This window comes from Oratosquilla oratoria, chromosome 34 (assembly GCF_046742065.1).
Source record: "Oratosquilla oratoria isolate Oo_2021 chromosome 34, ASM4674206v1, whole genome shotgun sequence".
In the NCBI taxonomy this organism is placed as follows: Eukaryota; Metazoa; Arthropoda; class Malacostraca; order Stomatopoda; family Squillidae; genus Oratosquilla; species Oratosquilla oratoria.
Window position 1 is genome coordinate 33,569,391 of NC_134810.1, and position 55,000 is coordinate 33,624,390.

General features: G+C 41.6%; 1 protein-coding gene across 1 annotated transcript; it reads right to left on the minus strand.

Moving 5' to 3' along the window:
• Window positions 1-12,584: 12,584 nt before the first annotated feature.
• Window positions 12,585-14,102, minus strand: LOC143018373 (uncharacterized). Its single transcript, XM_076173733.1, has 2 exons — window positions 13,506-14,102; window positions 12,585-13,439 (listed from the first exon to the last, which is right to left on the minus strand). Exons 1-2 carry the CDS (start codon window positions 14,100-14,102, stop codon window positions 12,585-12,587), a joined length of 1,452 nt encoding a protein of 483 aa, XP_076029848.1.
• Window positions 14,103-55,000: the final 40,898 nt, after the last annotated feature.

The following is a 55,000-nucleotide window of genomic DNA, read 5'->3' on the forward strand; positions in this document are numbered from 1 at the left end:
CGGGTGGCGCAGGAACAGGGTAACCTCCAGGACCTAGCCACCGGGGAACCATGCGCATCACATCCATCATACCCTCACCGTCATCTTCAAGGTTCCTGTGGAAAGAAATTAAACACTCAAGCGGCCTTATGGAAACACACACACATACACACACACACACACACACACACACACACACACACACACACACACACCATGAGGGTTGACCACATGGTCATTGAGAAGGCTCCTTTCACCCGAGATCTTCAACAGGGAGACGAAAGCTGGAGGATGAACTAGGAAAGCTGGAGGACGAGCTAAGAAAGAGAGGAAGGAGACGAGACACTGGCACCAAAACAAGTAAATACAAACCGATATTTGTCGTTTTGGCGAAGAAGCTTGTTTCCGGACTCTGAGAGCCTCCTGTCGTCTTCATCGAAGTCTGGCTCGAAAAGCTTTTCTGTGTCGGTGAGCCCAAGCCTCCCAGCCGTCCACATGATGAATCTACAATTAGCTACGCATGTGCGATACACACTAGCGCATCCATGGCAGAAAGTAGTTCCGCCCTGGTACTCACTGCTGTCTCCGCTCATGGAGTCGCTGTAGCTGCCGCCATACCCGTCGTGGGAGATGGGGGACATACAGCACTCATGATAAAGGTTCCCGCAATTGCTTAAACAGACAGTCGTACTAGGATAAGATGGGGGAGGCTGAGGAGCCGGTGTTGGAGGGCCTGCAGTCGGAGCCGGAGGAGCTGGTGTTGGTGGGCCTGCTGTCGGAGCCGGAGGAGCCGGTGTTGGTGGGCCTGCAGTCGGAGCCGGAGGAGCCGGTGTTGGTGGGCCTGCAGTCGGAGCCGGAGGAGCCGAAGGAGCCGGTGTTGAAGGGCCTGCAGTCGGAGCCGGTGTTGGAGGGCCTGTAGTCGGAGCCGGAGGAGCCGGTGTTGGTGGGTCTGCAGTCGGAGGTTTCTGACCCGGAGTAGCCGGACCCGGAGGGGCCGAAGGAGAAGGGTTCGCTCGCCTGGAGTGAAGGCAGCAGTCTAGCGCGGAGTCCCTCGCGGGTCCACCACATGCCTGCCCGACCCACAGCACCAGCGTCAGTAGTTTCAAGAACCTGGGAGCAGGAGAGAAAGTCGGAGATTAACAACGTGGTTGGTCCTAACAAGTTCCAGTTAACTTTTTTGTCGTCCGAATTTCTTAACCGCACAACTGTTAAGTTCCTAGTGTGCTATCTGTGTCCGTGTTGTTTTGGTGACTAGAGCAAGAGGTAGGCTTCTTCTTACCTTTGGTCCATCGCTGCTGTTCTGTGGCAAAGGAGGTTTCGTCAGACCATATATAGGGCTGAAATCTCGACACCACCTCCCTTCCCACCAAAAAGTAATTACATGAAATAAGAGCAGAAATGGAATTCATTATCCAGTGAACTCAATGCGCATTGGACGGTGATGTTGATCAGAGATATGGAGAAAAGCGGGTGGTGATACCACTGTAGAAAAGATGGGATCCTCTTATCGATGTAATCAAGACTTGATTCCCTTTTGCGTAATGTGTCTTCACGGTTTGATTTAACCCGGCTGTTCGCTTATCGAGCTCTTCATTTCAAACCTCCAGGGGTGGGGGGGGACCCATAGCTGAATAAAGACCGTAGTGAATCACACGCATATACGGTGATGTTGATCAGAGATATGGAGAAAAGCGGGCGGTGATAGCACTGGGAAAAAGATGGGATCGTCTTATCGATCTAATCAAGACTTGATATCCCTTGGCGTAATATGTCTTCACGGTTGGATTTAACCCGGCTGTTCGCTTATCGGACTCTTCATTTCAAACCTCCAAGTCGCATAAGTTCGTTCGGTTTTGTATATTTCCCCTTTACAATTTCTAAATTTATTTTCTATTTTTGATTCAATTTCTCTATGATATATACATGACATTTACCGGAAAAGGCAAATACAAATATCTATTATTTATTAAATAAAAATACAAAAAGATTAATCAACAATTTAGTCTCCGCCCTGTTCAATAACTTTACTCCAGCGTTCCGGCAATTTTCGAATACCATCTCGATAAAATGATTTTGGTTTTTGGGCAAAGAACTCGTAAATGAAAGTTAAGATGGCTGCATCATTCTTAAAGATATGGCCCAGTAGGTGATTTGACAATGACCAAAAAAGATGAAAATCAGTTGGTGCCAAATCTGGAGAATAGGGCTGATGGGGGTAAGACTTTCCATCCCAGCTCTTCGATGGCTGACTTTGTCATCATTGCCACATGCGGCCGAGCATTGTCGTGTAGCAACAAAAACCGATTATTTAGTCTTTTTCCCACAATTGCCGTCTTGACACGCTGAAGTTACTGGCAGTGCAACACTTTATTAATTATCACGTCTTTTTGGTAGCAATTCATGATGAACAACTCCAGATTGATCCCACCAAACTGAAAGCTACACTTTGGTTTGATGAACTTCAGCTTTGACATGAGGTTTTGGGTGCTTGGTGGGACTGACCCAGGCCTTTTTCTGCTTTTGTTAACATACAGGCACCATTTTTCGTCTCCAGTTATTACACAGGATAGGAATGAGCGATGTTGTTCCGTTGCCACTTGATGTCTGGACAACAACGATGCCGAAATTGATACTCTCTGATTTTTGTGGCTGCCTTTAAGGGTATGAGGAACCCATGCACCAAATTTTTGTACTTTGCCCATCTTCTGTAGATGCCTATCAGCAGTTGCATGATCATATCCTATTGCTTGGTCGAGCTCTCTTGTGGATTGACGAGGATCTTCGTGAAGCAGCTGATTTAGGGCGTCTTCATCGAATGCTGATGGTTTTCCTGAACGAGGTGCATCTTCCAGACTGAAGTTGCTACTGCGAAACTTCTTAAGCACTTTTGTGCAGTTTTTTCAGTCATCACATTTTCTCCATACACCTTACAAATGCTCCTGGCTGCCTCAAATGCATTTTCATGTCGATTAAATTAAAAGAGAAATAGGTGTCGGAAATTATTATTATTTTTTTTTTCAACTTGACATTCCATATGAAATATAAAAAATAAAGAATATAAAGTGAAAATTAAGTGAATATGAAATTTAAAAAACACATTAATAAGAATAAACGTGTAACAGAATAATGTTGTTTTCACAAAAGGGACTCAAAAATGTTGAAATATGCACAAATATGAAAAACGAACGAACTTATGCGACAACCCAATACGTATACACATACACGCACGGCTGGAAATAAGAGGAAATTCTGCATCTTTGAACGAGTGACACACAGGGGGAAAAGAGAAAGAAAAATCTTCAATAGGAAGAAATATTTCCGGTCATACGCATGCGCGGATGTGTATATATACGTGTGATTCACTCCGGTCTTTGCTCTGTTGAAAGGGGGAAGGGGCAGGGGAGGGCGCAATAACCCCCCTCCCCCAGAAAAAAAAATGCAGAGGTTTTGGATATATGTACAGACGATAGATGCATCTCAATCTTAGAGACATTATTTATCAAAGAGTTCAACCCAAACCTAAACATACAACCAGAGGACTTCAAGACACTCCCAACCATGCAAGTAGCCGCCACTAACCCAAACATGCGGCGCTGAACAGATATTTGGGGCACGGATATTTGGGCCACGAAACTGGAACCTAGGACATTTGGGCCATTGTGACTAGAATATTTGGGACATGGGATAAAAAGGGACTACAATTTTTTTATTTTTTTATCATATAACTGTTTTTTCAATATCACAGCAAAAATTGGACATATATTTACAGAAAGCAAGTGAGAAAATCACAGTAAAATGTACAAAATACAAGCACAAAACAGCACAATTATTTATAAATTGGGCTGTCCTCCGCGGAGGTTGTGGATTATGCCACGAAGGAAGGCAGTGATGGGCTTCTTGCCTGTCTTGAGGTCAAGCACGAGGTTGTGGAGGCGGACCTGAAGTTCCTGGTACACTATCTTCCCACGCTTGGAAGGGCGGATCCCACGCTCCTCCTGGAGAAGGACACCATCGACAGTAGCAGCCTAAGCGCTGCAGGTACTCAATTAGCTTCCAGACAGTGAGGTTTGAGTGTCCCACCAGACTAAAGAACTTGTTGTTCCAGCCCTCACAGACATTGTTGTTTCTGGGCTGGTTGTTGAGGGTGGCTTGGTGCATGTTCCACTTCTCAGGTTGGAACATGGGCGGCGTGCGGCGGAAGCGCACTGGCCTGATGACTCCAGGCCTGGCGTTGGAGTGGACGTCACGACGGTGGCGGAGGTGGCCGGAAACGTAGGTTGAGTCGAAGTACTCAATGAGTCCTGCAACCTCATCAGGCACGGTGGAGCGTAGGTGCGCCATGCCTGACTTGACGTCCTCTGGGGGAAGGAAGGCAAGGGCATCCAGATGCCCGCTGGACAGGCGGAACTCGTCGTCAGACTCGTACAGGTTCTTCAGCCCCAGGACCTAGATCTGCCTCCAGATGGACTGGCTCAGGTAGTAGAAGCAGAACCGGACCTGGACCTCCTCCCCGAAGACCACACGTAGGGTCTGCTCCACAGGCCGTTCGAAGTCGATGATGACTGTGCTGGGATCACAGCCACCCTCTTCAAGAACCCAGAAAAGCGTATGTCAAAAGCGAAAATATCGATATGATAGGAATAACCGAGACATGGTTAAATGATACAGAGTTCGAAGCTGAATTTGATATTGCGGGATTTAAACACAAGAAAGGTGGGGGAGTTCTGTTGTACGTTAAAAACAATGTACATGCTTGTGTTTTAGAGAGAGTAAAACAGGATACATATGATAGTTTGTGGGTTGAGCTAACCCAAACAAATGGACAAAAAATGAATGTAGGTGTAATATATAGGCCAAAGACATTATCATTAGCAGACGACAAAATATTATTTCAAGAACTGTCTAGTTTCTGCAACCGGGATTTATTGATAATGGGTGACTTAAATTTTACTGACATTGATTGGATGACCCTTGAACATGGCCATATAGGTAGTCGCTTGATTGATTTTCTTGGTGACAATAACTCAATTCAGCATGGAAAAGAGCCCACAAGATACGGAAACTTACTCGATCTATTGATCACTAGCCGCGAAAGCATGGTAACTGATGTAGAAGTCGGTGAAACTGTTGCAAATAGCGATCACAACTTAGTTAGATTCAAACTCCTAAAAAAATAGAATAGATACTTGTGTTTCTAAAATACCCGATTTCAGTAAAGCTCACTTCATAGGACTACGTCAGGAGCTTCAGCTTACAGACTGGGAGGCAAAATTAAGCGAAAGACCTGTAGATCAGATGTGGGAAATATTTCAAAATACGCTCACTAAGATGATTCATACTTACATTCCTTTTAAGGACAGACGTCCCCCAAATCAGGATCGCCCAAAGTGGCTCGACAAAGAAACTGAAAAAAGTATTGCTTAAAAAGAGACAGGCTTATAAGAAATATAAGTGCTAGGGTACATCTAATGACCATGAAAGTTATGAATCAATACATAGAGATTTAAAAAAAGACAATAATAAAAAAGAAAAAAAACGACAATACGAAATGAATATCGCTCATAAATCTAAAGAGAATCCCCAAAAATTCTATAGTTACATTAGAGATAAAAAGGTTGTTGGTAATCACATTGGTCCACTATTATCTGCTGACGGTCAACTTGAATATTCAAATGAAGGAATGTGTAATATTATAAACAATTATTTTAGCTCGGTATTCGTAAACGAAACACCCCAAAATGAACTCCAAACTGAAACCTGTGAAAAGTCTAGGCTAAACTTACTCACTATGGTAAATATAACAAAAGAAAAAATCAAAAGGTGTATAGAGAATCTCAAAGTTAATAAAACACCAGGGTCTGACGGTTGGCATCCAAGAATCTTAAAGGAAATGAAAAATGAGATTGTTGTTGCATTAGAAATTATTTTCAAGAAATCCATCATATCCGGAGATGTCCCAAGAGAATGGAAGCTACCTATCGTTACTCCCATATTCAAAAAAGGTGACAAAAAAGAAACCAGATAACTATAGGCCTATAAGTTTGACTTGAATCGTAGGAAAAATTATGGAAACTATCATCAGAGATGTTATCGAACATCATTTAGAAAGTAATCGTTTTATAAATGATAGCCAGCATGGTTTCAGACGGAAACGTTCTTGCGTGACTAACTTACTCGAAATCTACAACACAGTTATCTCGAATTATGACAAAAGAAACAATATAGATTTAATATATCTAGACATCATTTAGAAAGTAATCGTTTTATAAATGATAGCCAGCATGGTTTCAGATGGAAACGTTCTTGAGTGACTAACTTACTCGAAATCTACAACTAAGTTATCTCGAATTATGACAAAAGAAACAATATAGATGTAATATATCTAGACTTTGCAAAAACTTTTGATACCGTCCCCCACGAAAGACTACTTACTAAATTAGCTTCACACGGAATAAGTGGTAGCCTATTAAGTTGGACTAGTAATTGGTTAAATGATCGAAAACAGAGAGTTGTTTTAAATGGAAAACTTCTTGATGGAAAAATGTTACAAGTGGAGTTCCTCAGGGTTCCGTTCTTGGGCCACTTCTATTCATAGTATATATAAATGATATAGACCATGGACTAAAATCTACTGTTTCCAAATTTGCTGATGATACAAAACTGTGCGGAATGGCAAATGATCACTTAAACCAATTAGATATTCAAGAATATTTAGATAAACTACAGCAATGGTCTGAAAAGTGGCTAATGAAATTTAACACAAGTAAATGCAAGGTAATGCACATAGGTAAAAATAACAGTAAGTACGATTACAAGTTATTTGGAAATTCGATAACAAAAGTGAATAGTGAAAAAGATCTCGGCGTAATTATCAGTAACGATCTCAAATCATCTAAGCAGTTTATTTCAGCCTCTGAGAAAGCTAATAAGATTCTAGGAGTGATTGCCCGATCTTTTGACCTCAAAAGTCCACCACTCATTAACAAGCTATATAAATCGTTAGTTCGTCCACATTTGGAATATGCTGTTTCTGTATGGTCACCGAATCTCATTAAAGACATTGACAGACTGGAAAAAATACAACGGCGAGCCACAAAACTGATTCCAAATATCAAAAATAAATCATACGAAAATCGACTAAAACATATGAATGTGTTTTCCCTAATAAAGCGTAGACTCAGAGGTGACTTGATACAGGTCTTCAAAATTCTAAAGGTAATTGACAACATCAAAAGTGACAAAATTTTCACATTGAATGAGAATCAGACAAGAAACAATGGTCTCAAACAGCCCGGAAATAGATTCAATTTGGAAGTGGGTAGAACCAATTTCGCCAGCCGTGTAGTTAATGAATGGAATAAGCTTCCTGCACAGGTAGTGGAATGTAGTTCAGTTCGAAGCTTTAAGAATAATTTAGATAAACACTTAAGCAAGATGCTGTAATGATTATAATCTATTTTATATAATTTGTTGTTTTTTATAATTTGTCTATTTGATTCTCATCTATTATTAGTTATATGTCAATTTATTATTATTTACTATTTACCTGTTTGTTTATTATTTAACTATACCTATGCATTTATTTATGTATCTTATTTGTTTTTTATATTATTATAGTTTTTATCTATTAATTTATTATTATCATTATGATTTTTTCGCATCCGACCTAGATATGGACCAAAAGGTCTCCTGTCGGCATGCTCCGCCTTTGTAATCCTTTGTAACAGGTCTGTGTCTTGCGTTGCAGCAAGGCGTAGTCCAAAGGAAGGTAGACGCTGTGGGACCGACCCTGGATCACGTGGAGCTGGATGGAGAGTTTTGGAGAAACGGAGAAGGTGCCATCCATGCAACAGTCGTCACAGGCTGCTAGCTCCTCCAGATGATGTAGGGTGGTGAAGATGATGACGCGCTCATCTGCTTCTTGCCCGTTGTCATAGTGGAGGTTGGATGCCCAGTCGCCGGTGATGACTAGATCCTGCAGAGACTGAGGATTCCTCGGATGGTGCTCAGCCCAGATTCGACGCAGGGCACGCTTCGTAGAGTCGGCCTTAGGCATGCGCGCCTTGACCTCCTCTGGAAGCTCTGCAACCGTGAAGGAGAGGATCTGGTTGGGACGGTCGTTGGTGGTAGCAGCCTTCCTCTTCATGGACTGGCGAGTCTTCTCCACCTGGCATCCATCTGCATCAGCGAGGTGGTTGTGATCCGACACAAACCGAGGTTCACTGACAGTCTTGGTGGTCTTGATGAGAGCAGGGTACTTGAGGGTAGAGGAACGCTTGACACACCGCCAAACGATCTCATCAACTGAATTGGCAACATGCTTCTTGGTGTACATGAAGCCATCCAGACAGATCTTCTGGTCCACTCTAGATGATGTGATGACTTCAAGCTCAGCTGGCATGGTTGAGTAGCTCAGTGAATGTGATATGACCTCTCTTGACAGAGCTCCACAGAGGTGTAGGAGAAAATCTGGTTGGGACGGTCGATAAACTAGAGCTAAAACACTTCATGACAGAGTACTTGCAATAAAGGCATAAAATACTAAAAAAACAATAATAAAACATATAAATAACAAATTTATATAAAATATCTAGTAACACATTGAAAAGGAACAAAAATAAAAAAAAAATAGTTTGTGGCCCAAAAATCGACCCCAGGTGGCCCTTGTGGCCCAAATGTCCTAGGTTGCAGTTTCGTGGCCCAAATATCCGTGGCCCAAATATCCTAGATTTGCATGCGACAAACCACCACATACCCAAGAATAGGACAAACCACCACATACCCAAGTATGGGTCAAAACGCCAAAAGGCCAAGCATGCGACGTTTCGTCACAACCCGAAGCGGGAGCCTCTCCCAAGCATACGACACCCCGTTACTACCGGGGCTAACCGAGACCTCCCTCAGTGAAGAGCAAGCATGAACGCGAACATGTAAAACGAAGTATCATCACTCCATCCATTGGAACATTCTTACTAAATCACAGAGTAGGAATATCCCAAGCTACTAAGGAAGGGTCTTGTACCCGAAATAGCGATCTAGCAATAATGACTGCCTACAGTGAAATCATAAGCCTCCATTCAAAGGAGAACAAATCCATAGTAAGGCAAAGGGAAAATTATAAGCGAACAAATAGCCAGCATTTTCAGTGAGGTATGCACAACAGGATATCTCCTGCCCATATGTACCATTGATATATATGTATATCTGTATATATATATACACAAAAAACCTTGAGATACGACTGTCCTGAAATACGAATGTTTTGAGATACGACATGAAAATTTCTAACAATTTTGTTCTGACATACTACGAAAAATTTGAGATACGAATCGATGATTGCCGTGAGCGCCGCTAGGGAGCAGTGCGTTCACTCAGCCAGCCAGTTTGGTTGTCGCCGCCGCTTCGTTCACACATGCTTGCTTATTCGTTGTGTTTTGTGCCTGTGTTTTGTTTTATTTTGGATTATATACCCTTATTTTGTTATCAACCATGGGTCCCAAGGCTAAAGACAAAGGTGGTGAAAAGAAAAAGCCTAAGAAAATTATATCGATGGAAGATAAGCATGAAATTATAGCGAAGCATGAGCGTGGTGTTCGTATCATCGACTTGGCAAATGAATATGGCCGCAATCCTTCTACAATATCCACGATCATCAAGCAGAAGGATGCCATAAAGAAGCTGCAGCCTTCCAAAGGCGTCACCATTATTTCGAAGCTACGAACTGATGTGCATGATGAAATGGAACGGTTACTTTTATTATGGATTAAGGAAAAGGAATTTGCTGGTGACTCTGTTTCTGAAAGTATTATTTGTGAGAAGGCTAGCACCATTTTCAATTACCTTAAGCGTGATGCAGCCGAGACCGAGGGAGAATCGTCGCAAGGTTGTGAGGAGTTCAAAGCCAGTCGTGGCTGGTTTGACAATTTTAAGAAAAGAACTGGCATTCATTCAGTAATTCGTCATGGCGAAGCCTCTAGTGCTGATATTAAGGCGGCTGAAAACTTTGTGAAGGTGTTTGAAAAGCTTGTTAGTGACGAAGGATACCTACCGCATCAAGTGTTTAATTGTGACGAGACTGGGTTATTTTGGAAAAAAAAATGCCTAAGCGTACATTTATCACGGCAGAAGAAAAGAAGCTGCCCGGACACAAGCCTATGAAAGATAGGCTCACGCTTGCCCTTTGCTCTAACGCTAGCGGCGACTTCAAAGTGAAACCGTTGCTAGTCTACCATTCAGAAAACCCAAGGGCCTTCAAAGCTAATAAAGTGATCAAAGAAAAACTACAAGTTCTGTGGCGTGCAAATAGCAAAGCATGGGTGACTCGTCAGTTTTTTATTGAATGGATGAATATAGTTTTCGGTCCTTCAGTGAAGGAATACTTAACCGATAATGGTCTACCACTTAAGTGTGTCCTTCTATTGGATAATGCTCCCGCTCACCCTCCTGGCCTTGAGGATGACCTTTTAGATGAATTCAAATTCATTAAAGTTGTGTATCTGCCAGCCAATACTACGTCTATCCTCCAGCCGATGGACCAACAGGTTATCTCTAATTTTAAGAAACTTTTCACAAAGCATCTTTTCAAGTGTTCCTTCAAAGTGACTGAAAACACTAACCTAACATTGAGGGCGTTTTGGAAAGAACATTACAACATTGTGATCTGTCTTAAGATTATCGATATTGCATGGCAAGGTGTTACTAAAAGAACATTGAACTCGGCTTGGCGCAAACTATGGCCAGATGCAGTGCTAGAGCGAAACTTCGAGGGATTCAAACCACTGCAATCTGTTGAGGAGGAGATAGTGTCTATCGGTCGCTCCATGGGCTTAGAGGTAGACGATGCAGATGTTGCTGAACTCGTTGAGGAGCACGCTGAAGAACTCACGACGGAGGAGCTGAAGGAGTTGCATACGATTTCCCACTCGGAGGTAATGCAGGAACTCAGCAGTGAGGAGGAGGTCGAGCCGGTGGAGGAACTAACTTCACGTGAAATTCGTGATATCCTTGGGAAGTGGCAGGAAGTGTCTGATTTCGTAGAAAAAAGACACCCCGAGAAATTGTGTACAGGGAGAGCGAGTGCCTTATTTAATGATACGTGTCTCGCATTCTTTCATAACATTTTAAATAGGAGGCTGAAACAAACCTCTCTTGATCGTTTCTTTGTGAAGGTCTCAGAAAGTCAGACCAAAAGGGCCAGACCTGAAAGTGATGAAAGTCAGGAAAGTGAGGTCAAAAAGGCACGACATGAAAGTGATGAAAGTGATGATTAGCCTAAGTGATGATTACAAAATTGAAAAAAAATAATAATAAAAGCTCAAAAAATATATATATATAAATTAGTTTAGCAATGTTTTCATTTGTGTTTGTTTATTTATTAAGTGTTTGTTTAGTTATTAAGTGTACGTAAATAAAAAGAGATAAAATCATTCCCTGCCACCCCTCCCTCCTCCTCCTCCTCCAGGCCGCACCTCACCTGTCACTATGGTAAGTACAGTACAGTAAAACTCCTTTCTTTTTTATTGATTTTATTGACATTTATCATACATCAATATGTTATTTTATCATTATGTGTGTTATTACTAGTTTATTTATATACAAATTGTTATATTATATGTAATTTAACTGTATTTTGGAGTGGTTTCATATCGTTGGAACGCATTAATACATATTACATTATTTTAAATGGGAAAATTCGCTTTGAGATACGACTTTTTTGACATACGACGATTGTTACAGAACGAATTAAATTCGTATCTCAAGGTACCACTGTGTATATATATATATATATATATATATATATATATATATATATATATATATATATTTATATATATTTTTATATATATATGAATATATATATACACAAGCAATCACATCACTGTGATACAAAAATGCAAAATAACCACAGGAGAAGGGAAACTTGTAGACAGTAAGTACTTTCGTATTTCACGCTAAATGAGAATCAGACAAGAAACAATGGTCTCAAACTGTTCGGAAATAGATTCAATTTGGAAGTAGGTAGAAACAACTTTGCCAGCCGTGTAGTTAATGAATGGAATAAACTTCCTGCACAGGTAGTGCAATGTAGTTCAGTTCGAAGCTTTAAGAATCATTTAGATAAACACTTAAGCAAGATGCTGTAATGATTATAATTAATTTTATATTATTTGTTTTTGTTCTATCATTTATCTGTTTGATTCTCATTTATTATTAGTTATATGTCAATTTATTATTATTTTCTATTTACCTGTTTGTTTATTATTTAACTATACCTATGCATTTATTTATGTATTTTATTTGCTATTTACATTATTATAGTTTTTATTTTCTAATTTATTATTTTTTTCGCATCCGACCTAGATATGGACCAAAAGGTCTCCTGTCGGCATGCTCCGCCTTTGTAGTCCTTTGTAGGTAGGCTTGTGAATTTAGTTCCAGCGGAGCTAGCCGATTTAGGGACTGGCTTGTAGTTTCTGAGTGGCTTCAAGTAGTGTGTTTGGAGATGTTAGGGAAGTGTTGGTGTGATTTGGAAAGTTGTGTAATTTGGTAAGAGTTTGATTTTCACTTGTGGGCATGCGGGTGCATGTGTGTGGGGGTGGGGGTGTTTACAGCAGTCTCCCGACTGGGGAGGAGCAGACGAGGTTGGCTGTGAGGACGAGGAGGTCGGCTTTGGGGGAGTCGTCCGCAACGAGGCGTTCGAGGGCTGTGGCAGGGTCATTGAAGGTTGTCCTTAGGGGCCAGAAGTGAGCTTCCATTGCGGCGCACAAGAAGAGGCAGTGCGTGAAGGATACTCCAAGGCAGGTCCTGAGGGGCCATCCTCGTTTGACAGCGGTAGAGTGGTACTCCGATTTCCAGAGGTCCCAGGCAGCGCGGTCAATATTGCCAAAGAAGTCATTTGCAGAGGGTTGGATTGGGGTGACTTTGCTGTTAGGCAATGTGGCACCTGTTTTGGCAGTTTTGTCTGCCATCTCATTCCCAAGAAGGCCCACGTGCGAGGGGACCCATTGGAATCGGAAGTGGACTGCCGCCCTGCCGGCCTCCGTTAGAAGGCACAGGACGTCGTTAAGGATGGCGGGACGTGACGCACAGCTGCCATTCTGGATAGCTATCAGACTGGATTTCGAGTCTGATAGCACCGTTACCTGCGGTGACGGGTGGGGGAGGGTGAGTACTTTTCGCACTGCCTCTCTGATGGCGATGAGCTCAGCCGTGATGATGGTGGTGGGGGGTAGTTTCACTGGGTAAGCTTCCTTTGTGTTGTGCAGGTAGATGCCCGCTCCTGAGCGCCCATCTTCGAACACTGATCCGTCTATATATATCAGCAGGTCGTCAAGGTATATGAGCGCAATCTGCTCCTTTGCTCGCGCTGCAAGCGTGTGTGGGTCGTCTCGACGGCTAAGCCCGGGAAGGTTAAGCTCCACCTCAGGAGGGGTGAGGGCCCACGGAGGGAAGGGGTCCACCTGGCATTGTGCAATCCTCCGGTGCTGGCCGGGTTGGATTTTGGCCTTCTTTCAGATGTCCCTAACTGTAACGGGAAGGCCGTGAACGGGAACGGGGGTGGAGGCTGAGTTCCAGCTCTCATCCATCTCTTCATCTGTAGAGTTGGGTACCTTTGCAGAGCTGAATAGGTATGTACAGGCATCCTTCTTCAGGCAGTGCCAGAGTGGTAAGAGGTCGGCTTCATTGTAGACTTGGGCCTGGGGAACTGACTTTGCCAGTCCTAGCCCTAGTCGGAGCGCTTGGCACTCTACCCGAGCCATTCTTTGCACGGCCGTCAGAGGGAGGTCGTGGAGGGCGTGGGTGCCGAAGAGAAGGCGGGAACGCACAAGGCTCTGAATGATGGGAATCAGAGATTCCCTGCGTTGGCCCCATTTCTCCCGACGGATGACTCTGGCAAGATTGAGCGCCCGTCTGGCACTGAGGCAGACTTGGCTCAGGTGCTTGTTCCAAAGGCCGTCCCGCTGGAAGGTGACCCCCAGGTAGCGGACGGAGGCAGCGGGTTTCACAGCAGTACCGCAGACCGTTATTTTATTCCAGTCCGGATACTGACCTGCGTTGCAATCCTTGCTGTGCACCGGCATGTATACAGTCTTGGTCCCAGAGAGGGTCAATCCAAGATCCATGAGGTGGTTCACAACCACGTCCACTTGTTCTTGAAATACCCTTACCTCCGCCCGATGGTTCGCCGAGGTCTTCTTTGGCCGTCGGTACCTAGACTTCCTCCAGAGGGCTATGTCGTCCGCGTAGGCAGTGACTACGGTGTCATGTCGCACCCCCTCTCCCACCCCCGCTAGTAGCAGGGTGAAGAGTAGGGGGGCGACGACGGAGCCTTGGGGGACCCCCATGTCGATTTTGGCTTGTGAGCTGATGATCCCTTTCCACCGGACCGCTATCGTTCTGTCGGTGAGAAACGACTTCACGAAGTTGAAGATTGTGTAACCATTAACCATCACCCACCACGCACGTGATCCACATGCTTGCAACATAGCGAGACTCCCCCTCTTGCTAACCTTACATTTCCCAGAACATACATCTAACGCAGCACATCTCAAGACAAACAAGATAAAGATAACCAATGTCACCAGACTAACCTATTATAAACTGCCCTATTATATTCCACGTAGACTAATATAGATATAATATACTTAACAACATCCACCAACTATAGGACTAACCCTCATATATAAACTGACCCTAATGCATAGAATAGCGAGACTAACGCCTTTGCTTACAGCAACCTACTAACAACCTATATAACCTATAACACCCATGTCACGTAGTGAGAGCTGGGGTAGGTGAAGAGCCTACCGGCCAGACGCCAGGCTAGGCAGACCGAGAGGTTGCCAGCCTATTGTGCCCTAGGTCAAGGCCTGGCACATATTGTTATTTGCCCAAAGGGCCCATTTGTAGTTTGTTAACCAGATCGCCTCAATTGTTAATAAATAGAAAAACTCCCGCTTTGGAGTTTATCTCGCCCGCATTGAGTCCTCCTTATGTAACCAACAACCCTTTTTCCACGGTTACATAAATGGTGGCAGCGGTGCTCCCACGCCCTGAATAGAAACGCCGTACTTAGCCATACAACCAAGGTTACACAACCAATCCAACTGGCGAGCGGTACTCTATTCCAAACTCCGAAGAGACAAGCCTACCTTATACCAAGAAACACTGGTTACATTCGCGCCTACCACAGAAGGCCGAATAAAATCTTCAGCCATTCAAGCCACGCCTACCATTCAGAAGGAACAGACCACGGTCTACGAAGAAGAAATCCTCTATCTTCGACTTCTCAAGCTCCCAGACTAAAGGAATCAAGCCACTTGATTCTATTCAGCTCCAAGCAACATACGCCAACCAGCCACGCCTACAATTCAGAAGGAACAGACCACGGTCTACGAAGAAGAAATCGTCTATCTTCGACTTCTCAAGCTCCCAGAATAAAGGAATCAAGCCACTAGATTCTATTCAGCTCCAAGCAACATACACGCCAACCAGCCACGCCTACCATTCAGAAGAACAAGATCATTGTCTACGAAGCAGACATCGCCTGTCTTCAACTTCTCATCAACCGCATCAAAAAGCAAGCTCATCACTTCGTCAGCAAGCTTTTCAAGCAAGCAACACGTCTACACACTACCCCTCCACCAACCACTCCCTTCGAGACGACAGTCTGAATTCTAAGATTGCATCAATCTTAGAATCGGTAGTGAAATCGAAGGCTTTCGATTTTAAACCACCTGGTGGCAGTACGCTACCAATCACTCTCTGTAGACAGATGTCTACAGAGACACCTCTGTCAGAATAGAAGAACCTGTCAATTCTGCACAGCACCTTATCAAGATTCCAATCCAATTTCAAACAAGACTCCCAACCAAGAGATCGAACTTCAATCAAACCACAAGATTCCATTCAGCTACCACAAGATCCAGTCTCCGAAAGAAGATACTCCACCTCACCCCTACCATCCTCACCCGAGAACAACGCAAAATCTGCTAACTCAGCACCTCGGTAAGCATTACTAACAATCACCCCTCTATCCCTTCAAGCAGTGAACCCAAGCTGAGACCAGACAATTCCAATCATCTTTAGAGATCCAGCGCACCAACTCCTAGATCGATACGACATCACGACTTCAGTCAAGACGCAGTGGACCCAGGCCGACGAGACACATCCGAGAGACAATCTCATCCGCCATCCACAACTACCGTCACCAATCACCGTGAGTATAAGCCATAGACTCCCACTAATTCCCCCTTTTTTTATAATTCAGGAGCCGGACGAGAACCCGCCTCCACCCCATCCCTTCATGACCAACCAGACGAGGGAATTCGCAGCGGTTAGGCCCAGACCCGCCTAACCAACCTCCCCCCCCCCCTCCATGACCAGCCAGACCCGGGAATTCGCAGCGGTTAGGCCCAGATCAGCCTAACCCACCTCCAACCCCCTCCATGACCACCCAGACCAGGAGCCTCGCATCGGTTAGGCCCCGACCCACCTAACCCACCTCCACCCCTTCCACTCAGACCAGGAGCCTCGCATTGGTTAGGCCCCGACCCGCCTAACCCACCTCCACCCCTTCCACCCGAACCAGGAGCTTCGCAGCAGTTAGGCCCGGACCCGCCTAACATACCTGCTCTTCGCATCGGGTCAGCATTCTCGCTTACCCACCCCAACCACCCAACCTCACCCTCCACCCACCGCCACCCTTGGCTCGAGCTGCTCGCGAAAATTGTTTGCCCAAGCAATGTTTCAACACCAGCTAGGAATTGTACCTTCAGCCTACGCCAGTCACAAACCACAGTGCCAACCAGTGCTACCTACTCGTCAGTCATCAAGTTCAAGTAATGTAACCCCCCTGTATTTCCACGGATATTTACAGTTACTCAATGGGACCTTTCGCAGTGAGAGATTTGATACCAGACACCGCCAGATCTTGTAATTCTTGCCGGAAAATAATTACTTTTTTGGGCAAGGATTATAAACTTACAGAGGTATATCGTTGTACATTATTGTGTCTGAAATTTAAGTCAATTAATTTCATGATTGCAAACGGCATATAGCATTGTTTGAGCCTCTATTTATAATTACAGATGATATTCGTAAAACAGCCTATAATTGTATCAAGCCAAGCAATTTGTCATTTTCTACCGACTTCAATGGACATATACTGATATATACTTTCAACTGAATGCACCAAGCAATAGGCAAATCTATGTAATGTATAGAAAATATATTTTTGTATCGAAGACTTAATTTTTCCGGTACGATAACTAAAGCCCCGTCCACACGTACCATCACGCATCAGCGACTTGATGCAGTAGTCGTGTTGAAAACTTGTTACTAGCGTCCGGACGGGCTGCATCACTGCGAATACCTTGCGCGAACAACCAGATCTCAGTCATCATTTGGCTTTCACGGTTTGAGGATGTCTGCCGGCGCTCTACTCATTTAATCATTAAACCACCACAGCTTTGGAGTGTATACATTTTTCGTGCCAACATCAGACTTCTTTGATGCATTGATGGCAGTCATTTCCCTGTGAAACTGTGTTTTCAGGTTATAAAGTGTTTTGGTAATGTCTTCATTCCGCACATTACATTTTGTTAAAGAATAGAAGTCAGCTTTCGATGTTTGTACTTTTTATATTTCTCATCTTATATTCTTTGCACTTGATATTCCAAATGGCTGGGTACTGCTTTAGTAGCTTAATGTAATGTAATATAATAGTCTTCGTCCACTCGAAAGGCTTTGCGGAAGTTGCTTGTGCCATCGTATGAAACTAGAAGAGCGAAGCAGAGCGCGTGCTGCCTCTCCCTTCAACTGTTGACACACTGCGCAGCGATTAGAAATCGGTACGCCCATGACTGCTTTCATGATGCAGCGACGTTTTTCAACTCATCGCTTCAATACATCGCGCATCAAATACTCGTACGTCCGCCACCACTGTTGTTATATTTTTATCTCACTGATTATCTTCATATACAGGACGTGACAGTGATATCCATTATTTTTCGACACTCTTAGATAAATTCCACAAACCGAAATCGACATCCTCTAATTTTTACTGCTTATACTTACTTCAGTAAAAATAATTACCTATTTTTAGTTTTATCTTATAATTAAATTAACAAAGCCTTATCACACACCAGTAAGTAAAATTTATAACATTAAGAGTCATGTTTTTAATTCTAAATACACTTATGTAGCATTTATGTCGTACTTTTTTTTAATATCGATTTCCAAATTAGCTAAGTCACCCCTTTGCCTCATGGAATGTGAGACAATTGAAAATTCTAGCACTAATAGGAAACTACGAGCCTGACTGCGAAAGGTCCCATTGTAAACACATTATGTCGCAAACGAACAGATAGGCACATACAAATAATTTAAATAGAACTATCAGAAATAACTATTAATTACAGTTATAAAATATAAAAAACCACGATAGACAAAACTCAATAATTAATTAACAAAACATCCACTAGTGTAAATCTTAACTTACGAAATATTTTTTCAATTTTAACGTAGACTAAAAAATATCAAAATGTCACCGCGAAGAAATCTCCCAGGCAGTCACCCAAAACCTAGTAAATTAGGATATACCAATATACAACGACAAATCCCAAGATGAACATAACTAACACTTAAACTATGAAATTACATTGATTATTCCTCCTTCGGACGCAGGACGTAATGCGATTCGATAGGTTAGGTCCTCACGATCATTTACTTATAAAAACTTTTTCACTATCTATAAAAGTACTTCTTCACTTCCTTCCGACCGTGAAGCCCCGGAATAATACACTCAGACCCCCCTCCACTCTAAGAAGATGAATAAGCATTTCATACCATACATACATTAAAAAAAAAAATCAAAAATTAACTGCCTTAAATAAATATGAATATGTATAAGCGCGATAATAAGAACAACAGAAAAAATATTTTCCCATGGAAATTTTAACCAATAACCATTCTCAATACTAGCAACTTTGTATATATCTCTATGCAATGTATAAATATTTACCTATATTTATATGAATATTTAGCTCTACACAAACTAACATTAATTAAAAATAACTAACCATCTAGGATATCATGTCTTCAGTACAGCTATGACTGTAGTGAAAGTGTATATTCCAAAAAATATCTCAGAGAAAAGAGATCATCAAAAATTCTCATTGAACAGAGAAAGAACACAAGTGAAAAGTGAAAATTCATTCTCATTGAAAAGAGAATATATCAGTGTAATTTTTATAGCTTTATTGAACATATTCAAGATGTGATAATATACGTACCCCCCCCTTTTTACTCAAACAAATTTTGCAGATCAATATCACCCACTAGCAATTCACAAATTATCATATCTTAATTTTTTTTTTTTTTTTTTTTTTTTACAATTATGTATGCCAACCCCACTGTCACGACCTTAACCCAAGGTACGCGGACGTACCTCAAAAGGTCAGGGAGGCAATGTAACCATTACTAACCATCACCCACCACGCACGTGATCCACATGCTTGCAACATAGCGAGACTCCCCCTCTTGCTAACCTTGCATTTCCCAGAACATACATCTAACGCAGCACATCTCAAGACAAACAAGGTAAAGATACCTATTATAAATCTTTTATTATAAACTGCCCTATTATATTTCACGTAGACTAATATAGATATAATATACTTAACAACATCCACCAACTATAGGACTAACCCTCATATATAAACTGACCCTAATGCATAGAATAGCGAGACTAACGCCTTTGCTTACAGCAACCTACTAACAACCTATATAACCTATAACACCCATGTCACGTAGTGAGAGCTGGGGTAGGTGAAGAGCCTACCGGCCAGACGCCAGGCTAGGCAGACCGAGAGGTTGCCAGCCTATTGTGCCCTAGGTCAAGGCCTGGCACATATTGTTATTTGCCCAAAGGGCCCATTTGTAGTTTGTTAACCAGATCGCCTCAATTGTTAATAAATAGAAAAACTCCCGCTTTGGAGTTGATCTCGCCCGCATTAAGTCCTCCTTATGTAACCAACAACCCCTTTTCCACGGTTATAGATTGCCGGGGAGACCCCTATGGACTTAAGCTTCCATAGGAGCTTTGTGTGCCAAACGGTGTCGAAAGCCTTGGAGATGTCTAGGAAACAAGCGTGAAGAATTCTTCTCTGCCTTCGGGCTCGCCGGATGTGTTCGGAGAGCTTCACAACGTGGTCCGTTACGCTTCTACCCCTCCTGAACCCCGCTTGAAGCTTCGGGAGGCACTTGTTCGAGTCCACATGGTGGCTTAGGCGGTTCAAAATGATACGCTCGTAGACCTTTCCGACGTGGGAGGTGAGGGCCACGGGCCGGTGGTTTTCCACCAGGTTCCTCTGTTTGCCTGCCTTGGGGATGGGGACCACGATTGCATGTTTCCATGCCAGTGGTACCACCCCTTCTCCCCAGCATTTGTTGTAGATCGCCAACAAGGATTGCTGGAGGGCGGGAGGGAGGTGTCGCAGAAGTGGGTACGTGATTTGGTCTGTAGCTGGGGATTTCTTGGTGGCCTTTATGGCCCTGAGGGCCCACTTCAGCTTGAAGAGCGAGAGGTCCGTGTGCTCCCCCTTGGGGGGGGGAGAGGTCCACAAGGTCATCCTGGGCTGCCCGGAAGTTGCTCTTCTCAGCGGGGAGGCTAGCTGAGGAGCTCGCGTTGGCAAAGTGGTGGAGGAACCCCTCCGCCTTATCCTCGGCTGTGCGTAAAACCCTCCCATCGGGGGCCTTGAGGTCATCATCGGGGGGGCTGTAATGACTCTTAATTTCCTTGAACCTCCTCCACGCTTCGGTGAGGTCCAGCTTGTCCTTCTTGACGTTTTTCCAGTAGTCTAGTTTTGTTTGAGCAATGGTCTTCTTGCACAGAGCTTTGGTCTGTTTCATTGCGATGTAGGCGGACTCCGAGCCTTCCCTTCTTTTTTTCGACGGCCTCCTTGCAGTTCTCCGTCCACCAGGGATGGCCGCGTCTCCCGTGTTTACCGCTGGTTATTGGGATGGCTAGCCGGGCCGCCTCGAGCATAATGTCCGTAAAGAGGGTGTTTAATTCCTCTACCGGGCGGGTGAGCTCGAGTTTGAGGTGGGCGTCGGCTAGGTGGGCTTGAAAGGTCGTCCATTCCACTTTTCCCAGGTTGAAAGTCGCCTGAGATGGCGAGGGGTTGGTAGTGGCGGTGAGGTGTAAGGTGATGGTGAGGGGGGGGGGGGGTCGGAGGACAAAGTGTCGTCCTGGACCGCCCATTCAGCAATCCCCGCAATGTTTGGGGATGCGAAAGAGAGATCTAAGGCTGAGGTGCCATTTCCTGGGCAGTCAGGTAGCCTAGTGTGCCTCCCATCGTTAAGAAGGACGATGTCAGCCGCGTCTAGTTGGGGGCATAATTCTGGTGAGGAATGGGGATATCCGTCCTCCCAAAGGGCGTCCCTTCTCTTGAAGTCACCTCCCACGATCCAATTGTCCGGGAGGGTTCCCAGCCACTCGAATTTACGCGACGTGGTTGGGTTGTAAAAATTGAGGACGTGTACCGACCGGCCATCCTGTGAAGAAACGGAGGATACCACCCCGTAGCCTTTTTCCAGGGGGGAGCCTGGAAGTAACCCAGGACGGGCGGCCAGTCCTATGGAGACGGTTCGAACCTTGCCGGACTCGTCGGTTGTGAAGAAGGGAGGGTAGTGATACCCTGGCAGGGTTGGCAACTGGTGAGGAGAGGTGTGGAGGGATTGTAGTGCAAGTACCTGATAGGAGTTTCCCGCAAGGTGCTGCACTGGGAGGTCCCGGGCGGTGTTAATCGCCCTACAGTTCCACTGCATGATTTTAATTACCTCCATTGTTGGTGATCTCTAAGATGGAGTTTAGGATCACGAAGATCCCATCTAGTAGCTTGGCTGCTTGTGGGTTGGACCGTGCCAGGTCCCGTTGTAGGGACTCAACGGCGGCCACGAGGTAATTAATGGTACTGGCTGCGGGTGTGTCGTTGGGTGGGAGTGGGGAAGGTGACGAGGTATGCTCGTGTGAGATCTCGCTGCCTTCTGTATGCATGGTGGTGCTGTCCCCGTCATCTAAGGGGATGCCCTCATCCTCTTCCCTGGGGTGGGGAGGAGTTGTGGGTGGTTCTGCCTCCTGGTTTTTAGCCTTGGAAGCCTTGGGTTTCCTCTTCCTGGATCTGAGTTTCTTTCTTTCCTCAGTCCCAGTGTCAGTGGTGGTTGGGGGGGCTCTTGCCGTCGGGACAGGGGGAACGGGTTGGCCCGCGCAGCAAGTGTGTGTGTGTGTGTGGGGCGAGCGCCTGTTCATTGCCCGGGTGGGTCCGGACGTTGTAGTGAAGTCACGGTCCTTCGCCCGCTCTTCTTTCAGGTAGGAGTCCCAGCGTTCCCTGACAACGGCCAGAGCCTCCGAGAAGGGGGTGTAGCGCTGGTTTTTTTTTTTTTTTTTTTTTTTTTTTTTTTTTTTTTTTTTTTTTTTTTTTTTTTTTTTTTTTTTTTTTTTTTGAGCTCATGCGCTATCGTCTTTATTGCCACTTCTGGGCACTTGGAGTAGGCCGCAGAGTGGTTGCCGCAACAGTTGACGCAGAAGAGTTGCGGATCTCTGCAGTCCTGTGTGGCGTGTCCTTTGCCACACTTGGCGCACCGTGGAGCCTTGCGTCGGCATTCCTTTTTGGAGTGCCCCAGCAGCTGACATCTGGTGCAGCTCCTCACTTGGGCAACGTAGGGGACCACTTGGTGGAGGGTGTAGCCCAGCTTCACATTGGAAGGGAGGATATCCATGAGGAAGGCCACCCTCACTGAACCAGTTGGCGTGCCGTCCCTCGCAGTGAGTCTTAGGATATCATCAACCGCTAGGTCCTGGGCTTCCAGATCAGCCTTTAGGAGTTTCTCGGCGTCCTCTTCAAGGGGGACACATTTGACAACTCCTACGACAATGGTTTTGGGTATCCTATTGAGGATCTTGATGGGGGTCGCCATGGTCGGTCTGCAAGGCCGTGGTGCGCAAGAGGCGACCTTGTTGGGTTTCGGTGAGACATCTTATGAGCCATTCACCTGACGGTGTCTGGCGAATGCCATCAACGGGTCCCACCGTGTTCTTGATGAGTTGGGCCTGACGCCAGGATCCTAGCTTGAAAAAACGGGCAGGGTTTGTTTCTGGCTTGAGGAGAACTGGGAACTTCACAGGACCCACGTCGGGTTTGGAGTTGCTGGGGCGCTTGCGGCGGGCCGTAACTACCTGCCACTCTCCGTCTGCAGATGCAGCAGCTACAGATGCGTACGAAGGACGCTGCAGCTTGTCCCCTTCTTCTTTGACCCCCTGGGTTGTCCGTGAGAGCTGCAGGTTCAGGGGACGGGGTAGGGTGCCCGTACAACTGGTCATCGACAGGTAGGTGATTACCCTCGGTGGGGCTGGGGTCAGCTGCCGGCCCTGGGGCTGGGGCACTGGTGTCGCTGGGCGGGGCGCCATTTCCTAGGGAGGGTTTGGTTCGGGGGCGCTTGGATTTCTGGAGGTCGGGGTTTACTTCCGGGTGGTTGCTATCTTCGTCGCTGGAGATGGAGAAGATGCTTCTCGACTCTACCGCGCTCGGGGTGGTATGACCCCGGGGGGTCGCTCTCATATTGCCAGATGAGAGAGTATCACAGTACGCTATATGTTATTCACCATTTACACCGGTCACTATTTCCACATCGGATAACAGCGGATTGATCAATACACTCGAGCGAGGATGATGACACAAGCTTGCTTGATGAGAGCGTATCGTTGTGTGTGTGATCCCGTTGTGATGGAATCCGTAGGAGACAGAGATACAGAGTTGTGTTTAAATGAAGTATCAGGTAGCAAACCATAGGGGGGGAGGGGGAGACAATACAATGCGGGAAGGTGGGGAGGACCTTACCTCTATCGACCTGACCAACACATAAGATTCAATGTGGCGGAAACGTTTTGGTGACCATTTGGGTTACCAATTTATTACATTTAAAATGTTCATAGCTTAAGTTTGTATTTTTATCAAACGTGCCTGATATTAAGCACGATTCTGTTATATTTCTTTCTTGTAGGCTCTTTCCTTGAAGTGGATCGGGGCAGTGATGGTACTCTAACGGTGTATTGCAAGGCTTGTCGTGATTTCCACCCCCAACCTCTGCCAGTGGAAACAGAGGCGCTGTGTCTGCCGATCAGTTTCACCCATCCCCCTCCCCCCAAAATTAAAGGCTGATTTGTTAAAAAAATATATATATATATATTTTTCATGCACATGAGTAATGAGTTAGCCTTCCAATAGTTTGAAGGAAATCGAACCTGCAAAAACATGGCTCTGGAAGTATCAAAAATGGCTCTGGTAATTAAAAAAAATGGCTCTGGTGAAATCTAAAAAAAAAAAAAAAAAAAAAAAAAAAAATGAAAAATGGCTCTGAAAAAAAAATATTTGTTTCCCTGATATATATGTGTATATATATATATATATATATATATATATATATATATATATATATATATATATATATATATACTGTTGTCAATACGTAGGAAGTTGCATGCTGTTGTCCTGAAATAAGTACTGCTGCGTGACATTTATTGCGCCTGGCACCACTTGCTTTAAAGAGCGAAGTATATTAAAATTGGAAAAGGATAGAATATTTCAGGGGCTCACATGGAGAGCCCAACGGAGGTTCATCCCTGGCTTGACGTGATCGTGCCTTGTTTTCACCACCAAAGCCCCCAGTGTAGCGGGCTTGATGGTGGAAATATCTACCTCCGTCCCACCAGAGGTGTCATGTCTGGATACCATATTCACTTATAGCTTCGCCCTCCCAAGCCCACAAACACTATGGAGACCATCAAAGGAAGATTAAACATTGGATCTGAATCCCAAAGCCCCAGGGAGGGTGGGAAATCATACGCATTCACCTAATTGGCACTCGAGGGGATAACTGAGGATATAAAAAAAATTCTGGGGGGGGGGGGGTGCGATCCCCTGATAACTTGCCGGAAATGTTCAGGGACGTGGTTTTCATACCGCGTGGGAACGATGTCGTCCACGTAGGCTTCATCGGCATGAACGGACTCTACGATGCCCGACGTCCGATGACCTGAGTAGCTGGTCCTGGGCAGCTACATCGACTAAGACATCGGCGTCGTGATCCTCAGGAGCTCCCTGGAGTTCTCGGATACGAGTTGTTGTAGTATAGTTAGTGTTGTAGTGGACACGAGATGAGAGCATGTACCAAGACTGCTCTAGATCTATTTGTTGACTTATATATATTTTGTCGCTCTAGGCAGAGAACTGTTGTACAACATAAGTAAAATGACATCCATAGCAAAATGGATATGGGATAGCGATCAGGCAATGCAATATGAAAGGTTCCCAGATTTGTGGAATGTGTCGTTGATCGAGTAAAAAAAAAAAAAAAAAAAAAAAAAAAAAGTGCTATGAATGAATCAGCAAAGACATTAATTATTCCTGACTCAGAAATCACACGAAAGTGGCACAACCTGCGTTGTCAAATAAACAATGAAATGAGGAAAGTAAAAGAGAGGAAAAATGGAATGAGCATCTTGTCTTTTAATTTCATGGGTCACTTTTTCCAGCAATCTTCCACACACATACGTAGAATGTTATCATAGGATACTGCGTCGTCATCAACTATTTCTTTCAACAATTTTGTATGTGCTCCCTCTTCATTTCGTCTGGCTACTCATTTTCTGACTTATACATATTTTTCTCTTCTTTTTCTCTTAATTTTTAATTTTGACTAATGCTGCAGCCGCATGAACTAGGTGCTTGGATCGTGACATCTCCAACCATACACAAATCTCAGGCCTGACTCTCTGAGACTTCCTCGTCAAACGAACTCAGTGTACATTAACGGTAGAGCAATCTTGCTACATTTAATCTACCACTACTCTATCGAAGCTCTAGGGAGAGCAAATTTTAGTGTAGTGTACACACAATTTAGATTAGTCTCGCTAGACAAGGCCAGGTCTAGCTAGATTTTAATCTACAGTGTACACGTACGTTCAGTTATACAGAAGAAAGAACACAGGAGGTTCTAGGACCAACATGTGGGGGGTGATCAGGAAATACAACCAAGTAACACAAGATTAAAATATATGGATTGTTTTGGTACGGAACTTACGAATAACTGAAGAGTGTTAGCTCCGTCTCCACTGTTCCTTTCTCTGGTCCCTTTTCACCACTCTGTGTTGTCGTTTCTATGCGCCGTCTTTCTTTCGTGTATTTACTTTCTTATAGTGCGTCTTTCACTTTCTACCTTTCACCACTGTCTTTGTTACGTATAATTAGTCACTCTCTATTTTCATTTGTGGATTGTTTTAGTTATTATTACTCTGACAAAGAGAGGGGAATTAAACGGAGCGTTTTTTTTTTTCCAAAATATTAATACACTTGGTTGTTCAAGTTACACCAAGGGATTCCCGTCAAGAATCCTCAAGTTGTTTACTAAGTCAGTTCTGCAATGACGTCATGATTTCTTTAGTCCATTGATCTTTATTCTTATATTGAAGATCCTCCCCTAAGGGCGTGATTTTACTCTCGTGAACCAATTGAATTTTCTCCTCCTCCACCCTTTCTCCAATCAGGAAGGTTGTTCCCCGTATGCAATACTGCTTACTCAAGCAATCTCGAAATCAATGCACACCTGACTTAGTTTACATATTGTTACATCAGCATAAAAATGAACATTATACAGCAATGAAATCGGGTCCCCGGCGGCTGTTTGTGAATATTTAGGCTGGAAGCGAGATCGTGCAATTCCTTCGCCTACGAACTGTTGTTTATCAAACATCCAAATCATAAAAATTAATTTCTCACCACCTACCCTATCTACCTCACTTGTCGACCTGTATCTACGAACTTCATTTACGAGCTTCTTTCAAAGAGAGGGAATAATGTTATCTGGCTTAATTATATCTATCTACGTGTACAATAATAAATATTCCTCAATGCGGCTTTCCAGATGGTAATGCCGGCTTTATTTCTCGGGAGTGATTGGGGCTGAGTGACTGTGATGGGTCTTGGCCCCGTCTCTTTAGGCAACCAGGAACCTATCTCGCTCTACACCGCTGTCCTACTTTCCAGGAACTGGACCAATTCTGTGTTGAGCAAGTAAGAAATTCTAGGCCTTGTGTTTGTAGCTCTTAAACAGTTTCCAGTGATAACCATTTTTGTATACCTCAACAGGGTTTCTGGAAAAAGAGTCGCACGAGATATCGTTGTTCGTGTTTTGAATCACCTCGCGAAAATTACAGGTCTGAGCCTAAGCCTTCATTCGTCCTCGGGTGGCCAAACTCATGGACACTAAAAAGTTGTCCAAGACCAGCAAGACTTCTAAACCTCGCGGACCTTTCAGACTGAAAATGAAAAATGGCTGGTTGCCTTCATATGAAGAACATATAAAATATACTGCGTGTGGATTTCTAACCAAGGTGCAAAAATTGTAAAAACGATAAAACGCAACATGTGTTCTGCATAAAAAGATGGGCAAAATGAATATAATATGCATGACTATCAACAAAACCCTCTCAGAATTCAGATGTTTTCATCTTCATCTCCGTTACTCTAACAAATAGATCAATCATCCACCCTATCTCCTCTCAGCACCTTCGGAATTAAGGTATGTGTTCAAACAAAGTCAGTGAGGTACAGCTCTTCCTACTCCTCCTCCACAGGGGACAAAACTTACCTACGTTGTTTCACTGTACGGCGACCCCTGTCGGCATCCACTTCTATAAAATATGACGCAGAGGAAAAGACCATTCCTATGGCCCGCTTCATCCATTTAATCCATTTACAATTTTCCTCCATTTGCTTCTATTTTTCGTATTCACCCTTCCCCGTTCGACAGACATTCAATGTTCTATCGCCAGCAGTTATAATTGGTGCAATGGTTGGAGAGTGGCTGGTGGCGGAGAGCAGATGTGAAACCTGTGTGTCTGTTTACACTGTAATGGTACGGTATGAATGGTTCGGAGCAAATACCATTATAATGACCAGTTTACCATTTTCGGAATTTCCATTATATTTATGAAGTTAATATGATTTGTGTGTATAGATATTATATTGATATGGCCAGATAAATAAGATATTATTTTTTTTAATCTCTGTTGCATGAGATTTCTTTACTGTTTCTTACTATTTTTTATCTGCTGATTTCAAATATGGAAGCGATTTTATTCTATATTCTCTAGTTTTTATGCAATTTGAGGGGTTACATTCAAGTCTTTTGCGGCAAATGAATCACGTGTTTCTGGTATCAATAGGGATATATAGTTCTGTTTGTTTTTTCTTTCAGGTTTGATCATGGCTACAAGGAAACATCAATGTGTGAACAAACCTGATATTTTCTAATATATTTGTGGATACCTCACGCTCATTCGTCAGAGGCGCAATATAACATTGTTTGTGAGGTGAGCCTTTAAAGCGTACTTTGGACTTACTCCTAGTGACCAAGACAAAAATGGGCCCCACATGATTTGTGTCATAACTGTGAAGAAATGTTGCGTGACTGGACGAAAGAGAAACGTAAGGGCTTACCTTTCGAAATTCCCATGAACTGGCAGGAACCGAAGGACCACACAATTGGCTATTATTTTTGTATGATTAATACAAAAGGCATTGGCAAGAAAAAACAGACATAAAATCACTTATCCTAGTATCCCCTCAGCAAATCGACCTACTCTGTACTCCAATTTTTAATGGGTTGCCTCCATCTGAAGAAGAGGGTAGCGACGAAATGCAAGAGACGATGAAACTCAAGAAATACTGGCAGATTCCCACGATCTTTCTTATGCTACATCTGTCATCAATTCCTCGGCATTTTAGCCAGGCTGAGATGAATGACCTTATGCGTGATTTGGGTCTCCCCAAAAATGCAACAGAAATGTTAGCTTCTAGGTTGCAAGACAAAAGTTTCATACTTCCGAAATCGGGAACATGTTTTTGTGAAAAAAAAAGTTTGTTTATTGCCATAATATTTAAGGTCTTCTCCAGGAATTAGGGATTCCATTGTATAATCCAAATGATTAGAGATTATTTCTAGATAGTTCTAAGAGCAGCCTGAAGTGTGATCTACTACTTAATTGCAATGTCTATGCAGCTGTTCCAGTAGGTCAATCTGTGTGTTTACGACAGGAGCACTGTGATAGACCTACTAAAATACCACGAGCACAACTAGACAATTTTCGTGGACCTCAAAATTATGAACTTCCTCCTCGGTCGACAAAGAGGATTTACAAAGTATCCCTGCACTCTTTGCATGTGTGACAGCCGAGCTAGAGATAAGCGTTGGAACCAGAAAGAGTGGCCCTTACGTGAGACTCTGGAAGCTGGTATGCCAAAAATCGTCAGTCGAGAAAAGATCATATTTCCTCCTCTCCACATCAAGCTGGGCCTGATGAAACAGTTTGTCAGAGCATTAAATACTGACGGTGAATGCTTCCAACACATAGTCTCGGTTCTCCCTGCTTTGTCATTCGAGAAGATCAAGGCAGGTGTGTTTGATGGACCACAGATTCGCGCACTTGTACGTGATCAAGACTTTGTCAGAAAGATGAATGATAAGGAAAGGGGAGCGTGGCTTTCATTTGTGGCGGTAATGGAAAACTTTCTCGGTAATAAAAAGGCTGACAACTATGAAACCCTTGTAACAACCTTGTTGTCAGCTTTTCATGACCTTGGATGCAACATGAGTGTCAAACTCCATTTCCTATACAGTCATCTTGATAGATTTCCTGAGAACTTAGGGGCAGTAAGTGACGAGCAAGGCGAGCGGTTCCATCAGGACCTCAAGACCATGGAGGAGCGCTACCAAGGGAGATGGGACAAACATATGATGGCAGACTACTGCTGGAACATTAAACGAGATTGCCCTGAGACAGTCCACAAACGCAAGAGCTTCAAGCGCAAATTCCTGCCTGACTAAAATGTAACTGAGCTTTGTGAAAAAACACTGGGTGGATTGAGCTAATCGAGACATCTAATTTGTTTTTTAGTCCAAAGCCAACCCTCAGATGAATGAAATTGTCTGGTGTTCTGCAGAACAAATTCTGCCTGGTTTCGATTCAGGAGTGAAAAAAAGAAAATTTCACGAATCCACGTCTCTTGTTCATTACAAAAACACTGAAAATAACAACTAATAATAATAACAGTTGTTGCCTTGATTTTCACTGACAGGAAACCCGCAGTCCACTGTAGCTGGCAACAGCACTCAGGATCTTCCTCAAATCTTTCTGGGTCTGGGACTGTTGTATGCATTGTATTAGTGTAGGAACGTTTCTATGTCATCGGTTTATGGATAGCTGAAGGAAGGGCGCAATCATTGTCAGTTTTTTTGTATGTGAAAGGGTAGAGGAAATACAAAATCGGCAGAAAGAGATCTTGGGGCTGGTCAGGAGACAGTGTCAGCCTCTCGGGCTGCAACTCCAGTGGGAGTTGAAGGTGATTAGTTTTGGAGACAGGTGACTGGGAGATGATTCTCTCTGACATCCGTCTCGCAGGGAGTGTGCGTGCGTGTGTGTGTGTGTGTGTGTGTGTGTGTGTGTGTGTGTGTGTGTGTGTGTGTGTGTGTGTGTGTGTGTGTGTGTGTGTGTGTGTGTGTGTGTGTGTTTTGGGGGAGGCTCCCTGATGAACAAAATCGTCCGGCGCCAGTCCTGTGTGATCTAGAAGTTTATCCCAGGTGAACGAAATCACCTGGAATTAGTCAGAGTAAATCCCACAAGAATAATAACAGTCCTCAATGCAGTAAACACTGTATAAACTCTTAAAAATCTGCCACGCCACTCGATGCCTACAAGAAAGAAGAAAAAAAAAGACAGATAAATAGAAAGATAGATAGATAGGTATATAGATAGATAGACAGCTAGATAGATAGATAAATAGATAGACAAATAAATATATAGATAGAGGGAGGGAGAGAGAAACAGGATTCTTTCCACTTTATCGCTGCAGCGATAAGCATATACTTCATAAACGCATCGCACCTGGTACTGTTGAAAGAAACAGATGTCTTCGTCGGAGTTCTGTTTGTCAAAAGGCGCCTCCAGGTTGAATCACCAGACGGGTTTGATGTTACAAACGGATCCTGTCCATAGAATACCTTCACTTGAACTTCATGTCTCAAACTATCATGTAGAGAGTCAGTTTCTCCTTTTGGAATGTGTTAGAGGAAAAAAATATAATAAAGAAATCCTACCCATCAGGACTTATTCTCTGCTTCGCTGTGGTAGAGTGATCCTGTCAAGCAGATGAGTTTGTAGTATCCATCCTACCCAGTAGGAGGGTTTTAGAATGTAGTACAATTCGAAGTTTTAAAATTCACTTAGACAAACACCAAAGCTAAATGCTGTTATGTCTACCATAAATCATTTCCGTTCAGTAGGGATTACTGCAAGACAGATCTTAGTGATGGCTTCGTTCCATGGGGTCTTCCTGTGTCCAAGCTGAAGAGTTTCCTTCTGAAGAAACCTCTTTATCCCCTGAAAAATGGATTAGGTCGCAGGCTGTAACCATTCCTCTGAGGCCCACCTAGTCGATCACCTCTTTGTCCTCCGCGAAGTCTGGTCCCTCTTAAACGCTCGGCAGGTCCTCCCTCTTCCTCAAACCTACCAACTTCTCTTTCCACATATCCTCTACCTCCATTTCCTTCCCTCCCCCGTCCTCCCTCTCCTCCATCGAAGTTATCGTCAAAGATAGTGTCCACCTCGAACTGTCCGAGGTCCTCAAAGTCTTCAAAATCCGCAGCAGAGAACCTTCCTCCAGGTCCCCTAAAGGTTCCAACATCGAAGTGAGGGCTATAAGGTTCTTCGAAATCCTTGAATTCTGGAACAGTCCCTCTGCTTATCACTCTTTCAGGACCATCAAAGTATTCTTCTTTTCCTATTTCTCGTACGTGTAAATAACTGCTTCCTCCTTTTCCTCCTGCTCCTTTACCACTATTTTTGTCTCCATCATAACCTCCGCTGTTTCCGCCTCCTCCTTTGTAGCCTCCACTGATTCCAGCTCCTCCTCCCCCATAGCCTCCACTGCTTCCCCCACCTCCTGTGTATCCTCCCCCTCCCCCGTATCCTCCTCCTACCCCATAGCCTCCTCCTCCTCCCCCATAACCTCCCCCTCCTCCTCCTCCTCCATAGCCTCCCCCTCCCCCTCCATAACCTCCTCCTCCGCCTCCACCGTAGCCTCCACCACCCTTCTTGGGACAAACTGTCTGGTAGATCTTTTTGGTGCGCGTGGCTATCACCGTCACCAATTTCTTCTCCGTCTTGGTTTTGAACACGGGCACTGTCTCAAATACCGTCTGCGTCACATACTGAGGAAGAGTCGCTCTCTGCGTCACGAATTGGGGCACCTGGAGGGGAAGAGGGCAAAGTTAGCTGACAGGGAGAACTCCAGTGTCTAAAGAGTTGTCGTCTCCACCTAGTGAAGGGTTAAGAGTGTTGCTGGAAAAACAAAGAATGAGAGCACTCCACCGATCGATCACGGCTGCTTGGCTGCTTGAGAAACGCTAATTTTCATTCTGTGTTAGGGTTTGTGTTTTGCACTTGTGTTCGTGTTAGGACTTACAAGCTTTTTGGGCCTTTATTCTTCCTAATGCTGCCATTGCTTAGGGTAAGCAAAGCAGTAGCAAGGCTAGTGATTCTTCTGCATCATTCGAGTGAATCATTTGCGAGGACAAAAAAGATACAAATATCTAAAATCGCTCGAGGAGATCGGGATGCAATAATGCAAACATTAAGTTAATATATATATATATATATATATATATATATATATATATATATATATATATATGTATGTATATATATATAATATGTATATATATATATATATATATATATATATATACATGCAGAAAGATCACTATAAACAACACGTGATCCACAAAGAAAAAGTTCATAAGCTGAAAAGTTCCCACAAGTATCCAAGAGCCAAGAGACTCAGTCCTACAGAAGACTGGCCGTGACAGAAGGGGACTAGCAGAAAATGATTCCTATGTGAAAAAGACCCGCCAAGTTGCAGCACTGCAAAGATGTGCTCAGCGTTGTTTCTTTCAAGAGAGAGACCCGCAGCCCCCCCCCACTCCCCAGAAGCCGGCCACAGCCACTTGTCCAGTCCATATGTCCCTCAGTGAGATGTTGTGGAGAGGGTGAATTTAGAACAGTATAAGAGAACAAATTCTACTTCCTCTGTATTAGCTGCTGTGGATGAATAGAATCGCCTGGCGGCAAGAAAAATGAAATTAAAAGTACCACTTGGTACGGAAGAAGGTCTACTGTAACAAGCTGTAACGCTTTGGCTGCACCGATGGGGGTGCCGGGATGGACAAAATCGCCTGGCAGCAACCAAAATAAATACAAGCAAAAATTTCATTCGAAGAAATTGAGCATACCTGGTGTCTGGTGGGAAGGGTGTGAGAATATCAAGTATTCAAGTCTCATTTTGTTTTTATTGCTTGGCTCACGATACGACGATTATCTTTAATCACTGACACTTTTGGAGGTCAGGACGTCATTTTTCTCTGTAACGTCAAAAAGGAATAAAACCCAAATTAGAAAGACAGTTCTGGACCATTTTTGGCCTTCGATCTCTCCATCTTGGTCTTCCTTCCTGGCTCTCTATTCCGGATCGGCGCTCTTTCCTCGTTCCCTGGAACTCACTGAACTTCCCCGGTCCCTCGGTCCCGCCCTCCCGCCGTGATCCAGATCCGGTCCAGCACCTCTAGCAGTCAACCCCCTATCACGGGCTCAAAGCCCGTGGAAGTAACATTTCACCTCCACCCCCACCCCCTACCCACCCCCAAAAAAAAAAAAAAAAAAAAAAAAAAATCCCTCAAGTCTCCCAGTACTCACGTTCTGGGTCTGGGTGACGAGGTATGGGACGGACTTGGTCTCGATGATGGTTTGGGTCTGGTAGACCGCCTCCCAGATGTTTGTCACTCGTTTCCTGAAAGGCGGGGAACCAAACTTGAGGGATGGGCAGTTTAGAATTTTGTCGAAGAAAAATCTAGCGCTTCTGTCTTTTGTGACCATATCGAGCCGATGAGTGATCATAGAAAAAGGGGAGAATTAAGAGAGGAGAGATAACAGAGATGAAAACTATCAACCTTATATTTCCGAGTGGAGATTAATGGTGTGTGACTTTGGTCAAGGTGCAGGGATGACCCGTCATCCAGGAGGTGCTAAGATAAGAGGGAGGGTGGAGGGGTGTGGAGTGTATTCAGGGATGGAATGGGTGGTAATGATTTTATGCCTTTTCCTTTTTGGCTACCTCCCTTGTAAGGGGGAAAAAGCCTTGGTATATGTATGTATGACTTTGGTTCATAGGGATTACAAAGGATTACAAAGGCGGAGCATGCCGACAGGAGACCTTTTGGTCCATATCTAGGTCGGATGCAAAAAAAAAAAAAAATCATATTAATAATAAAATAATAAATAAAAACTATAATAATGTAAATAACAAACAAAATACATAAATAAATGCATAGGTATAGTTAAAATAATAAACAAACAGGTAAATAGTAAATAATAATAAATTGACATATAACTAATAATAAATGAAAATCAGACAGACAAATTATAACAAAACAAAAACAAATAATATAACATAAATTATAATCATTACAGCATCTTACTTAGGTATTTATCTAAATGATTCTTAAAGCTTCGAACTGAACTACATTGCACTACCTGTGCAGGAAGTTTATTCCATTCATTAACTGCATGGTTGGCAAAGTTGTTTCTACCTACTTCCAAATTGAATCTATTTCCGGACAGTTTGAGACCATTGTTTCTTGTCTGATTCTCATTCAATGTGAAAATTTTGTCACTTTTGATGTTGTCAATTCCCTTTAAAATCTTAAAGACCTGTATCAAGTCACCTCTGAGTCTACGCTTTTTTAGGGAAAACAGATTCATGTGCTTAAGTCGATTTTCGTATGATTTATTTTTGATATTTGGAATCAGTTTTGTGGCTCGCCGTTGTACTTTTTCCAGTCTGTCAATGTCTTTAATGAGATTCGGTGACTATACGGAAACAGCATATTCCAAATGTGGACGAACTAACGATTTATATAGCTTGTTAATGAGTGATGGACTTTTGAAATCAAAAGATCGCGCAATCAGTCCCAGAATCTTATTTGCTTTCTCAGAGGCTGAAATACACTGCTTGGATGATTTGAGGTCGTTGCTGATAATTACGCCGAGATCTTTTTCACTATCCACTTTTGTTAACGAATTTCCAAATAACTTGTAATCGTACTTACTGTTATTTTTACCTATGTGCATTACCTTGCATTTACTTGTGTTAAATTTCATTAGCCACTTTTCAGACCATTGCTGTAATTTATCCAAATCTTCTTGAATATCTAATTGGTTTGAGTGATCATTTGCCACTCCGCACAGTTTTGTATCATCAGCAAATTTGGAAACAGTAGATTTTAGTCCATGGTCTATATCATTTATATATACTATGAATAGAAGTGGCCCAAGAACGGAACCCTGAGGAACTCCACTTGCAACACTTTTCCATCCAGAAGTTTTTCCATTTAAAACAACTCTCTGTTTTCGACCATTCAACCAATTACTAGTCCAACCTAATAGGCTACCACTTATTCCATGCAAAGCTAATTTAGTAAGTAGTCTTTCGTGTGGGACGGTATCAAAAGCTTTTGCAAAGTCTAGATATATTAAATCTATATTGTTTCTTTTGTCATAATTCGAGATAACTGTGTTGTAGAATTCTAGTAAGTTAGTCACGCAAGAACGTTTCCGTCTGAAACCATGCTGGCTATCATTTATAAAACGGTTACTTTCTAAATGATGTTCGATAGCATCTCTGATGATAGTTTCCATTATTTTTCCTACGATTGAAGTCAAACTTATAGGCCTATAGTTATTTGGTTTCTTTTTGTCACCTTTTTTGAATATGGGAGTAACGTTAGCTAGCTTCCATTCTCTTGGGACATCTCCGGATATGATGGATTTCTTGAAAATATATTCTAATGGAACAACAATCTCATTTTACATTTCCTTTAAGATTCTTGGATGCCAACCGTCAGGCCCTGGTGTTTTATTAACTTTGAGTTTGTCTATACACCTTTTAATTTTTTCTTTTGTTATATTTACCGTAGTGAGTAAGTTTACCACAGACTTTTCACAGGTTTCAGTTTGGAATTCACTTTGAGGTGTTTCGTTTACGAATACCGACCTAAAATAATTGTTTAAGACATTACACATTCCTTCATTTGAATATTCAAGTTGACCGTCAGCAGATAATAGTGGACCAATATGATTCCTAACAACCTTTTTATCTCTAATGTAACTATAGAATTCTTTGGGATTCTCTTTGGATTTATCAGCGATGTTCATTTCGTATTGTCGTTTTCTTTTTCTTATTGTCTTTTTTAAATCTCTCTGTATTGATACATAACTTTTATAGTCATTAGATGCACCCGAGCACTTATATTTCTTATAAGCCTGTCTCTTTTTAGCAATACTTTTTTCAGTTTCTTTGTCGAGCCACTTTGGGCGAGCCTGATTTGGGGGACGTCTGTCCTTAAAAGGAATGTAAGTTTGAATCATCTTAGTGAGCGTATTTTGAAATATTTCCCACATCTGATCTACAGGTCTTTCGTTTAATTTTGCCTCCCAATCTGTAAGCTGAAGCTCCTGACGTAGTCCTATGAACTGAGCTTTACTGAAATCGGGTATTTTAGAAGCACAAGTATCTATTCTAAAATTGTTTAGGAGTTTGAATCTGACTAAGTTGTGATCGCTATTTGCAACAGATTCACCGACTTCTACATCAGTTACCATGCTTTCGCGGCTAGTGATCAAAAGATCGAGTAAGTTTCCATATCTTGTGGGCTCTTTTACATGCTGAATTAAGTAATTGTCACCAAGAAAATCAGTCAAGCGACTACCTATATGGCCATGTTCAAGGGTCATCCAATCAATGTCAGTAAAATTGAAATCACCCATTATCAATAAATCCCGGTTGCAGAAACTAGACAGTTCTTGAAATAACAGTTGGTCGTCTGCTAATGATAATGTCTTTGGCCTATATATTACACCTATATTCATTTTTTGTCCATTTGTTTGGGTTAACTCAACCCACAAACTATCATATGCATCCTGTTTCACTTTCTCTAAAACACAAGCATGAACATTGTTTTTAACGTACAATAGAACACCTCCACCTTTCTTGTGGTTTCTATCCTGATGAAAGTGTTTAAATCCCGCAATATTAAATTCAGCTTCGAACTCTACCATTTAACCATGTCTCAGTTATTCCTATCATATCGAGATTTTCGCTTTTGACATACGTCTGTATTTCTTGAAATTTGTTCCTACAATAAAGTCCCTAACACAATGGTTAGTGAACAAGTTACACTATCAACACACCATTCGGGGTGGTTTGCAGTTGGTGCTATGATGATGATGATGATGATGATGATGATGATGATGATGATGATGATGATGATGATGATGATGATGATGATGATGATGATGATGATGATGATGATGATGATGATGATGATGATGATGATGATGATGATGATGACGACAACAACGACGATGATGATGATGATGATGATGATGATGACGACACAATGGCAAACTTGATATATATTGTTTTGTCTAGGATGCGATTCTATTCGTATGATGGGATATCACTGTACTAAAGGGATTAGCAATAGCATTAAGTATAGAATGTGACGTTTTTGTCTCCCCACCAGATTAACAAATATGCACACACACACACGAGCACGCGCACGCACTCACACATTCTTTTGTTGAGTAAACTGCACTTTGATATTCTATGCGGATGGAATGTAGGTCTAAATTTTAACTTCCCGTCGATTCCTTTTTCACTTAGCTTACTCTATTCTATTTAATATTATTATTGTTATAGTTATTTTCTTAATGTTCAGACGACATCTGGTACAAACCTTTGACTGACGACAGGTACGGGGCGGTACTCCGTCATCTCGACCCACTGAATTACCGGTTCACACCCTCCCCGTGCCACTCCACCCGTCATCGTCGTCATCGTACTCAGCACCCATAACACGACTGCTGTTCTTGTCAACACCTGAAATGTTTTTAATATCATAATCAATATTAGTATTAATACCATTGTTATTGGTATTGTTATTATGAATATGATTATCATTATGGTTATTATTATTAATATTATTATTATTATCATTATTATTATTATTTTTATTATTGTTATTATTATTGTTATTATTATTGTTATCATTATTATCATTATTATTATTATTATTATTATTCTTATTATTATTATTATTATTATTATTATTATTATTATTATTATTATTATTATTATTATTATTATTATTATTATTATTATTATTATTATTATTATTATTATTATTATTATTATTATTATTATTATCATTATGATTGTAATTATCATTATCATTGTAATTATTATTACTATTACTATTATTATTATTATTATTATTTTATTTTTATTATCATTATTATTACTATCCCCATTATCATTACAATTGTCATTATTATTATTATCTTTCATGGATTTCCAACCACTCTACATAACGTTGGAAATCGAAGATGTGGTAGATTAGTGTTCCATATACATGCTGGCACTTAATCAGCATGATCGAGCTGATTGTACTGCTTTCAGACTTCATTCGTGACCACAGCCATTGCATATATACCAAGTAAATTCCCATGCAACTCTTACTGGAGACCCATCTCAGCAGCGTCAGTAATGGACGGAATTACTTCAAACATTCAAACATTCATTTAACATTATTTCTCCCCGTCTTCGTTTTTCGCACGAGGGGGAGGATTACAAAGGATTACAAAGGCGGAGCATGCCGACAGGAGACCTTTTGATCCATATCTAGGTCGGATGCGAAAAAAAAAATCATATTAATAATAAAACAATAAATAAAAACTATAATAATGTAAATAACAAATAAATGTATAGGTATAGTTAAATAATAAACAAACAGGTAAATAGTAAATAATAATAAATTGACATATAACTAATAATAAATGAAAATCAGACAGACAAATGATGACAAAACTAAAGCAAATAATATTCGATAAATTATAATCATTACAGCATCTTACTTAGGTATTTATCTAACTGATTCTTAAAGCTTCGAACTGAACTACATTGCACTACCTGTGCAGGAAGTTTATTCCATTCATTTACTACACGGTTGGCAAAGTTGTTTCTACCCACTTCCAAATTGAATCTATTTCCGGATAGTTTGAGACCATTGTTTCTTGTCTGATTCTCATTCAATGTGAAAATTTTGTCACTTTTGATGTTGTCAATTCCCTTTAAAATCTTAAAGACCTGTATCAAGTCACCTCTGAGTCTACGCTTTTTTTAGGGAAAACAGATTCATGTGTTTTAGTCGATTTTCGTATGATTTATTTTTGATATTTGGAATCAGTTTTGTGGCTCGCCGTTGTACTTTTTCCAGTCTGTCAATGTCTTTAATGAGATTCGGTGACCATACGGAAACAGCATATTCCAAATGTGGACGAACTAACGATTTATATAGCTTGTTAATGAGTGATGGACTTTTGAAATCAAAAGATCGCGCAATCAGTCCCAGAATCTCATTTGCTTTCTCAGAGGCTGAAATACACTGCTTGGATGATTTGAGGTCGTTACTGATAATTACGCCGAGATCTTTTTCACTATCCACTTTTGTTAACGAATTACCAAATAACTTGTAATCGTACTTACTGTTATTTTTACCTATGTGCATTACCTTGCATTTACTTGTGTTAAATTTCATTAGCCACTTTTCAGACCATTGCTGTAATTGATCTAAATCTTGTTGAATATCTAATTGGTTTGAGTGATCATTTGCCACTCCGCACAGTTTTGTATCATCAGCAAATTTGGAAACAGTAGATTTTAGTCCATGGTCTATATCATTTATATATACTATGAATAGAAGTGGCCCAAGAACGGAACCCTGAGGAACTCCACTTGCAACACTTTTCCATCCAGAAGTTTTTTCCATTTAAAACAACTCTCTGTTTTCGACCATTCAACCAATTACTAGTCCAACCTAATAGGCTACCACTTATTCCATGCAAAGCTAATTTAGTAAGTAGTCTTTCGTGTGGGACGGTATCAAAAGCTTTTGCAAAGTCTAGATATATTAAATCTATATTGTTTCTTTTGTCATAATTCGAGATAACTGTGTTGTAGAATTCTAGTAAGTTAGTCACGCAAGAACGTTTCCGTCTGAAACCATGCTGGCTATCATTTATCAAATGGTTACTTTCTAAATTATGTTCGATAGCATCTCTGATGATAGTTTCCATTATTTTTCCTACGATTGAAGTCAAACTTATAGGCCTATAGTTATTTGGTTTCTTTTTGTCACCTTTTTTGAATATGGGAGTAACGTTAGCTAGCTTCCATTCTCTTGGGACATCTCCGGATATGATGGATTTCTTGAAAATATATTCTAATGGAACAACAATCTCATTTTTTATTTCCTTTAAGATTCTTGGATGCCAACCGTCAGGCCCTGGTGTTTTATTAACTTTGAGTTTGTCTATACACCTTTTAATTTTTTCTTTTGTTATATTTACCGTAGTGAGTAAGTTTACCCCAGACTTTTCACAGGTTTCAGTTTGGAATTCACTTTGAGGTGTTTCGTTTACGAATACAGACCTAAAATAATTGTTTAAGATATTACACATTCCTTCATTTGAATATTCAAGTTGACCGTCAGCAGATAATAGTGGACCAATGTGATTCCTAACAACCTTTTTATCTCTAATGTAACTATAGAATTCTTTGGGATTCTCTTTGGATTTATCAGCGATTTTCATTTCGTATTGTCGTTTTCTTTTTCTTATTGTCTTTTTTAAATCTCTCTGTATTGATACATAACTTTTATAGTCATTAGATGCACCCGAGCACTTATATTTCTTATAAGCCTGTCTCTTTTTAGCAATACTTTTTTCAGTTTCTTTGTCGAGCCACTTTGGGCGAGCCTGATTTGGGGGACGTCTGTCCTTAAAAGGAATGTAAGTTTGAATCATCTTAGTGAGCGTATTTTGAAATATTTCCCACATCTGATCTACAGGTCTTTCGTTTAATTTTGCCTCCCAATCTGTAAGCTGAAGCTCCTGACGTAGTCCTATGAACTGAGCTTTACTGAAATCGGGTATTTTAGAAACACAAGTATCTATTCTAAAATTGTTTAGGAGTTTGAATCTAACTAAGTTGTGATCGCTATTTGCAACAGATTCACCGACTTCTACATCAGTTACCATGCTTTCACGGCTAGTGATCAAAAGATCGAGTAAGTTTCCATATCTTGTGGGCTCTTTTACATGCTGAATTAAGTAATTGTCACCAAGAAAATCAGTCAAGCGACTACCTATATGGCCATGTTCAAGGGTCATCCAATCAATGTCAGTAAAATTGAAATCACCCATTATCAATAAATCCCGGTTGCAGAAACTAGACAGTTCTTGAAATAACAGTTTGTCGTCTGCTAATGATAATGTCTTTGGCCTATATATTACACCTATATTCATTTTTTGTCCATTTGTTTGGGTTAACTCAACCCACAAACTATCATATGCATCCTGTTTCACTTTCTTTAAAACACAAGCATGAACATTGTTTTTAACGTACAATAGAACACCCCCACCTTTCTTGTGGTTTCTATCCTGATGAAAGTGTTTAAATCCCGCAATATTAAATTCAGCTTCGAACTCTGTACCATTTAACCATGTCTCAGTTATTCCTATCATATCGGGATTTTCGCTTTTGACATACGCCTGTATTTCTTGAAATTTGTTCCTAATACTACGAGCATTAAAGTACATGATATTTTTTCCTCCACTATAATTACATCCCATCGTGATCTTTTGTCTTCCACTGACATTACATCCTATCTTGATATTTTGGCCTTCATTGACATTCTGTCCGGTATCCCTTCCTAAAATTATATTTTGTCCTTCACTGACATTATATCCTACCGTGATATTTTCTCCTCCATTATCATTACATCCTATCGTGATATTTTGTTCTCCACTATCGTTACTTCCCATCGTGATCTTTTGTCATCCACTCTCATTACATCTCATTGCGACATTTTGTCCTATGACATTACATCCTAATGTGACATTTCGTCCTCTAGCGACATTACATCCTATCATGATATTTTGGCCTTCATTGACATTCCGTCCGGTATCCCTTCCTAAAATTATATTTTGTCCTTCACTGACATTATATCCTACCGTGATATTTTCTCCTCTATTATCATTACATCCTATCGTGATATTATGTTCTCCACTATCACTGAGGAAGGGGGGTCGTCGTGTAAATGAGGCTGCTGGTCCTGCTGTGGATGTGCTGTGCCTTGCTGCATTGCTTCTGACCTGGGCAGTGGGCGAGTGAAAGGGATGACCCTTCATCCACGATGAGCTGAGATGAGAGGTGGGAATGGGTGTGTGTATTGGCTGTCTCCCTCCTTCAGAAGGGTGAAGAGACTAGGGACGGGACGATACCAAATTTTATAACGATTCCGATACGAGTCCCGATACCTCATTAAAATTCCGATTCTGATTTCGATACGAGTCCCGATTCCGATACCTGCAATGAATTCATGATCATTTTCAGACTCTGAAGCTGGTTTAAGAAACAAATACTTTTTGGACAAAGTACTTTTGTTAATTATGCATTCAGAAGGAACATAAAGGGTTTTGTTAATGCAAAAAAGAAAAAAAATTCTTATTAAATGAAATGAAAAGGTTAAAATAATAATAATAATAATAATAATAATAAGTTCCTTGAAGGTACTTATTCATATCCAAGTCCCAATATTCTTAGATGGTAATGTAAGAACATTAGCATCTCACCGGTTTCACCTTTCAGTCGATTTCTTTTCGGCGAGTAAATAGCCCTTCCAACACTAAATAATCTTGCAGACAAATATTTTCTGACAAAAAATGCCATGATAGGAAATTAATTTTTATTTAATCTCCACCACTGCAAAGGATTCTCATCATTTTCTATATTCTTCAAAAAATATATATTTGGACATTTCATGTTCTATCAAAATTCTTTTGTTCCTAGTTTCGCTACTTGCATTATCACATCCTTTGGTAGGCGTTAGCTCCATTTTTTCTTGTCCCTTTTTCTTTAATTCAAAGAAACATTTTTCAAAGCAGAAAGTAAAGTCACTTTCATTACCACCTTTCTCTTCAGACACATCAAATGAGTATGCCTTGTGGTATTTTAGGAGAGGCGTCAAAATTTCCTTCAGTTATAGTACAAATATTTTTACTTTCTTTGGTGAACTAAACCGCAATAGCCTCTTCATTAGGCATTATTTGGTAGTTACTTTCTTAGAAACTAGTCTTGAATCTTGGATCAAGATATATTGCCAGTATTAAGTTCTTGTCCTTTAGGTAACTGCAAAATCTATCAATGAAAGAGGCTTTCCATGCTGTCAGTTTTGAACCCAGCCCATCAAACAGTCCCTTTTCTTCTCCTATATCAAAAAAGTGAGAAATGACTCTAATGTGTGTTATGATAAGAGAGGCAGTCACTTCTCTATTATCTAATAAATTCGTACAGTCAACAAGGATCTACAGTATTCTAAATATCTAGCTATACGGACAAACCTGCCTTCACTTATTCACTAAAATGTCATGGACTCAAAATTATAATCTTATGATTACGAACAAGAACAATACGTTTTCTGATTACGAACAAGAGCCATACTTTTCTGAATAAAACAGTTTGGCTGAAATATGTATCCTGTATTTGCATTAGCGATTGGTTTCTGGTATTACAATATGTAATAAGTGCTAAACGTTACCTGTTAGCAATACCAACTGTAAAAACACCCGTCAGTCATAGAGCTTGCACGGAAGAACACTTGTCACTTGGTGCTGAGAGGGATTGCCAGTTAGGATGAGATGAGGAGCCGCCAACGGCCGAATTTATAAAAATTGGCATATTTATTTTTTTGGTGAAGGAAGCGGTAAATGTTGCATGGATATTTCTTACATGTTATAGTTCTTGTAAACTAATCTTCGTGTATTACGTTAAAATTACAAAGGTAGCTAAGAAATAATAAAAACAAAAAATTCAGCGGGACAACAGCCAAGCTGGCAACTCTACATGAGGCTGACGTCTGTTAGTCAAGTATCAAACCACTGATCTAGATATAACTGGATCACGGATCGGTGTCGAGATTATGAGGTCGGCGGCAGCCATGATGTTAGTACCAAAACAAAGTCACGCCACGCGATCACTGATCTGATACAGTTCTCGGCAGCTTTCGCTCCCATATACATATTCAACGATCATTTTACAATGCCAACTTGTGCTGCATTCAACTGCACCAACCGGAGAAAAGGTGGATGTGAGCAGTCCTTCCACTCGTAAGTAAATCAAGGTTTTATTACCCAAAACATCCCGATACCCATCAACAAATGATGCGGCCATCAGGAGCCATAAAATGTTGCCCACCAACTGTTTTGTTAGGTGTTGTCATGTTAATGCTATGTATTTATTATCTGTAAGAAATAGATCTAGCAGCAACCCATTTGTCACGAATGTAATCGTGGCAATAGCAGGATAGATATTTATCATTTAAAAATATCTTATAAGGCTCAAACGCTGTCCAGAGCTGTGTAGCTGTATAGAACCAGTTGTTCTTCCTGATTACAAGTGTAGGCTTTTTCTATATTGTGAAGTGTGAGGAATTCATATTAGATGGGCTGAATTACTATTCGGGGCCCGTTCAAAAATTATGTAACGTTTTTTCTGGTGAAATTCGACACCCCCCACCTCATGTAACATTGCGTAACACTGGGCGTTACACCTCCCTGTATTACATAACACTGATTACAACTAATTACAACTCGGCACCCCCATCAAGTGTAGGCCAGATCCGCCAAACACCCCTCCCCCTTGACTTCTCACCAAAACATACTCATTTTTATTTGTCCTGTGTGAAATTGTTTACGATTGCATCAAAGAATGAAACATGGTATGATGTTTTTGGATTTTTTTTGCTCGATATTTATTGCTCGATCTATTAAGGATATGCTATTTCAGTGCATAATTTATGACATAAATTAATAAATAAATATAAATAACCATTATTAGCGTTGCGTAGCACTGTTGAAAACACCCCCACACCCTCGTAACGCATCGCATCTACCATGCACCCCCCCCCAGCGTTACATACTCTTTGAATGGCCCCTTACATGTTCACCACTTTAATGCGATATTTTACTATTTGAAACAATTTAGATCATAGATATGGCAATTTCTCTATCTTTCCACATGTTCGACACAACCCCGGATTCTAACCACATCGTCAATTTGATCAAGTGTATCGTCACGTGCTTCTGCAAAATCAGGCTCCATCATATCTCCAAATTGTATTCTCAAAAAGTAACCGGTGTCAAAGTGAGGAAGGAGTTATCAAAACTTGTTTTATTCAAGCACCAATAACGATAAGCAGTACAGTAATCAAATGTTATAGGGATATTTATTCCGTTAAATGCTAGTATAGATCTATTATTATCCCTATAATATTTTGACTATGTATCATTATCCCATTTGTTGTCTGTGTAACATTCCCTTGAAGTTATAATATATACTGGAATTATAATTTGTCAGTGCCAACTCATCCATATACATGCACAAGTTTATGTATATAAATGGTTATTTCTGCTAGAGGTAATAAATATCAATATATTGTTTTATTGTGATGATGCTATTTTGATATACACCTTGTATATGTATGTACGTACGTATGTATGTATGTATATGGAGGGCCCAACAGCGATGAATTGTGTGGCCATTATATACCCAATCATGCTTGGATCACAGGCCACAAGAGTAACACGACAGCTCCCATGACACTGATCTAAAAATGGTGTTATATAGATCAGTGTCCCATGACCGGCGGAGCGGTTCACACTTGCTGTTTTGGTACTTCCATTATGGCGGCCATGTCCCGCCTGCCCGCCTCACTCCTGGGGCAGCCCACGGCCCGTATACGCTATCCAGGTGTTATATAGATCAGTGTATCAAACTCATGATATTCTTATTCACTCTATCACAACCATTTAGCGTTGCAATTTCTTTCTTCTCTAAACGTTCTCAACTTCTTCTTTAGAAATAATGATACTTTGGATATTAAGATCTATAATTTATACTGATACTTTAAAGTCGTCAAACAAAATATTTATTTTTTATTATTACCTGTAATAAAAATTCAAGTTGCAAACATACGAATTCCAAAGAATCGTTTTCAGAATCGGAAATTCAATTAAAATTTTCAGATTCCGATACCAGAAAGAGTTCCGATATTTTCGATTCTCGATTCCGATTCAGAGTACTCGTCCCATCACTAGAAGAGACGTTTGGTATAGAGATAGGTAATTGATGTTATCATTATCATTATTACTATTATTCTCGTTATCACTGCATGATACTGAAAAAGTTTGGACGGCTAGAAAAAAAAGTTAGTAAACAGGGGTGCAGTGCTAATCTATTTATAGGTGTCAGAGCTGTCGGGGTTTGTATTGTTATAAATGCCAGGGATGCGCTTATTTTTATTTATTTATTCATCTGGCAGTACTGCAACCCTGTCCGCAAAACATAATACCAAGAACAGGAGGAAGACTGGCGTTTAATAACGAATAGTTGAACTGCTTCTAATATTATGTGTATCACCATTATGCTATTCCGACCACTGTAATAAGTAAACATTATTAAATAATTAACAAATTGCACATCTTACCTTCGCCCATGATGCTGTCGCCTTGACTGACTTCATCTCGATAATTGTCCTCTCCTTGACCCTTATCAGTCACCCTCGTCCCAGTATCATCAGTCCCCGAAACACAAGGTACAGACTTCAGTTATGAAGAATAAAAACCTTGTTCAGGCCTAGAGATGAGGACCGTTCTCTATTTCTCTGTTGGTAACAGAAAACGAATTAGGATAAAGGCTTGCACGACGCTGCACACGTCACGATTCGGGTGCATCTAAGCAAAGGTTGGGTGATCAACTGTGTCTATCTATCTATTTGTATATCTGTTTGCCTGTCTGTCTATTTGGATGTTTATCCACAAGATGTATCAAGAAGATACATTTCAATTTCCAATGAGTGGATTTTGAAGGGAATTTGGATCCAGTTGCAAAATTGCTTCTTGTTTTTAACATTACCAGATTGTTGTCATGCGCGCTCTTATACCTACAGAAATTTCACAGTCCAATTTTAGTGAGATTTACTAAAAAAAAAAAATTGCAAATAATTTTCAACACCATACAGGTGTATATGATTTTTAATCGCTAAAATATACCTGCCAGTTAAAATGAACATCACGCACACACACACAGCATTACCCATAGATCGGTCATATGTGAGCTCTGAGCATTTTTCCGGGAGGGAAATAGCTGCAGATCACGAGTCCAACACGTGATCCAAGACCATAGTGAATCACGCAGACACACAAATAATTTCAGTATCACTGAGCTGCGAGCCGGCACTTCAATTCTCGTGGACAGGGAGTTGGCTGTGTGTGTGTGTGTGTGTGTGTGTAAAGTCACAGCATAACCACAAATCGGGGAAATATGATCAGTGAGCTCTTATTCAGAGAGTAATAGCAGTCGATCACAAGTCCAACACGTGATACAAGATCATGGTGGATCATACGCACACAAACATATATACATACATGCATACATACATAAATATTACAATTAGGCAAACATATAAATCCATATATGGAAGGCAGAAGTAGAAGGAGTGAACATGAGGGGACGTCCTAGGATGAGATGGATGGGTGGGGTAAAAGGGGCATTGGGAAAGGGGAATGTCTATTCAGGAAGGAAGGGAGAAGACAGAAGATAGGGGTGAGTGGAGAATGGTTGTGTATGGATGATGATGTGATGCATGGGAGTGGATGGGCGATGGTGGGGTGAGGGAGTATGTGTGAATGATATTTTGACGCAGCCCGAAGGAATTTCTCCCCGTCTTCCCTTTTTCTGCATGAGAGGACGGAGAGGGGGTCGCCGATCAAATGATGCGTTCTTGCTGTGGATGTGTTGTGTCTTGCTACATTGCTTCTGACCCAGGGCAGTGGGCGAGATACAGGTATGGCCCGTCATCCAGGAGGAGCCAAGATAAGAGGGAGGGAGGGTAATGAATGGGAGTGGAGTATGTGGGGAAAGAATGGGTGGGAGTGGATATTATGCCTTAATTTTTTTGGCTACCTCCCTTGTAAGGGTGGAAAAGCCGTTGGTATATGTATATATTTATGTATGTATATATATATATATATATATATATATATATATATATATATATATATATATATATATGTATGTATGGCACGTTTTCACGTAAACAATTCTGATTAAAGTCAACTGCGCTAATAGCTTTGCCTATTTTAAGAGACAATTTCTTCAGTTTGAAGAATACCTTTTTGTCTCCATAGTTCAAAGTATGAACAAAATCATTCATGATGTCAATTCCATGGATAAGGAGGTGTAGAGATAGGCGCTGATGAATGCCGAAAAATATAATAATATTATGTAACAGTACAAAAAGCTGTTGACACTGACACCGAAAACTTAAGTTTTTCGCCTCTTACAGAGGCTTCTTCAGGGTGAGAACTACAACTCCGATGGCTATAAGGTCTACTTTCGATGAAGAGTAGGCGAAGAATGATGCATAATGGCTGACCGTCACACTTTATGAAGCAGGGAAATTTGGGAAGTAGGAGAGGTCACCGAAGGTCCCTAGGTGAGGTCAATGGGGATAAGGAAGATCCTAGGTGAGGTCACAAGGGAAGGCGGTGACGAAGAAAGACTCTGAGAGAGATCACTGAGTGAAGAAGGCGATGTTGAAAGGAGTCCCTAGGTGAGGTCACTAGGTGGGATAGGGAAAGCATCATTCTCGTTACAAACTGCAAAGAGGAAGCTCTAGCTTGGCTTCTAGTTCTTGGTCGTGTGTGATGGGGGTATTGGTGTTGCTGAGGGTCCTGGCAACCACTATGTCCCTGAGAGGGTTCAGGGGTCAAGTTGTCTATGAGATCGTTGGTGGGCAAGGTGTTCCTGGGGGCGGGCTGATAGGCTTGTTGTATGTTGATGGAGAGCTCTTGAGTTGTGATAGATACAGCTTCAGCGATCTGCAATCTTTTAAAACTTATATCCTTGTGGAGTATAATAGTGTTGTGTATTAATGTGTTCATTAGGGGCTTCGTGTCGTGGTGGTCAATGTAGTGTTGAAAAATGGAGCCTTGGTTTCGGTGGTGTTGGAGAGGTCTTCTTAGTGTAGTGGAGGTTCTACCAATGTAGGAAAAGGAGCCGTCACAGCGGCCAAGCTGGCAGGCAAACTTGTAAACTACGTTGGTAGAAGCCTCCTTCGGTATCTTAGGTGTGATGCTATTTTTCATGATTAGGGATCTGGTCAGATTAGCCTTGCAGAAGATTCTAACAGTTATAGAAGAGTCTTTGTCTGTAGGAATGACTCCTCTTTTTAAGATACCTTTGATGGCATCGCATTCTTCTTTGTAATGGCTATGCAAGTGATTTTGGTGGTATATGGTGATTTGATTGGTGACCTGGTTTGGAGCCGGATCTGGGGTGGCGTATTGATCCAGTTTCTTTTTGATGACATCTTCGATCAATTGGTCAGAGAACCCGTTATTAGTGAAAAGTTGTCGGATACAGTCGAGTTCCCTATGTGTCTCCCTTCAGCTGCTACAATGGGTAAGCGCTCTGTTAACATATGCTGCAGCCACAGATCTTTTATAGGCTGCAGGACATTTCCCACGGGCATTTAAACAACGTCCAATATTGGTGTCTTTGGTGTATACTTTGGTGTTAAAACCATTTTCAGTTTTGCTGATGGTTAGGTCGAGGAAGGCTGACTGGAAGTGAGCATTAAGGGAGAAAGACTGGAGGAAGTGGATAGTTTTAGATACTTGGCTGTGAATGTGGCAGGAAAGGGAGGAGTGGAAGTGGAGGTAGAATGTAGATTAAGAGAAGCAAGTAAATGTCTTGGGTGATTAAAAAGTGCAATGAGAAATAGACATTTGGGAATGTATGCTAAGAGGAGATTGTATGAAGAAGTGATTGTGCCGACAGTACTGTATGGGGCAGAAACATGGAACATAGGAGAGGAAGAGAGAAAGAGTTTGAATGTGTTTGAAATGAGGTGTCTGAGAAGTATGATGGGGGTTACTAGGCTGAATAGAGTGAGAAATGAGGAGGTGAAGAGGAGAACGGGAACGGGGGTGGAAAGGAAGATAGGGTGGATGAAAGAGTATTAGGATGGTTTGGACTCATGGAAAGAATAAGTGAAGAAAGACTAGTAAAAGAGGTATGGAAGGCAGATGTGGAAGGAGTGAACATGAGGGGGTGAACTAGGATGAGATGAATGGATGGGGTAAAAGGAGCTTTGGGGAAGAGGGAAATGTCGGTTGAGGAAGGACGGGAGAGGACAGAAGACAGGGGTGAATGAAGAATGGTTGTATATGGATGATGTTGTGATCCATGAGGTGGAATGGATGGGGCACGGGGGGTGAGGTAGTATGTGTGAGAAAAATTTAACGCAGCAGCCCGAAGGGATTTCTCCCCGTCTTCTCCTTTTCTGTATGAGGGAACGGAGAGAGGGGGGGGGTCGCCGATTTGATGAGGCGGCCTTGCTGTGGATGTGCTGTGTCTTGCGACAATGTTTCTGACCCAGGGCAGTGGAAAAGATGCAGGGAGTACCCGTCATCCAGAAGGTGACAAGATAACAGGGAGGGAAGAGGGTGGAGGAGAGTGGAGTGTGATAGGGAAGGAATGGGTGGGAGTGGTTTTTATGCCTTTGTTTTTTGGGTGCCTCCCTTATAAGGGTGAAAAAGCCTTGGTATATGTATATATATATATATATATATATATATATATATATATATATATATATATATATATATATATATATATATATATATAATAGAGTGAGAAATGAGGAGGTGAAGAGGAGAACGGGAACGGGGGTGGAAAGGAAGATAGGGTGGATGAAAGAGTATTAGGATGGTTTGGACTCATGGAAAGAATAAGTGAAGAAAGACTAGTAAAAGAGGTATGGAAGGCAGATGTGGAAGGAGTGAAAGTGGAGGTAGAATGTAGATTGAGAGAAGTGAGTAAATGCCTTGGTGGATTAAAGAGTGTAATGAGGAATAGACATTTGGGAATGGATGCTAAGAGGAGACTGTATGAAGGAGTGATTGTGCCAACAGCACTGTATGGGGCAGAAACATGGAACATAAGAGAAGAAGAGAGAAGGAGTTTGAATGTGTTTGAGATGAGGTGTCTGAGAAGTATGATGGGGGTTACTAGGCTAGATAGAGTGAGAAATGAGGAGGTGAGGAGGAGAACAGGGGTGGAAAAGGAGCTGGGAGATAGGGTTGATGAAAGAATATTAGGATGGTTTGGACACATGGAAAGAATGAGTGAAGAAAGACTAGTAAAAGAGGTGTGGAAGGCAGATGTGGGGGGAGTGAACATGAGGGGACGTCCTAGGATGAGATGGATGGATGGGGTGAAGGGGGCTTTGGGGAAGAGGGGAATGTCTGTTGAGGAAGGACGGGAGAGGACAGAAGACGGGGGTGAATGGAGAATGGTTGTATATGGATGATGTTGTGATTGCATGAGGTGGAATGGGCGGGTGGATGGGGGGTGAGGTAGTATGTGTGAGCAAAATTTGACGCAGCCCGAAGGTATTTCTCCCCGTCCTCTCATTTTATGCAATGGGGGGACGGAGAGGGAGGTCGCCGATTTAATGAAGCGGTCTTGCTGTGGATGTGCTGTGTCTTGCGACACTGCTTCTGACCCAGGGCAGTGGACAAGGTGCAGGGATGACCCGTCATTCAGGAGGTGCTAAGATAAGAGGAAGGGTGGAGGGGTGTGGAGTGTATTCAGGGATGGAATGGGTGGGAATGATTTTATGCCTTTTTCTTTTTGGCTACCCCCCTTGTAAGGGGGAAAAAGCCTTGGTATATGTATGTATGTATGTATACTGTATCTGTACACACACACACACACACACACACACACACACACACACACACACACACACACATACACACACACATATATATATATATATATGTGTGTGTGTGTGTGTGTGTGTGTGTGTGTGTGTGTGTGTGTGTGTGTGTGTGTGTGTGTGTGTGTGTGTGTGTGTGTGTGTGTGTGTGTGTATTTGTGTGTGTGTGTGTGGTTATTTACGCATTTGTGAACACACGCTCCTAGTGTTTTTATTGCATATTATATATATATATATATATATATATATATATATATATATATATATATATATATATATGTGTGTACATATATAGGATTACAAAGTGTAACAAAGGCGGAGCATGGTGGATAGGAGACCTTTTGGTCCATATCAGTGTCGGATGCGAAAAAATGTAATAATGATAAATAAATTAATAAATAGATATAATAAAGTAAATAATGATAAATAGAATAAATGCATAGGTATAGTTAAATGATAAACAGGTAAATAGTAAACAATAATAATTTCACATATAACTAATAATAAACGAGATTCAAGCAAATAATGATGAACAAACAAACAAAAATATAAAAAACAAATAATATAAAATAAATGACAGTCATTACAGCATCTTACTTAGGTGGTTATCTAAATTATTTTTAAAGCTTCGAACTGAACTACATTGCACTGCCTGTGCAGGAAGTTTATTCTATTCATTGACAACACGGTTGGCGAAGTTGTTTCTACCTACTTCCAAATTAGATATATTCCCGGACAGTTTGAAACCATTGTTTCTTGTCGGATTCTCATTCAATGTGAAAATGTTGTCACTTTTGATGTTATCACTTCCCTTTAGAATCTTAAAGACCTGTATCAAGTCACCTCTAAGTCTACGCTTTTTTAAGGAAAACAAGTTCATATGTTTTAGTCGATTTTCGTATGATTTATTTTTGATATTTGGAATCAGTTTTGTGGGTCACCATTGTACTTTTTCCAATCTGTCAATGTCTTTAATGAGATTCGGTGACCGTACGAAAACAGCATATTCCAAATGTGGTCAAACTAGCGATTTATATAGCTTGTTAATGAATGATGGACTTTTGAAGTCAAAAGATCGCGCAATCAGTCCTAGAATAATATTTGCTTTCTCAGAGGCTGAAATAAACTGCTTAGATGATTTGAGATTGTTAGTGATAATTACCCCAAGATCCTTTTCACTATCCACTTTTGTTAACGAATTTCCAAATAACTTGTAATCGTACTTACTGTTATTTTTACCTATGTGCATTACCTTGCATTTACTTGTGTTAAATTTCATTAGCCACTTTTCAGACCATTGCTGTAATTTATCTAAATCTTCTTGAATATCTAATTGGTTTAAGTGATCATTTGTCATTCCTCACAGTGTTGTATCATCAGCAAATTTGGAAACAATAGATTTTAGTCCGTGGTCTATATCATTTATATATACTATGAATGAGGAGGTGAGGAGGAGAACAGGGTTGGAAAGGGAGCTGGGAGATAGGGTGGATGAAAGAGTATTAGGATGGTTTGGACACATGGAAAGAATGAGTGAAGAAAGACTAGTAAAGGAGGTATGGAAGGCAGATGTGGAGGGAGTGAACATGAGGGGACGTCCTAGGATGAGATGGATGGATGGGGTGAAGGGGGCTTTGGGGAAGAGGGGAATGTCGGTTGAGGAAGGATGGGAGAGGACAGAAGACAGGGGTGAATGGAGAATGGTTGTATATGGAAAATGTTGTGATGCATGAGGTGGATTGGACGGAGGAATGGGGGTGAGGTAGTGTGTGTGAGCAAAAATTTTGACGCAGCCCGAAGGGATTTCTCCCCGTCCTCTCCTTTATATGGGGGGACGGAGAGGGGGGGTCGCCGATTTAATGAAGCGGTCTTGCTGTGGATGTGCTGTGTCCTGCGACACTGCTTCTGACCCAGGGCAGTGGACAGGGAGCAGGGATGACCCGTCATCTAGGAGGTGCTAAGATGGGAGGGAGGGTGGAGGGGTGTGGAGTGTTTTCGGGGATGAAATGGGTGGGAATGTTTTTGTGCCTTGTCCTTTTTGGCTACCCCCCTGGTATGGGGGAAAAAAGCCTTGGTATATGTATGTATGAATAGAAGTGGCCCAAGAACGGAACCCCGAGGAACTCCACTCGTAAAATTTTCCATCTAAAAGTTTTTTCCATTTAAAACAACTCTCTGTTTTCAATCATTCAACCAATTACTAGTCCAACTTAATAGGTTACCACTTACTCCGTGTGAAGCTAATTTAGTAAGTAGTCTATCAAAAGCTTTTGCAAAGTCTAAATAGATTAAATCTATATTGTTTCTTTTGTCATAAAGCGAGACGACTGTGTTATAAAATACGAGTAGGTTAGTCACGCAAGAACGTTTCCGTCTGAAATCATCCTGGCTATCATTTATCAAACAGTTACTTTCTAAATGATGTTCGATAGCATCTATGATGATAATGTCCATCATTTTTCTTACGATTGAAGTCAAACTTATAGGCCTGTAGTTATTTGGTTTCAATTGTCACATTATTTGAATATGGGAGTAACGTTAGCTAGCTTCCATTCTCTTAGGACATCTCCGGATATGATGGATTTCTTAAAAATAATTTCTAATGAAACAACAATCTCACTTTTCATTTCCTTTAAGATTCTTGGATGCCAACCGTCAAACCCTGGTGTTTTATTAACTTTGAGTTTTTATATACACCTTTTAATTTTTTCTTTTGTTATACTTACCGTAGTAAGTTTACCCTAGACTTTTCACTTTCACTTTGAGGTGTTTCGTTTACGAATACTGAGCTAAAATGATTGTTTAAAATATCACACATTCCTTCATTTGAATATTCAAGTTGACCGTAAGCAGATAATAGTGGACCAATGCGATTCCTAATAAC

What these genes read in the sequence shown, in the direction of transcription:
- LOC143018373 (XM_076173733.1), bottom strand. Translation starts at nt 14,102, where the DNA reads ATGGATCTTGGATTGACCCTCTCTGGGACCAAGACTGTATACATGCCG. An exon ending in TTCACGGCCTTCCCGTTACA is followed by an intron (nt 13,440 to 13,505) that starts GTTAGGGACATC and finishes GCACAATGCCAG; the next exon opens with GTGGACCCCTTCCCTCCGTG.